The sequence below is a fragment of the Thermobia domestica genome, chromosome 4 (genome assembly GCF_964235325.1).
Source record: "Thermobia domestica chromosome 4, izTheDome1.hap1.1, whole genome shotgun sequence".
Taxonomy (NCBI): Eukaryota; Metazoa; Arthropoda; class Insecta; order Zygentoma; family Lepismatidae; genus Thermobia; species Thermobia domestica.
The window spans coordinates 171773968-171846056 of record NC_137457.1 but is presented as its reverse complement, the minus strand read 5'-3'; positions in this window follow the sequence as shown (position 1 = coordinate 171846056).

Sequence of the window (72089 nt, the reverse complement as noted above, 5' to 3'; positions counted from 1 at the left end):
TTGTATACTTACTTTAGAATTATATTCTTCTTATTATTATTTTATTTATTGGTAAATAGTAACCCAAAATAAAATTCATTAATTTTGTATGTAATAAGATGGTCAGTAAGATTTTAAAATTGAAGGTAAACTATTACTCCGGAAGTACTATAGTTTAAGAAGGATTAACATTTTATTAAAATTACAAGCAGTAGATATTACACTGTCAGAATGTTATTAAAAGACATAATAGAAATGCAAATAGATAATGAAGATAAAATAACACGAGAAATGAATCTAATTATATATATTCTCGTTAAAAACTAACTACCTCTATGGCCTATGGAACCCAAAGGTACGATGCCGCGTTCAAAAAAGCTCTCCATTGACTTCTATCCTTAGCCAATTGGATCCAGTTCCTACTTTGTATTCCTATATCTGCGAGACCCATTTTAATATTGACCTCCCTTTTGCGCCTAGGTATTCCTAATGGTCGTTTTCCAATGGGTCTTCCAGTCAAGACTTTGACGGTGTTTCTCCTTTCTTCCACTCTAGCTACACCACCTGCCCACCTAAGCCTCCTAGACTTGACGACTCTGGCAATGTTGGGTAAACCGTATAAATTATGTAGTTCCTCGTTATGAAGTTTTCGCCAATCCTCAGTCCCGTTCCTCTTGGGTCCGAATATTCGTAGCAGGATCTTGTTCTCAAATACTTTCAATCTATGCCTTCTCCTCAGAGTAAACGACCATATTTCGCAACAATACAGAACAACAGGCATGATTATCGTTTTGTATATTTTAAGCTTGAAATTCCTGACAGAATTCGCGACGACAAGAGATTTTGAACCGACTAGTATCACAAATTTCCTTATTTTAATTTCTTCGTAAATATGATTGGTTAATATTTATCCTATATATTTGAAACTATCCACTGTATGAAAAATATTATTTAATATTTTAAGGCATCCATAACTTGCCAGAAAAGTAAACACACAACAGAACAAGACTGCACTTATTTAATATAAAAACACATTTACATGTGACATTTCGATCTTCTAGCCATTTCCGGGTGTTACAATTTTTTCGTTTCCATACAAATTTTAATGCTATCCCTAGTTTCAATCCAGCTATCGTCAACACTAGTGCACTCCGAATCTTCTAAAGCCGAGAATCTATTCGAAACTTTAATCTTGTATTCTTCTTTTACATGGCACTCTTCTAATTTCTTTAAATTATATCTGTTTCCGGAAATGCAATATTACCTTTATTGAACGATAATATGTCTCGTATTATCGCTGTTACCAGGTAGTGACCATTGTCACAATCAGCCCCTGTAAACGACAGGACATCAATTATACTAGGTTGCTTTCATCTATCTACTAAAACATGATTAATTTGTTTATGTGTTTTCTCATCTACTGCTGTCCAATTGTATTTATGAACGTCGCGATGTGGGAATTTTGTGCTCCTCACTTCTAGGTTTTGGATGTTGCAAAATTGAATAGTGTCACAAAGTTGTCATTACTTCCTTTATGTAGACTTTCGTTCCCTTTAACCGGATTGAAAATATCCTCTCGTCCTACCTTCGCATTGAAATCCCCTAATAGTATTTTCATATGGTATCGCGGTAGTTGGTAAGATATCCGTTCCACTTCTCCACGTCTTTTATATCATCATCATTACCTTCAGTTGAGGCATGTACATTTAAAACAATAATATCACACCACCGTCCTTTAAAAAACTCTTTCATTAACAAATTCAACCCCTTCAATTACTGGTAATATTCGTTTGTGATCGAAAAACCCTGTTACTAACCGGTGATTTTTATTTCCTTCTCCGTAAAAGAACGTAAAGTTTCAAGAATTCACATATCCATTTCCCTTCCATCTAAATTCCTCAACTCCTACTAGCTTCATCCTGTATTTCTCTAACTTACTCGCTATGGATTCTAACGCGCCTGCCTTATAAAAACTTCTAGTATTCCATGTTCCAAATCTCATGTCTATTTTCTTTTGCTGAGGTCGTGCTAAGTTATCAGTGTTTGTCGGGAGGCTTTTGTGAATAGTTCTGCACAAGTGCGTTTTTCTTCAGGATGAAGTTTTTAGGCTTAACCAGACCAACAAACTGCAGAATCACTACTAGCCGTCTGCCTGCGACTGCTTATTCAGTATATTCGCAGCTAACTTCAATATCTAGAGACCTCTCTTCAATCCGCAACCTGAGGACGCGCCATGCTGTGGTGACAATAACACGGATATGTATTCTCTTTAGTATCGACAAATATGTTTTTAGATAATAATAATTTCCATTTTTGCGCAAATATGCCAACTTATTACAAACATTCAGAAATGGTTGATATAGGTTCACTTACAGTAATTGCCGAATTTAACCATGAAACTGTATGTACAGCTTTTTCCTTTATTTTTGCTGTGGTCAGACACAATATAAATAAAATAACAGAAGGAGATAAGAGTACTGTTTATAAGTGAAGAAACTAAACTCGTGTCTCTCTTTGCAACTAATGTTTTTTTCTTAAAAATTCCATTAAATTAGTCGGTGTTAAGAATTGCTAAGTTGTCCAGCAATATACGAACATTTAATGACGGGAAGGAGTCCAAGTAATATGTATAGACTTCTATTTAAATTTTCGGTGTGGTTTTCCTTCCTAGCAAAACAGATTATTATAAGAATGTCGGGTTTCTATGAGCTCATTCTGAAAAAAAGAACATATCGTGAAAATAATACAATGGATGTCTGATATATAATTTCTTTCTATTCTTTTTCTCATAAACATAACTAACCTAGACTGCTATTGATAAAATTTGATTGCATTAATTAATTCCAACTGTAGTATATTGAAAGTTGATTATTCATGTTAATTAAAATAATTAAATTCATGAAATTAAAAAGTAATATGCAATACGAAATATGAAATGAATTGGTAATGAAATCAGAAATGAAAGAGGAAATAATCGAATATATTTAGAAATGTTAGCTACCAGATATGTTAAAGACAAACTTACAATACGACCTTGTGAAACTGAATGAAACTAATTGTAATAGTGAGAGACTGTAAATTCATTTACATGAAACTTATAAATTTATATTTACACATAAATGTAGTGAAGACACAGAGCAAGTGTAGAAAGACAAATAAAACGATTATGAATTGTGATATCATAATAACAATTTCTGATTCGTATCAAATACACAAACTCATTTTTATAAATAAAGTTTGATAAAATTATTCCTTTACTCCTTGAAGGAAGAATACTAACTGTTATTATGTAAAATCTAACGGAAGTTATTCCTTCTTATGGTTTCAAAAGTAACGAAGAAATGTTATTAGAAATTGTTCGAAATTCATTCGCAATTCAATATCAATAAGTGTCAGAAAATTAATTTAACGTAAATAGTTATGTAAAATTATATGATTTTTTTTACTATTGAAACAATATAATAAGCATATTTTGTAATATTTCTCAGAGAATTACGAACCAGTCAATACTCTAAGGAAATTCCAATTCTAATTTTGTTTGACTCTCGTTTAAGTATTTAGTTCTCTTAATGAACAGCTGAAATAGAAATAATTGGTATTTTTCTGTAGACCTACATGTGTGTTTATGAGAAATATAAGACTTTATAAAATTCGTTGTATTTTGTAACTAATATGTATTCGTTGTACATATTATAAGTAACTTGGAAGATGCGTATTTTTATATTCAAAATTTTACAATATTTGAAGCACACCCTACACATATAGGTATCAATAACTATATGATGTCATTTCCCTTCTTAATTTATTATCAAAATTCGCCTGATTTCATAACTAAATTTACTAGTTTCAAATGTACAATTTTAAACGGAGAAAATCATCTTTCTTACCTAATTTCTTAATTCATTTTATTTTTCTTAGTATCCTATTAAAAAACGAATGCATTACTGTTTGCGTTTACCATGTTTCTACTGTCTGTTTCAAGTCTTCTGAAAATGTATTTTTTTTTAAGAAATAATGTGTATTTCGAACCTTTTCAGGTTTCAAATTAAAACCTAAAAAAATTACGTTTGAAAAATGACTATTTTTCGTCACTGAGTAACAAATCAACAATGCGTAATAACCTTTTCGTAAGTACGATGATATAAGGCCTATGATTCCCGAAGCAAGCTGTGAAAAATTTTTAGTTATTTGTCTCTCTAGAGCAAATGATTTTAAATATAACAGTTAGACATTTCATTCAGCTGTAATATTTAGCTCTTATACTCTGTTGCAACATTCATTTCTGCCAATCAATGATTAAGATATAGCAATATTGTTTGTTTATTTTGAGCATGTATACGATTTTACATATAAGTCGTATTGGTCAGGGAAGCCAAGGTTTTCGTTCTTTCTACATTACATGCAGGTTGTTTATCAAAATTATCATTGACAGTATTGCCTAAAAAACCTTTTGCTCCCACATCTTTTCTTTCGCTGCTCTAATAATCCTCTCACTTGCTGGGTTTATCTATACATATTAAAGTTTTATACATATATGTATGTCTTTCGGTAAACATTGTCACATATAAATGTATAATACTTTTAAATGTTGATTAATGTTCATGATTTTCGAAGAATTGTTCGGGCTTTAAAATAAATTATAGATTATAAGGATAAAGTAGAACGTGTTGTTATTTACAGGTATATTTTAATTATGGTGTCCAAAGATCTGTAAGTTACTAAATATTAGAAATGATATAAATGAAATAAAACAAATTAAAAAAATATTTAAAGAAATAATCAATCTGAAAATCTTATAAGTAGTCACAACTTACCCTAATTTAATAATATACAAATTTCTACAGATTTATCGTAAAATATTCTTATTCGATACTTATGTTCGTGAAGTAACTAACAAAATTACTTTTGAAAAGTTATCATCAAATGACCTATTTCAGTCTATTGTTTCGTAAATGTCAAAATATATGTGCAATACATTTTCTTAACAATTAGTTACATTTTATCATCACTCACTGGCAACTATTCCTGTAATTCACTTCCTGTAATTCAATTAGATTGTTTGAGTCATATATGTATACATGTCTTTGGAAATATCGATGTGATGATAATATTTATTAATATAGCTTTTTATAGTTAAGAAGTTGAGAAACTAGAAAGTATTATGATTTAATTTATTTTCTTTACTTGTTACAGACGGATTCTGTTAACGTAAGTATATTATGTTATTTCGCATAATTGTTCGCAAATCAATACTTGTTTCAAGCTGATATATATTATAATCATAACATTATTATTATTATTATTATTATTATTATTATTATTATTATTATTATTATTATTATTATTATTATTATTATTCTCTGTTTTATATATTCTGCTGTTGTCGTTTGTGACTAGATCAACACATTTCTTTTGGACTGAATACACAGTTCTTGTAGTTTGTTATATTACACTATCAGTTGACAGAATGCTTGGGTTGATAAATAATTTCATTACGTAAATTATTAGTGGTCTAATTATAGCTTCTAAAGTGAGCGATTCAATATAAACAATTTAAGGGGTGAGCGCAACAGTGGTCTAAACCACATTTTTGAAAATGGAGAAATATCAAGATAACTTAAACACATGTGGTTTTTCGTGCAATATATAAGTGTATATGTGCAATGCATGACAAATCCAACCTCTTGTGATTGCTTTTGGTATACTGTGCAGAAACCACGTGTGTTTAACTTTAACTTGATTTCTCTCCATTTTTAAAGAAATGCGGGTTAGACCTCTGTTGCGCTCACGTCCTCAGTTATACCTAGGTATATATCTATCTATGTATCTATATCTATCTATCTAAAAAGGAGTAGTTTTTCCTTTTGTGCACTGGTTGATTAAGTTCAACGAAATAATTTATACTCATACCTTACACCTTAGTAATGCTAAGAAACATTAAGCCTTTTCCCAAGTGGTAATTTTAGAAATCATTATAAATATGTCATTACAAATTTTCGAAATTTCAAAATAGTGTTTGAGTTTATCGTATACCTAAATGTGTATATGCATTTCCTTTTTGAAGAAAGGAAACTTTTGTTGTTTAAGCGTTTGTTGTGCATCAAGTACAAGCTCTCAAACTTTTTTGTTGTACCATATATCTCTACGAAGAGTTTCATTTGAACTTCTAAGTTCACACTCCATTCTATTTTTAGTATTTATTTGTTATTATCCATGTCCCAAGTAGTAACCTTTTGCGAAATAATACTTTCTAATTATAATACATAAGCTGAGTTTTAAGTAAAATAATGCCTGCTCAGTTGAATGCCATGATATCTGTGTAATGTGTTTCGTTTCTTCCGAAAAGAGCATACTATGAACCTGGAGATTTCCCGCTTTTTCTCATTATCTATTTTTCATAATAATTTTAAATTCTGCAAACACAGGGAAAAAACTTACACCGCAATCCGAGCGTAAGTCCAAGAAAGTGATTATAAGTCGTGTTATTCCATGGATATGAGTTTGTAGAAAAGTCAATTTCCCCAATAGTTACATAGATTGAATGTAAAATTTTACAAAATAAACTAATTCGTTTATTGCGTCTACTAAATATATAACTAGTGTGTAGTAAAGGTTAATCAGTGTGACAAAAATCATAAAACATGAATATAGAACGTTGCGTAAAATACGATTAAAGTTTGTAGATAGCATATATTTATCAATGTAGTACTGTAAATATGGAGCAATTTTAAAATGTTGTCCTCATGATATAAAGTTTGGCAAACTGATTCACGCAGAGTAACGCTCAAATTATGTTTATGATATTCTTTTCTTCGTGACGAATCTGCATTTCATTGCAAATCACACAGATGCAGTGTGTAACAAAGTCACAAATATATCACAGCTCTGTCATAGTACGTGCATATCTAGTTAATTACTTAAAAACAATACTTCTTAAAACTGATATTTTGAGCATATTTCAATGTAGTAATATGGCTATTGTTCATTGTAGTACTTCAATATTTAGAGGTAAAATTACAAATGTCAATCGGATGATTTCAAACATTGCTAAAATCGAAATAATTTAAATTTAATTCAATTCTTTAACTCATAAGCTCGTGCGTTTCTATAACGTACTCACTGTTACTCTACAATGTGGTAGTTTTGTTTCTTTAGGATTTCAACTGCTATTCAAAGTATTCATCCCTTTTTTTAACAAGTAAACTGATGCAGTGGAATGACTTTCCTAGACATTTGATTTATATTTTTTTAAAATTTCAAAGGCATACGAAAAGGAATAATGGCATTATTCAAAAATGTAATCGATTCGAAAGTTACAAGCAGTTCAATGTATTTGGTAAACTAGGTTCTATTAATATCATTAGAAATTAATAATTAAGTAATGTGATATGTATTATAACAGTGATGGGCATGTAAATAATGTTAAAATGGTAATGCATCAGAAAAAAATCATCATAATATGTAAAGAGATAAATTTCAATTAGTTGACAGTATTGAGTATAGTATTATTTATCATAGTTTATATATGATATACTATGACTGCATTAATATTTTAAAAGTGATTTTGCATGAGATTGCTAATCTAAATAAGCATAAATAAGCATACGGGATATGATATACTCCACGCGCCTGCTTAAGGGTTACTTCAGCTTCATCGTGTACGTACATTTTCAGCCAAGCATTTGCAAATCGTTATATTCTCCTCGACACTGTTAGTTAATTTATAAGCAACACTACTTTCATTTTGCTACCTCACTGTGTTTCTTTTAGATTGCACGAGCTATCTAGTTGATTGATCTCTAGTGCCAATGTCCTATTGAAAAGAAAAGTTGAGGCACTTTCCAAGTCAATTGTCAACAACGATCCGTCAAGTGTGGACAAGAAGCAGAACAATGATCCAGACACTATTTGGGATATAAATCTACTGCAGTCCTACCAGTATCTTAAGGCGATGAAGGTAGTACCCACTAGAAGGTGTCGATGAATCAATCAAGGACACCAATCAGAGATCAACATCGGAATACTTTACAATTGCATTCTTCGCTACTCGCAGATATAATAGGATTTGCTGTTCCCTTAGCCTCTGTTAAATCCGAACATCTTACCCTGGTCACGGTAGCTCAGTGGTACAGATTTAAGTTGTGGCATTGGGTGTTGGTTGTATCCCAGCTCGAGCCAAATGAGCTTCATGGTGGACAAACACCGTATGCGTGGGTTTTCTAGGAGTTCTACCGTTTTTATTACTCTCTTCATCGCACAATTTCATTCTCTTCTCATCATCAGCGTAGACGGCAAAAGCGTTGGTACGTAAAACTTAAATATTTTATTTCTTTTCTTCATTTTCCAATCTTTCTATGTTCTTTCTGCATTTATCTATTATATTCGCAATTTTATCAATTTGAAATAGGCGAGTTTGGTTTATGCATTCAAGAGTTTTTTTCATTCTATTAGTTGTATGAGAGTTATCACTTCTCATGCCCATTTACAATAGCTTTGTTTGATAATTTGTAATGATTTATTGCTAAACTATATTCTCATACCTATACCAATGGAACTAACTGTGCGCAATTGCACAGTAGTAAAGAATCTATATAAACAATTTGATTTTTCAGACTAATAAAAATGTTCATATCGGGAAATATCTGAATAAACCGAATAAGTGTTATATTTTAATTACAAAATTCAGAATTTGTCACTTGGGAATGGAAATTTCTTAAAACTTCATACCAAATACTTTATTATCAAATATTTTATTACTTTAATTAAGAGTCTATAGGTGGCATACCAAAACGTTACTTTCAAGAAAAGTACAATTTAGCAATTTTCCGTACTGCCAAAGATAAACATTAACGTTATTCAAACATTTCTCATTTGACGTTAACGGAGATTGCATTGTTTAAGTTCTAGCGTTTTACTTTTATACATAATATCTTCAATCTATCTTTATTAATTTAATAGTTATAGAAAATCTAGCTTGAATTCATTCACTTATTTTAATTATGACTGTAAATTATTATAGTTTCCTTTATATAATGGTTTCATAAATAAATAATTGTGCGCGTATATTTTAAGTTTCCTTTGTAGTAGTACGGCCTTGGCCATGACGAGCAGATCTCCTCTATTTTCTTAGATAAGAGTTGGCACTAAACATAAAAATAAATGCAGAGCAGGGTACAAATAACACGTGACTTATTGTTGTCGAATATTGTAACGCAACATATAATAAGAATTGAATTGAATTGAATATAGTAGATGAAGATAAGCGATTATTCTGTATTAGCATCACATAAAAACACAAGTTTTAACGGTACTAAATATGTCTTATTACAAAAAGTGTAAAATATCTTTAAAATTTTAGTGAGAAATTTCACTTTTCAGTTTCTGATCTAATCTCTCAATGATCAGTTTTAGATTTTCACTAGGGGTTAACTTTTTGTGAATGGTCATTAAAAAAACAGGCAAGGGAATATTTTAAAGTTATGCAAATAAAATTAAAATTCAGATTAAGATATCACTTAAAAGGCATTTTAAAAAGCGGGTAAAGTTCTGTGGATGGAAGTGTTCATTGGGCTTCCAGTTGCAGATACGTAGTAAAATACATAACAGAAATTATCCTACAGGTCTTGCTGCGTACGTTTACTCCACAAATTCTCATTCAAATTTATTTCTTCTAAGTACATGTTAGATAAAAGTAAATTTCGATTATGATTTTGGTTTGACACAATGAAATATTATAATTATATTGAATTCATATTCAGTGTTCGTATTATTGCTCAATCTATTTATGTTATTATTCTTCCTTTGGTTATCTCTGTTGCTATTTCTCCTGAACCAAAATGAATTCCTCCTGGAAACGATACTTATTAATATTTCCGCCCAAAACTACAAATAAATTAAAGCAGGGCGCTCACCACTCATAAGATTACTAAAATAAATTTTATTATCACTTGTTTCTTCACTGTAATTTCAAATAGTTGCTACGATTCTAAGCTTTGTAGATGTTTTCTTCTTATCGTGATGGTATTTTGCACATACAGGATCGTAAACTTGGGATTACTAAATTAGAGTGTGCCCGTCTACAGAGAATTAAGAACCTTGCATTTATTTCTGTGTGACACTGATAATTTACGCCAGGAGTCTGGCTCAGAGACTGTTGTAATTTATTTCTACATTATTTTAACATTGTAGATAAAATATGTTTGTATATATGTTCAGGTGGGAGTGTGGTTATTACCTTCCAATGTTCGGGATTCGAATCGAGGTTTTGCTATCTTTGAAGTGAATATAAGTCGTATGAACTTAAACGTGACACTTCGATGTCGCTGCATTAGTATAGAAATGCAACAATCACTCTATCGTCCTTCCCCAGTTAAGTAATATGCAATTGTACTTGGCCTATCCATATCTTGTATTAACAAGATAGGTTTCCGTTGTTATAGAAATGGCCGTGTGATTCAAAACTTAAATTTATTAAAGAAAATTAAGAGGTATTTCATGAAGAATAACAGGATACAAGTACAAAAGTTAAAAATGATAGATTTACAAAAGTGCAACTATAAGGAAAATCAAGTACAGTATAATTCACATTACCAACTTTTAACATTTCAAGACGAAACTCGACTGTAAAAGTTATTTATGGTTAGTAGTAACAATTGTTAGTTTCAATCCGTTTTCGACACTATAAAGAAATCAAGGAAATTGAGGATTGGAAAGTAAAGGGATTAAGTAAAATAGGAATATATTGTCTTAAAACATGGTTTTGGAAGGAATTAAACAAATGGTCAATTTAGTTCAAATAATCTCAATGTTCCCTTCCGCGTGAAACTAAAAGTACCACATCTGGAGTAAACTAACTCTGTACTTAGTAATAGCTGCAGCAGCAGTATAGGAATTTCGTAGTGGTTCTCCAGCTGACAGAAGTAAGGTGACTCCACAATTACTATCGTTTTATACTCTCCCACTTCCGGAATGGGTCCTGCAAAGATTAGCGTTATCCTTGAGGCTCAGAAGCAGATCTATGAACAGAGAAAATGAGAGAAAAGTTTTGAAGGTTGGAGTAGCCACTCTGTTTCAATAGTTTTTCGTATCCTTCCATCGGCCTAAACGGCGGTTGGGGGATAATTTTGTAAGTCTCCTATGCACATCAATATGCCCCAATCTTATATAAATTTGTCTTATGGCATATCCGGATCTGTTTCTGTTTCTTTGCAGTTTCGCAGTTACTACGCAATGAATGTATTTGTTTCATCTAATTTTTATTTTCGTTTCTTTTTCGTTGTAAAAAGTATAATTATGTTAATAAGCGAAAGGAATTCAGATATTAGCGATCTCAAAACAATCATTATAATATTATTCTCAATTTGATTAAAACGGAAGAAAGATTATTAAAAACGTTTCAAATCATTTTCGTAACAGATTGAAAGAAACACCAAAGAATCACGAAATTGAGTACTGCACTTACGCAGCGCGAGTGGGTACTTCAATGAATATATTTAGCAAATTTTGTATTGTAGTTGAAAAAAAGTATATTATGTTTATATTCTTTGGAGAGTTGAGGGTTGCCATGTGATTGACGGGAGTATTTTTGAATATATGTTTGACACCAATTATTCGTCATTAAACTTATTTTAACAAGTAAGTTACTAAATTATTTTAAAAAGCCGAGATAATTATGCGTTTTATAACACTGAATTTTATAATATTAGTATAAATACAAGACACGTAGCTCTAAATAATATTGAAGCACTGAAATAAAGGAAAATCTTTAAGAAAAAGACAATATTCTCTAGAATAATATTACCATAATATTCATTTTTCTCTAATGGATCTCATCTGTCGATGTAGTATATAATTGTTCTTGCTAATTTATTAAGTTTCCTTCTTATTGTTTTATGAAAAGAAATGACCAAGATGTTAGTAAATATAATGTGTATGTAACTGTTTTCGCATCATTACTTTATGAGAACCCCAGATATTAGTTCATATGTTCTTGTATAACAGCCATGTGATTTCTTTTATTTTCCTATTATTTAAATAAATTTCTACAATATGTCTTTACAACGTATTCAGTCACTTTATTGTAGTAGTTATAAGCAAACGAACAAATGTCATGAAATAATACTCATAAACAGTACACTTGTAGCTACAATTTCGTATCTTGTTTTCTGGTGTTTATGCAAACATTATGTATATCCACGAAAAGTCGCAACGTATTTATTTATTTATTTGTAATGATAATTCAAAGAGTGTTATAGAAGAGTGGTGCGAATTATTCTTTTGTGTCTCTCTACCTAGTAAAATTTGAGAGTGAGGAACATTTCTTTCTTTTTAAAAAAGAAATAAACATACGAATCAGTAAACTGGATTCAACAAATGATTCACATCAATGTTTTTGGTTAAAACAGACTCTGTTTTTTCCTCCTAATAGTCTATAGTATATTTTGGTCTCCTTCTCTGTCTTTCTTTGTGTTTTGCTAAACCAGCTTCATGAACAAAGATCCTAGTAGGCGCGTTCACGCAGATAAGACTAAATATTTTTCTCGAAGGGAGAACTGATATTTAAGTCTGTTACTGAGTATACTTTGTATAATTGGTAATATAACCTTTCAACGTAATATTTCGGTATCACGTATTACGCAAAAATATAAATTGCATTTCAATAAAATTATGACAAAAGTCTTAAAATATAGTTTAAGATAGTTGTACACCAATTTTCAAGTTCAAATGGATTAGTCAACTATATCCAATACTATTCTCCTAAGTCCCAAACAAGCCTACGGTAACCTATCCTTAGATCAAAATAAAGTTAATAATCATTAAACAAGAATCAAGTAGGAAATTCAGTCTCAGGAAGAACTCGACTAATCATTCAAAATTTGGTTTTACCATCAAGAAATTTTCTACTTACGATTTTTTAAAGATCAGGGTGAGTTTAATTAGATAATGCAAGTTTAATTTATTGCGTAATTCTCGTTACGCATCAGGGACTATTTTTAGACAACTATTTATCGTCGCTTATACTGAGATTCAATGTGTGCAACAGAGATGGGCACCCTCACTCATTTTTGCCCTCAAGAGGGCCGCCCTCACCCTCACTCACCCTCATTTCGGTAGATGAGGGTGAGGGTATCTGAGGGTGAGGGTGACGGTGTCGATTGAGGGTGAGGGTGTCTGAGGGTGAGGGTGAGGGAGTCGATTGAGGGTGAGGGTGCCTGAGGGTGAGGGAGTCGATTGAGGGTGAGGGTGCCTGAGGGTGAGGGAGTCGATTGAGGGTGAGGGTGTCTGAGGGTGAGGGGGACGGTGTCGATTGAGGGTGAGAGTGAGTGAGGGTGAGGGTGAACGTGTCGCTTGAGGGTGAGGGTGTCTGAGGGTGAGGGTAAGGAAGTCGATTGAGAGTGAGGGTGGAAGAGGGTGAGGGTGAAGAAGTCGACTGAGGGTGAGGGTGGCTAAGGGCGAGTATGATGGAATCAACTGAGTGTGAGGGTGGCTGAGGGTGAGGGTAGGGAGCCAACTGAGGGTGAGGGTGGCTGAGTCTGAGGGTGTGGAAGTCGATGTGGGTAATGGTGGGGGAATTAATTGAGGGTGAGGGTGAGTGAGGGTTAGCAAAAATGCCCATCACCAGAATGAATTCCTGAAGAATGTTTGCTTGAAAGTTATTTGTTTGAGAAATGGTTGAAATAGCACTTTCCTGCGAACTTCAAATAGAGTAGCAACTTGCTTGGCACAGAGTCACGTAATTAGGTCACAAAACATCAGCTGGTCCAGTGTACGAATTAATGGGGATGGTGAAAGGGATATTCCGTGTGACAAAAATGTAATTCTCTTCCTGAAGATCATTTTCATTTTTTCCCCTCTCTAGTATTTTTTTCGAGTGGTCATATAGCTAGAAAAGATAACATATTTTATGTAACCAAACAAAAACATAGCATTTATGTCTGACTTAAAACAGGTTATAAACATTTTTGCAGTCGTTAGAATCAGACACTTTTTTCTTGGAATAGTTACTTACTCATGCGAAAAACACATTCTTTTTTTCAGAAGCAAACTATAGAGGCTCGAGAGGGGTGGAAAGGTCACGAAAATTCTGTAATTCTTGGAAAAGCGTTCCTTGTAAGACGTGTCAATGTCACAAGTTCTCAAATCATTCGTTATAACGGATGATCTATAATTTAATAGAATGACGTATTAGTTTCTACATGCCTGCTTAGCAGTATATATATATATCGTTTTCACCACTGAACTTAAAGTATTTTAAATTTAATTGATAAGTTTGAGATTTGGTTGCCTGCTTAAATGCCATTACACATTATGTTTTGCCACTCCCATATGGAAACATTATTAGTGGTTAGTGCAACTTTAACTAATACAAATTAAAACTACTGTTACTTATTTTCTAACCTTTCTCATCGCTAGTCTTCTGGTTGGCGTGTGCGCCAGTGATGCACAGGGTCACGGGTTCAATTCTCGGTGAGCGAGCAGAAGGACTTAATTTTACCTTTATTCATTTGCATTAGTCGCCCGTCTCCCTTAGAATAAAGGGCATAGCCGTGGAACGTTAAACTAACCATTCTAATTTCGTATTTAAGGAGCTTGGCTTACCAACAGTTCTTGAGGGTAAGGGAGGGTGCATGAGCGTGGCTGATGGTGAGGGAGTCGATTGAGTCTGGAGTCTTGCGAGAGAGTCCATGTACTATTTGTAAATTTTATAATTATCCACTTGAGGAGTGTGTGACATTTGAGTCTGGTTTTGGAAATAGAAATGTTTTTTCCATAGATTTTCATGAGTGGTGTTTGAGGTTGGCATTTGTATTTGTTGCTTTAGTAACAAATTCCATGGCATCTGTTTTTTTTTAAAAAAAACAGAGTAAGGAAACCTCTTGAATTTACAAGGTAGGAAATTTATATAAAGTCTTTTTTCGAAAGCTACTCTGAAACAACGGTGTGTCGTTTCCCACAACTCGATTTTGGTGTTGTTTGTCACAATATTTTTATTCAAAATATATTAGTTCCTATTCCAGTAAAGATTAGCACATATCTGACGAAGCAGCTAAATGTTGCCGGGAACTTATATTCGTATTGATCCCTTGCAAAACAGTGGCGAGTGTTCTCGCCTTCGGACGAGATAAGTCTCATACAATCTCACTGCTGAAAAAATATTTAGCTCAAAATGAACACGAAACATTCTAAATTTCACGATAGCTTCTTTTTTAACGGAGTTTTTATATTAACTCATTTTATATAGTGTACTTTTGTATACAAAGTAATGTATAGATGAATCGAAAAGTAGAACCACATTATGCTTATCATTCTCAAATGTATTACACATAACTTCTAGACTCAATGTGGTGTTATGACGTAAATTTTATACTCACAAACATCTTTCTTGAGCTTTCATTAACTTTAATATTTGTTCTTTTAGCAAAATACAGGCAATAAATTGTAAATAAACTGTTGTAAAAACTCCTATAATTGGGGATGATCGTCCCTGTTGGAGTTAGATTGTTAAATAAATAAAACAAAATAAAAATATAATCAACTCCCCCTTTCAAATTTTATATTCTTATATTCGGATTTAATAAAGAATTGTTTATATTTAACGTATACTAGCAGGACTATATGTTCTCAAGCACATAATTAAAAGCAGAGGCTGCTCTTGAGGGAAGTCACACTGTTAAAATAATTAGTTTTCTTTTCTCAAAGTAAGGGAAAGAAGATAATATGATCCAGTCAAAAATTCATATTGTGACGTAAATTTCATAGTCACAAACCTCTTACTTGAGCTTTCATTCACTTTAATTGGTGTTGTTTTAGCAAAATACAGGTTATAATCAACTCCCCCTTTTAAATTTATTATTAAATTTGGATTTAATAAAGAAATGTTTATATTGAATGTGTTCTAGCATGACAATATGTTCCCAAGCACAAAATTAAAAGTAGAGGCTGCTCTTGAGGGAAGTCACACTGTTAAAAAAATTAGTTTTATTGCTTCAAAGTAAGGAAAAGAAGGTAATCTGATCCAGTTAGAAAGTGCGGGTCACAATTGGGAACACTATTGCGGAGTCCCAGATTCCCGGTGCAATATAGTGCGAGCCACTTATTGTTCCCAGAAAAAAAGAAAAATTTCAACTAAACTACCATAACAATTAATAAAATAGAGCTCCTCCGTGACTAAGCGGATAGCGTACGCGCCTTTGGCGTGGGAGACCCGAGTTCGATTCCCGACGGGAGCTCATGTGGTTTGGATTCCTTGTTAATCAGTAGGTCCACGTCTCATATAGCCTTGCTGCTGAAAGGGACGCTAATCCAAAATCAATTCAACAATTAATAAAGGGGAGAACAGCAGTTATGATATTTATTGGCATCAAAAAAAAAAAAAAAAAAAGAGAGAGAGAGAGAGAAATATTCAAAGGTGCACAAACACTTGATGCAAAATTTTAATCTTGATATTTTGAAAACTAAGGGTGTTTTTTTTATTTATCTCACCCCTCCGCCCCCACTTGGCACCGGCAAGTTTACCATCCGGTTCCGAAACGCATCTGGGGTGCTCTTTGGTCCTTGCTTGACTTGACCAATAAAAAAACGGGTTCAATACGTGTTATATGAGCTTAATAAGCGTTTAAACACAGCACTATTCCATGGTACCGATGCGTACCATAAATTCCCAAAGGGTTAAACACTGCTAAGGAAATACCTGTATTTTTGAAGTGAAGTGACGGCTGTATCGAAATGATTAAAGATTGGTGTGACATGCTCATACGCTACAAGTCTTTCCTGACTTTTGTTTTCTACCTCTTCCTGTTAACAAATTTTCTTCAATTTTCTTTTTTATCTGAAAGAAAATGAAATAACGAAGAAATATGTTTACTTTTACCCCGTCCCTTTTTTTTCTTCAGTAGGTTGAGGAAAAACTACTACTAGTACTAGCTGCTGAGTATTTATCGAAATCAATCGCTCCTTTCTTTGATGTCAACTGCGGCTACAAATGAATAGTACTAATCCGAGGTTCGCTGTTGTATTCAGTGGTATTCGGAACGACGGTGAATGCTTCAAACTAGACCAGCGTTTCCCAACCGGTGTGTCGCGCACACTGGTCTGCCGTGAATGGGCCACTGGTGTGCCGCGAGGAATCGAAACAATTATTAATTTTATAGCAATCAAATTGCAAATGGTAGGGAAAAATGTATATTTGTATTTCACATTACTATTAAACTCTACTGTGAATCTACAATTTTAAGTTTCATACCGGGTTACTGTTCTGTACATTTCTAATGTTGAAAAAAAATGATTATCATTGTTATGGTCATTATTGCTTCTTTATTGTTGTAGACTATTTCCTAACTTAAAAATTTAAAATATCATTCAATCCTTTCGACAAAGTACCTACATTTGTGTTTTAAAAGTAAATGAGATTTTTTTGTTCGTTCGTTATTTAGTGATCTTCCTTCTTAGTAAAAGGTTGGATACAGCTTTTAAAAAGAAAGCGAATTTTTAAAATCTTGAGTCTAATATTTCATTGCAATTGTTCTCTATTTTTAAATTAGAATGAAAAATAAGCATAATGATTTACCACGGGAAAAAAAAACAATGATCGAGCTTTCTTCTCTGTGAGTAGGAGACCAATAATCACAGAAAAAATACCAGTTTTATATTTACAAGTAATAATATCTATAAGTGTGCCGCGAGAATCCAAGTAACACCCGTAGTGTGCCGCAAGTAGAAAAAGGTTGGGAAACGCTGAACTAGACCAACGATAGGTCAGATGTTTTGTTATTTTTGTGGAGGCCAACGATTTCTTGGCGCAAATACATTCATTTAATTTCCTCTTAACTCTTAAAGTAAAGACCACATTTTCTTCGGAACCTCCTTCCCCGTTAAGAAAGGAACTTTTTCTATTCCATATTGCCTTGCTCAAATTGTATCCAATCGACAGACTTTGAATTGAATTTGGAATTTGGAAGGTAGGAACAACGCATGTGACATATTGAAGAAAAATCACTGCATGTTCAGAGTGCTGCTTTCCATTATAGAAGAGATTCTGAGAAAATTTGATTCCCACACCCCGAAAACGCAAATATTTTAAAAGAATTTAGACATCATTCGCGGTAACAGCCTGACGAGCAGCTGTTTAGTGAGATATTTTTGTTTTGAAAATTTCGTGAAAAGCAATTGCTGTTTGTTCCAATGAAGTGAGTATACAATTGATCGAATGTAGCGTATACCGGCGTACTTCCTAAATTTTAGGTAGCTATGCGATAGTTTCCAAAAATTAGAGGTGGGTATACGCCGTATACCCGCGTATACCCCCCATTACATCCTTGAAACTAATACGCTCATTTATTCTCAAAGTTGAGTTTTTAATAAATCCTACGGTCTACTACAACGAATCTTTCTTGACACCTAACATTCCCCACACCGAGTTTTCCGTACACCGAAGTTTCCTGCTCGATATATATAAGGAAGGCTTGGTGCAATATAGTGCGAAACCACATTTTGTTCCCAGAAAAAAGGAAAAATTTCAACTGCACTACCATACTAATTAATGAAGGCAAGAACAGCACTTATGGTATTTATTGGCATCTTGTCTCCTTTTTTAAAAAACTTGTCAACAGCAACGGGTCATATGATATCCAAAAATCCTAAAAATGGTAAAATCTGGTTTTCTTTTTTTACTTTACTTGAATGAGAATGATATTTACCCTTACTTATTGTTTAGTAAGTACATGTAGAGTGATAACTGTGAGTGTAAGGGAGTCGATTGATGGTGAAGGTGGCTGAGGGTGACCAGAGTGACTGAGGGTGAGGGTGGTTGAGGGTGAGTGTGAGGGAGTTGATAGAGGGTAAGGGTGAGTGAGGGTTACTAAAAATGCCCATCTCTGGTATGGACCATGATCCTGCGATAAATAGTCTCGACGAAATAGTTGCTTGACTGAAAGTCTAAAATTTACCTTAAAAAGCGTAAGTCTCAAACGGTTTAATAGAAAATATGTATTATGCAGTACTTCGACAAAGCTGCTGCAATTGAGTATTTTAATATATTTAATGGCAATAATGTATTTTGAACTGTGTACAATACAAAATAATGTATACCCATATTGTGGAGTGTGTACTCTCTATCATTTTATTGTAAATTAATAATATTAAAGAAAAACACTAGTGCCTTTGTTTGGCATGCTGTTTTCTATGACATGCTGAGATTTGCCACCACGATAGATTTTTCAGAGGGTTTAGAGGTTCAGACCCTCTGTAGCAACGGCGCTGATTATTATTAGGTTATTACAAACATAATTTTTATCATTGTTATAACATAGTTTGTTGTAACATAATTGTATTATTTACTGTGAGTTTATGTCCGGTTAGCTTTTGTCCGTTTCTGCATCAATATAGGTGAGCTTATGTCCACGATCCGCCACTAGACGTAAGAACCACGTCAGGATGGAAAACTTGCTAACTTAATTTCAAATATGTATATGTTAATGGTAAAAGATTCACTTTGGAAAAACTGGAAAAGAACGGGTCCTTATCAACTCTCCCTTCCAGATGTTGGTATGCAAGGAACAAGTCTAAATAATTCGCCTCGGGCGAATTCCAAGAAGCAGGAGTCTCTTTAGGAAAAAACGAACTTTTCTGAATGCGCAGCTGGTGACAGAAACACAGCCTCATAGCTGCCCTCCCGAAGTCTCCTAGTCTTCCTCGTAGTGTTGATAGAACAACAGCGAAAGGCAACATTGATCCGTCCCCCAGCACTCAACCATGCGTCAATCTGCAAGAAATCTTTGGTAATAAATTTCCAAGAAAAAGTGATGTACCGTACTTGCCAAAAGGAAGCATCCCAGCGGAAACAAATAAATACGGTGGTCTAGGTATTGAGGACAATACAAAGATTGGAAGCGGAAAAACTGGCAGGTTGTCTTCAACTGATCCAAGTGATATATTCAAAACAACTGGGCATTCACAAAAGTGCATTTGCACATGATACCAGGGAGTAATCTACACCCCCAATACCCCCCTAACACCCCTCCAAATTTCTTTACACACACCCCTGGATGGAAAAGGAATACTTCTCCAAATCCAATTGTATCAATCAGTATCATATAGGTTATTTATTACATGAAGTTAAAAAAAGGTTTAGCGTTTAGGAAAGAAGGCAACATTTTTATTTATTTATTTCACTTCAAAATACGAAGCGACCTCGTTCTCATGTAAGGCTTCGAGAACCACATGCCCTCATTGTTTCGAGCGGTGTTACGATCAAAAGAAGTGACAAAACAGACCCACTCATACCTACCCTCCTCGACTCCGAGTCGTTTCCTAGAAAAGAGATTGGTGGACAGATGCAGATGACTGAAATTCGCAACGTCTTGAGCGGTCATTCACCTACCTCCTCCTCAATAAGGAAAAATGTGACAATATAGTAATAAGTCTATTTCAGAATAAGTTGGTAAGTGCTACTCTGCAACAGGCTCGCAATCAGAGGGGGGCGAGGGAGGGCCTGGCCTTCCCTAAATTTTTCATGTCCCCTCCAGACCTCAATACAAAATGCACAATTTAAATATTTGTAAGATAATTTTTAATGACTTGGTCCCTTCTAACATATTCATGGCAGCACAAAGCTCTGTGGCTGGTTTCGAGCCTCTTCTGCAAGTGGTGTATCAACGGACGGACGTTAGAAGGGTATAGACAAAACGTTTTTAGAAACGAAGAGATCGATCGAAGAAAGAATTATATATATTTTAAACTGAGTCCAATGTTATGCAGGAACGCATTTGACGCTAGCTTAATTTTTTGTAAAGTATATTTTTATTCACGTATATGTCATTATCATGTTGTCTTGTTGTCATGTTGTTAACTACTTTTTAAATAATATTTGTATTTAGTTTGTGATAACTTATTTATTTAAAAAGTAGTTGACAAAGAACTAAGACAACATGATAAGTAATCAACTACAATTGAGTTCATTTTTTTAGTCGCTGCCTTATCCTAGATTTTTGCGTAATTCAAATTCCGGACATGTAGTAATTTCTATGGATGGCAACACTGATAATTCTTCCAATTCGTGTTCTCGGGTGTAGAATAGCATTATCTATTATTGTGGTAAGTTACATTTCATTATCTCTTTTCACTTATGAAAAACGGGCAAAAGAAAAATTGTTAGCTTTTCAAAAATATTTAGTGGTCTGCCTCCTTAATTTTGATACGAAACGCACAATCATTGTGATCGCACCAAATTTGTTCAACATAATTCAAACCATTTTCGAGAGAAATATCTGTGAATAAACGTTTACAGTGGATGCATAAGTTACATTCGTTGAGCTTAATAAAGCTTAGTTGATTAAGTTGAACGAGGTTTATGAATGGAGAACCAATATTAATTTACAATCTGAATCAGATGACTTCCCACTGGTGATCACACCACTTCTTCTGAACAAGGAAAAATAATTTAGTTTGAATATAAGTTTGTATTACTTAGAAGCATTGCTAGTTCTTATAAATTTATTATTAAATATTTAAGTTTGATATTTTACTTTTCTCTTAAGAAAAAATACATTGAATGTTATAAGAAAAAAGAGATTAGATAAACTTAATAGGATAATGAACAAGAAGTACCGGTACTTATAATTTTCTACATAATCATCTTCGTCTTTCGGGTGTAAATCATGGAAACTAGATCCTAAAATAAGTTTCTACTCCAGATTGAACCATAAGTCTCGATGAGGAAAACGATAGTTTGAAGTGACTCCCCTTACCGGGTCAAAGCACCTAATTTGGAAAGGAAATCTTTGACTTTTACGTCCACCGGATATGCCGGTTAGGCTAAAAAAGACGGTGATGATGAGAAATGAATGAAATGATGGAATGAAGAAAGTGGGAGGAAACGGGAAAACCCCGAGAAAACCCACGAGCACTGTGTTTGTCCACCACAAAGTCCACACGTCGCGAGCTGGGTTCGAGTCGGGGAACCCAAGCACCGGAAGTGAATGATCTACCACTGAGCCACCGCCCCCACACAATTTGGAAAGTTTTCCTATCTACTGCTGTGGCATTTAATGATAAATATGGGAGCAGGAAAATTCGGTGTAGGAAAATTCGGTGTAAGAAAACTCGGTGTAGGAAAATTTGGTGTACAGAAAATTCGGTGTACGGAAAACTCGGTGTGGGGAATGTTAGGTGTAAAGAAAGATTCGTTGGAGGATGTCTCCTAGAATTTTTTACTCCCCCCCCACCAAAAAAATGTAGATTACTGGACGGGTAAATTAGAAAATTGTAGATTTTTCAAAAATGTTCTGACGATTTTATGCGTATTTTATAAGTAAATATTTAAATCTAAATTCTTCAAAAATGACAGTTTATTTGTTACTCAAAGGTGTAAAAGTAAATGTCTCAACTAAAGTATCTACGCCTGATTGGAGGAGAAGTCAATAAGGAGACAATAGGGTTGCAGTACTTGTTTACCTTAACTTAAGGCAAACAAACTAACGTGTCTGCTTGGAGAAGTCAACTATTTGTACAACTATTATCTGATAAAACCATCCTGCTTTATATTGCCCTTTCCACTAAGACTTTTTTGATCAATATATTTTTGCATCTTACATATGTATATACAGAGTGATTCTTTCAAAACTCACGGATTTCATTTGGCTCTAGAATTTCTAACTCGAGCCCGATTTTCAGGCGGTTTATTGCAAATCATCAAGGAAGGGTGGGATATTTATGGGACCATGTTTACTGGTTTAAATTCATCCGGGGTAATATCGAGCAGGCCGCAAGAAAAACAGCAAATATTCGCCATTGTACGTTACAGTTCAAATGAGATATTGGGTATTTGAAGCGAAATTGAAGAATACAAATTAAGTTAGTGAGAATACAAATTAAGTGTTAGTGGTAACACACATAAATCACATGTTGAATAGAGATTTCTTGGGTGACTTAGAGTCGGTAACTGACATCTTTCACAACATCCGCCAGCGGGGTCCGATGCTTTCCTGTCTTATTCAGAAGCGATCCTTTTTCCTGCAATGTTCACTAAGGACCATATTATGTTCCTGTCTGGGGCAGAACGTAAGGCAAAGTTGCGTGTAAATGCTCTTTGCGTAGCAACAACAGATCCCGTTCTCCAAAAACTTTTTAACGATAAAATCACGTTGCTCCAAAGAATACATTATTGTAACTGTGTCCTGATCATATTGATACAGTAGCACAGCATAATTCTCAATACAACGGCCCAGTTTCCTGTTTCTTATTGACCGTCGCGAGGTGGCTATCTAACGAAGAAACTCAAATCTCCATACCGAACCTCACCTCACCTAATTCCAATTCGGTACAGTGGCGAATATTTGCTGTTTTTCTAGAGGTGTGTCCGATATTACCCCAAACGAATTTAAACCAGTAAGCATAGTTCCGTAAATCTCCCAACGTTCCTTGATCATTTGCCACAAACCGCATGAAAATAGGACTTCATTTAGAAATTCTAGAACCAAACGAAACCCATGAGTTTTAAAAGAATCACCTTGTATATGTTCTATGATGTACTATAGGAAAGGTGTTTTTAGTTGTTCCTATAACTATTCTCTGAACTTATAGTTGTAATTGTGTTCTGAGAAAAAAAAAGTGTCAGCTTCATTGTGTGATGAAAAGTAGTTCATAGTAATACCCCGCAAAAGACATGCAACAGGTATTGCACTCAAGGCAAAAAAGCTTTTCTTGAAATAGGTAATAACATTTTATTCGTTACATTTTATGGTTTTCGTTTTCACAATATGAAGTGTCATAAATTATCGTAAGTGGTAGTATTCAGTGTGTATTACACCGAATCTACCTTACACCTAAATTTCCCGACATCGAGTTTTCCGTACACCGAATTTTCTGTACACCGAATTTTCCTACACCGAGTTTTCTTACACCGATTTTTCCTACACCGAATTTTCCTAGACCCGATAAATATAACGTGTTTCTGATTTCCGAAAAAGAGGATGCTCGAAAATAATATTTTTCAGTACAAAAAAGGAGATATGGCTTCATACCAGTAACTTTATCGAGTTTTGTGTAGTAGGCATGATGGAAGTCAGAATCTAATCAGTATTTAGGAAATTTGAAGAAAATAACCATGTTTAATACCAGCTGCCTTCTTTGAGATTTTCCCTCATGTGACGAGGAATAATTTTTAAAAACACCTAACTTTCATACTGCTGTTAATTAGGAATCTCAAAGCCTAATCTGCCGTAAACAAGTTAACATCGAGGAAAAAAAAATAATTCAAACTTTTGGATAAAAGTGAGTGTGCAAATGTGAAATATCTAATTTATCTGTGAATGTACGAGACAGCAGGATTGAGTATGATACAAATATCCTATTTTAGTAGGATCAGTCTTTCTTCAAGAGAATTTGGAGGGGGCAACATCAAAATGTTAAGGGCTACACTGGGACACTATTTCCTAAAACAACGTACACAAAAGTAACATATGTTCGCAATTTATAATTTATCTTAGTTCCGGGGACTTTGTCCCAACCCCACCCGCGAAGTGTATCTGGAACACTGGAAGAAACACGGACGTGAGTAGCACTAGGAGTTCAGGAAACATAAAGGAAGAACTAACAAACTTATTCTGTTCTGATACACCTCCATGTAGATAAAGAGGCTGGAATTGGAAAGAAAAATATGAGTTCCATAGTTTTGAATGCGCTACCGGTTTCTAAATTAAAAACCAATAAGTAAAAATTCGTAGTCCACCCCCACGCCCACTACTATTTACTGAAATCATTGGCTAATCCACGCTTAATATTACCATGAATATGTTCAGATAAAATTTGAATAGAGATTCCTTTACATCTTTCGATTTCGTTTCGTAAATGTTGTAGAAGTCTCGTCTTGTCTTGTCTCGATTCTCAAGGGCTCACTTCCCGTCTCGATCTGTAAATTTATGTACAAAATGTATTCCCTCATTTAGAAGTTCTCAGATTCCTTCTACGTCACGGGAAATCTAAGAAGGGTATAATCTAACAACATTTAAACCATATTACTTATTGGAGTATATTGTGCAATGATTTGAGTATCTTGAAACGTTCATAAATGCTCTTCATTGTGGTTGTATAATTAATTTTATAATTTATAGGTTTTATATACGGATCATTTAGCACTGAAATGATGTTTGAAATCTAAGATTTGGGTGAATTAGTGTTGCTCACAAGACTCGAAAATATTCTCGTCTCGTAATGCAAATTATAGGAGTGATAATGGTGACAAGGTTCAGAAAGCGTTGTTATCGACAGTAACTTTTAACATATTGTTTCTTATAATTGTTAACATATAAGGAGATATATAAGATTTATATAAGGAATTGAGTTAATTATTTGCACGAAATTAGTTTAGAGAATTTTGTTAGAATTTCCAGCAAAAATACCCTTTGTAATAGGTCTATGTGGTATATATTTCATATGTGGAAAAATCTTTGACCCACTTTTTAAAGTTTGAAGACACGTCACTTTTGTGTAGAAGTTATTATTTTTACGCATCACAGAAGACACCTGCACTAAATTCAAAGAAATTTCTGCGTCATTACAGGACGAAGGGTTATTCGTCCCTCCCCACTGGCGACAACATTTTGCGGCAGCTTCAGATAATAATCGGAGAAATGTTTCACTGCCACCCTCCCAGAAGCCCGTCCTGGATTCCAGTCATATATTACCTGTAGCAGTTATAGCTGCAGAGAAAAGCTTTTCTTCTGGTACCATAAAGTGAATGTTCATTCAAACGGCTTTTCCAAGAAATGCTTACGCTTCATGAGTGGGTGATATTGTTTAAAACAGATCATCCAGCACCGTAAGACTTGGTTACTTTGCACCAGATGTAAGGAATTTTAAAGAAAATCGCATGTAACTTATAAACGTAAAGATTTAAAACATTGTATTTTAAACATGTAATAGTTAGATATATAAGAAAACATTCATGCAAGTGCACTAGTAAACATTCAGTATGACCGTGATTATTGGAATATAAATTTGGTGCAAAGTAACTCTATAGGTGAGGATACTTTGCGACACATACAAAAAGAAAAAAAGAAAAAGAAAAAAAGGAACATAAAAAATAGTTCCTTATGCAGAGTCGTTTTGACGTGCGATTAGTCACATGCTAAAGAGTTCGACTAACATATGTTTGCTGCAGTAGTCAGGTCTTTAGTATGACACTAATCATATGTCAAAACGACTCTGCATAAGGCGGATAATGTTTCTTTGCAATGTTTTCCCTTCAATATTTATACATTTCACTTCCTACACAAAACTGCACGCAATCTACAAATATTGATATTAGAATTTGGTGCTGGTATCAGTACTTTCTATGAATTATCGATATTTATAAAGAAAAGTATGTATTTTCTAGTACCGGCACAGGAACCACATTCTGATAGTTTACCATATATCCCACAAGAATGTCAACTGAGGAACGAAAAAAAATCCCCGTGAACTTATTTTCCTTGGTTGCTCTTTATGTCCAAGAATATAATCTCAACCGTAATCATTGGAAGATTTACGGGGTTTGGAGCTTTCAGGCTGAAGCCCATCCAAATAGTAGGATTTCTTTCTTTCTTTATTTCTTTTTTTTATTTACCAAAATTTAGAAGAAAGGAGATGCCAGTAGTAATAATTTCCTATCTAAGGGGTTATTTCGGGCCGGTGCAAAGTAACCCCCGAAGAGAGACTAAAACCGCCCACTCCCAGTTTTATTTTTTCTATGTAAACTTCGAGTATTTCTTGCGAAGATTGTCCGCCAAAATACATCTCCAGGAGGAAAATACAGAATATTACACATTTACAAGTATAAAAATTACATATGTTACTTAGTCTTGTTGCATTCTATATTCTGAATAAAAGAAAATTAAATCTTTGAATTTTATACTGTGTATTGTGTAGGTTAGGGTACAGAAGACGGCGATGATGATAATGAACAAAGTGGTAGAATGAAAAAGTAATAGGAGGAAATGGGGCAATCCGAGAAAACTCACGCATACAGTGTTTGTCAACCACAAAACCCATTTGGCACGAGCTGGGATCGAACCAGAGACCCCATTCACAAGAGATGAATCTCTACTACTGAGTCACGGCGATCTAAATAAAGTTTTGATGTGGGTGTCGGACATTTTCGTCACCGGAAATTTCGCCACCGGAAATTTTGACATAGTAATTTCGTCACCTGCAATTTTGTCCCCAAAATATTAGAATGTAGGAAATTTTGTCATGGTCATTTTTTCACCTTTGTTGAATTAAGTAGAGACAAAGTAAACGACCAAAACAGCTAATCTTATCTTAATCAAACTTGAAAAACAATCAGTTGTTGTTCGACTCTGGAAAATCGAAGTTTCGGATACAAACAATAATAACAAGAACAAACAATAATAAAAGAACAAACAATAATAAAACAACATAATGCCAGCTTCAGCAAATGTTAAAAGCACAGGCAAAATGGGCCGCTAATGGATTTATATATCACTATTTACAAATGTTAAATTTTTCAAAATTTCAGAACAGAAAATAGAAAAAAATATAACTTGTTATAATGCAATAAGTGTTTTACATGTTGATTTTCTACTATTGATAACATGATAGGAAACAACAAGCAAATTTTTTTCAAAGATTTAGTTCCAGTGTTATACATTATGCAAAAAGACTGGAGCCGTTACTGCAAAATCTGAAAAACTCTGCTAGTTTTCTTTTTTGGTGGTTGACCCACAGCATCTTGATGCAGCACAGTTGAAACCATTTCCTCAACTTGTTGAATTAAGTACTATGAAAATAGTCCAGAAGTTCCAGCACTTCCTCCGAAGCCTCTTGTATTCCTGATGCACATCTGCTGCGGGAAGAAATGCCAATCCGTTCTTTTTCTCGCATAGACGAAAATTTTCATTGCTCTTGTACCGTACTGGAATCCAATCTCTTGGACCTTTCTCCACGTTGAGCGAGTCAGGTGAAAAAGGCAATGCTGTACACGAATTGAGTTTCCGAAAGTTGCTTTTACAGTCTGCATTTCCGCTATCTCGAAATCCATATCCATAGTTACAGGGTCCGAGTATTCACTAAATTCACTGCACTGATGCACCACCGCACGAAATATTTCTTCATATGAATTTTGTGTCTTGCTCTACATTAGGGCATACTCCTAGTAAAGGAAGTCTCACCTCAAATAACATAGGCCTGCGTGATTTGTTTTCAAGGAGCCATTGAAAAGTTTCCGTCCACCATCCATGTTTCACTTCTTAATAGTTCCATAAGGCTATATTTAAAGGAAACTGTTAGAAATATGTATATGTTTTTCTTCCTTTATATAAATTTGTTTTCTTCACATATATATCCAATAACAATTTGCCAATGTTTAATCAGAGTTGAAATAACTCCTAAAGAAGATCACTCTTTACACATGACTCAGTTAACATGGAGGAAAGTCCAAGAGTTTGGGCTCTGAGAACGGTACAAGAACGATGAGAATTTTCGTCTAGTTTGCGGGAAAATGAACGGATTGGCATACCTTCCCATATTTGTTTGCAATTTTCTGTTCTGAAATTTTGATATTGGCGAAACTTAATATTTGTAAATAGTGATATATATATAAGCCCATTACTTCCCCCACGTTGCCTTTGCTTTTAACATTTGCTGAAGCTGGCACTATTTTCTTGTACTGGTGCTTGCTCCTGCGTCGAGTACTCGAAACTTAAATTTTGCAGAGTTCAACACCAACAGAATTGTTTTCCAAGTTTGATTAAAATAACGTAAGCTGTTTAGGTCACTTACTTTGCCTCTACTTAGTTCAAGAAAGATGAAAAATAACCGTGACAAAATTTCCTATATGATATGTATTTCTGTGATAGCATTACTGGAAACTTTTATTTCTTATCTCAAATACGATATCTAAAATATGTAACTGTTTATTTAATAATAATAATAATAATAATAATAATAATAATTATTATTATTATTATTATTATTATTAAATAAATAGTTACGTATTTTAGATATCATATTTGAGATAAGAGAGAATATTTTGGTGACAAAATTACCGCCGCCCGTCGGACATAAGCTGACCGGTAGTCTTATATTACAGGGGCGGACAATAGCTCACCGATAGTAAACATAAGCTCCCTTCACGGACTTTTAATAAAATTCACCGAATATTGAAATTTAGGCGTCAGCTACTTCCTAAGCGGAAAATGGAGCTACTATCTTATATCATTTATCAGGTGTAAAAAAGAAAAAAAAACATTTGGAAGTTGTGTTGTATTAAACGTGGACAGATCTTGAGGAACTTGTAACAAAATACCCTGGATATTAAAATCTAGACATTGACTACAATTACAAATAGGCCTAATAATTAAGTAGAAAGCAGAGCTACTAATGTTGTATAGCAGTTATCAGATATCCGAATAAAACAGGAATGTTGCAAGTTTAATGTGTTAAGAATCGGCGACAGTAGGCGAAATTTTTGCCCTGGAAATTTTGGAACCAAATTTTTCTTATAGGCAGGCCCGTAGCGAGGGAAGGGGGACTCCCCCCTTCGAGACCAGAAATGGAAAAAAATAGGGAAGTATGAAAGAAAATGAAATGAGGAAAAGAAGGATCAGCGTAAAAAATAAACTACAGGAAGCTTTTGGTTACTCTTTCTTATGAGAAAATTTGTATTACTTGCAATACATGGTTGCGGGGTGAGCAATATATCCTGGATGAGTCATGGAATTCGAAATTTCTAGAAAAGTTGCGGAATTCTCAGAATTTCTGCTACTAGTTAGGGAGATTTCAAGCTTCCGAAAGCATAGTGCTGTTGTGTAACAGCGTGGACCTTTTTTATCATAATTTTTCGTCATCGCACCCTTGCAATATCGAATATGTAATTTCAAAAACAATTTTCTACTGCTCCTTTAACCTGTCATTTGAAACAGACAGTAGTTGACGGAATAATAAAAACAAAAATATATGTGGAAAAAAAGTTCTGTTAACATTTGATTTTACAGAAAAAGGAACGCAGATATTGCAAAGTATTTTACAAGACATTATTGAGTATGTACTTTTTATAATAGTGAATATGTACTTTTTATAATAGTTGAGGTCATAATGAAAGGAAAATTGTTATATTTGAATAAACAGACTAAGGATGTAAATATTGTATAATCTTTTTCAATACTTTTTTTTTACTCGAGATTTCTTCATAGTTTATTAAAATACTTACCAATATATCCTCACAAATCAATATATGTTAATAGTAAAGTAGTTTAGATTGATCGAGCTCCTGGGCCTTCAGAATTTCATGTCCCTCCCCCCCGTTATGAAATCCTGGCTAAACAAACCAATATATGTTCCAGTAAAATTGTTTAGAATGATCGAGCCCTTGGTGTGATGACCACAGCATTTCATGTCACGGACCTCCCCCCACCCTTCATCAAATCCTGGCTACGTGCCTGTTATAGGTAGGACAATTCATCACTGCATTAAAATATTTTCATGATTAGGCATGCATACTTACATAATAGAATTTGGTTACCTAACGGGATTCGTGATTCTGGTTTGTGACTTTTTTTTACGAATTTATCATACTTAGATGTAATTAGGGCTTGTTTCTTAGTGCTGTCGTCGTGTTTGCAGCCTAACACTCAAAGAAATCTCTTTCTAATTTACTAACAAAAAGGTTTTTCTTTTGGTTAATAAGTTGTTGTTTTGTTCTTAATAAATAAAATAAGAAAGATTCATTTGATGAGCATTGGTCTGCAAGTATAATAACAGCCTTAAGACTTGAACTCTGCAACATTCTTAATATTTTATTCTGATGTCTAAGAACTCCTATATGACGTTAGTAATAGAGCCTACTTTCTCTTGAGAAGGTAGGCCTACTAGTAGTCAAAGCCCAGATTTAAATATCTGGAGCATTTTATTACAAGTTCCTCAAAGCCAACCCACGTTATCACATTAAACCCTTCAACATCCTTATTATTTTAATCTGATATCTGACAACTGATATATAGCATTAATAGCTTTATTTTCTACTGAATTAGGTCTACTACTAGTCAAAATCTAGATTTTAATACCTCTTCATACCCATCATACGTTTTTCTAAAGGGGGAGAGCGGTAGCTCAGTGGTAGAGCTTTCACCTCTGGTGCTTGGATCCCGGGTTACATCTCAGTCCTCGCCAAGTAAACCTTGTGGTGGACAACTACCTTGTGCGTGGGTATCCTCGGGGTTCTCCCACTTTCTTCATTCCACCATTTCATTCGTTATTCATCCGTCTTCTTTAGCCTAACCGGCATAATCGTGGGACGTAAAACTTAAAAGATTTCATTTCATTTTTTTATAAAGGAAAGTGAAATATTTCTGAGTTGATTTCAGCCATAGTAAGAAAAAAAACATAACAAGGAGAGACACTTTCACCAAAATTTCGTTTACCAATATTTCTGTGCTGCAAAATTTCCTGCACCGAGAGTTTCAGCATAAGGGAGGGGGTTGGATTACTTTCTTCAGTAAAAGGAAGTAGTACTCTTTTGTTTGTCCAAATCCGTTTTCAATTTATATTTAATATTCAAAATCTACTTCATGTTAACATTCAAAATCTGGTTTTCATTTTTGTCATATTTTCTGTTTGTCATTTTTCAGGTGCTTTTTTAAAATTTTATTCAGGTTTATTTTCCTTTGCAATTAAATTAGTTAACCTATAAATGTATTTAATTATCATTATTGTATTCTTTATTGTATTAATTATCTTATAATATTATAATATAATTATATTATTAGTGGTGAGCTTAGGTCCGGAGAGCTTTTGTCCGTTTTTGCATTAACAAAGGTGAGCTTATGCCCGGTGAGCTTATGTCTGCGACCCTTTGATATTCTTTCTTGTGTTGGTGAACTCGAGCGCGAGCGATTCCAGTGCAAAATGGCCATTTATTATATATATACAAGTATATGAAATATAAATAATATTATACCGTAGATATAACGTATATCTACGTAATATAAATTTCAATCTTTTGAATGAGAGTCATATTAACCCTTACTTATTGTTTATTTAGTACATGAAAGAAACTGAGTGTGAGGGAGTTGATAGAGGGTGGCTGAGGGTGAGGAAGTCGATTGAGGGTGGCTGAGGGTGAGGAAGTCGATTGAGGGTGAGGGTGGATGAGGGTGAGGGAACCGATTGAGGGTGAGGAAGTCGATTGAGGGTGAGGGTGGCTGAGGGTGAGGGAGTCGATTGAGGGTGAGGGTGGCTGAGGGTGAGGAAATCGATTGAGGGTGAGGGTGGCTGAAGGCCTGTCTGAGAGAGACGATTGAGTGTGACGGTGGCTGAGGGTGAGGCTAAGGGAGTCGATTGAGGGTGAGGGTAAGGGAGTCGATTGAGGGTGAGGGTGTCTGAGGGTGAGGGTGAGAGAGTCGATTGAGGTTGAGGGTGAGTGAGGGTGAGGGTGAAGGAGTCGACTGAGGGTGAGGGTGGCTGAGGGTGGCTGAGGGTGAGGTTGACGGTGTCGATTGAGGGTGAGGGTGAGTGCGGGTGAGGGTGGCTGAGGGTAACGGTGTCGATTGAGGGTGAGGGTGAAGGTGTCGACTGAGGGTGAGGGTGGTTGAGGGTGACTGTGAGGGAGCCAATTGAGGGTGAGGGTGGCTGAGGGTGAGGGTGAGGGAGTCAATTGAGGGTGAGGGTGATTGAGGGTTAGCAAAAATGCCCATCTCTGGTGTGCAACCTCTTCTCTGTTGCAGAGCCGTACAGCTGCCAAACTTCCTCTTCTGAGAATTATTCCTTATTTTCTGTTTATGTTTCGCAAAACGTAATATCATTGTCTTTGTCTGTTCAAGTTTTGAATTATGATCCTGATGCCCTGCCAATGTATTCAACATTGTATTCTTTCAAGACCCAACCTGGCTACTGTAGGATATCCTTGGATCAAAAATAAAGTTAATAATCATTGAACAAGGATCAAGTAGCAAATTCAGACTAGTATTCATTAAAAGTGTTATATGTTTGTCAATAATTTAATAAAAGAAAGAGAAGAACAATTTTTAGTTTGTTTCATGTATGTTCTCAAACTTATTTTAGGTTTTGCAAAATGTTACTTATTAGGAACAGACTGCTTACGTCATGTAAATACAAAGCCACATTAAATGTAATTATAGTTATCTTTCAATTCGGAGGATATTGTAACAGTATGGGGAAGAGTCCTAGGTTTTCTTACCTTGGGACCTATGATTTTTATTAATGATTAGGAAGTAAGAAAGCATTAAAAGACTCATTTAATGATGGTCTGAGTCATATGATAACGATTTGCGTGAACCTCACATGAACGATTTGCATGAGCCTCATATGAACGATTTGCGTCAATAGAATATAAAATCGTCATATTATTTCTGATATATGAAAAGTTGGAACGGTGTGAATTTATATTATTATATTCAAATTATTATATTCAAGCATATAGGATACAATGCTAGCATTAATTATTATTGGCAACTTCTGAATCACACTTTGCATAACTTTATGAGTCACTGCACAATCTCGTAAATTCGAAGTGTTACATTTATAAACACTTGTGTGTAGGAAATGATATTCTTTTGACTCTTTCATCCTTCTCTGTCTATTGTTTGTTACATTAACTATGAAAAGCTTACTAAAATGAGGCTTTAACATCGGGAATAGTCAAACCTGAAATCCATGAGTATGACACCATATGATATAATAACATCCAAAAATAATCCTCCAAATGTTACTACTTTCCCCGATGTTTAAAATTTTTTTATCTGCTAAACATTTAAAGTCAAAGTTTTTGTACTTTCCGGAGGAAGAATCTCCAATCAACAAGATTTAACGAGTACACGCCAGTAGCGACGGCGATTGTAACTTCTATGGGATTCAATAATGATCCTATTATATGCTTAAGTGTTAAGCCTCACATAGTTAAATTTCACTTCGTCACCGTGTAGGAAACTTGGTATGATTTGTCATTTTGTATCAAAATGTATCAAAGGATTTGTGACCCGCGTGATATGTGGTCCGTGCTAATTCTAGCAATTGGCAGGGGAAACTCGCCAAATCATGCAAGGTTTTGTTATACCTTCAACAAGTGTTCTAGTTGCGATCTATTTTAAGATCAGGATGATCATTCGATAATGCAAGTTCACCTTATTGTGTAATTCTCGTTAGGCAGCAGGGACTATTTCTAGACAAGTGTTTATCGTCACTGAGATTCATTGTGTGCAACCTCAGTTTATTTTTCCCAAAACTTAATATCACAATGTTTGATGATCAAATTTTGAATTCTGATCCAGATGCACCGCCAATGTATTCAACACTGTATTTTTCTGAGACCCAAACCGGGCTACTATAACCTGTTCTTCGATCAACAATAATGTTAGTGATGATTGAACAAGAATCAAGTAGCAAATTCAGAGTAGTGTTGATTAAAAGTTTATACAAATGTGTTATAGGTTTGTTAACCATTTAATTTAAAAAAAATAGAAGAAACAATTTACTTGTTTCTGTATTTCCTATGTGTTCTCAGACTTATTTTAGACGTCACTAAATAATACATACTAGGAATAAACTGCTTTCGTCATGTAAATAAAGGACACATTAAGATTTATTTATAGATATTTTCCCTCCAGAGAACATTATAGCAGTATAAGGAAGAGTCCTAGGTTTTGTTACCTTGAGACCTATGATTTTTTTTATTAATGATTAAGAACTAACAAAGCATTAAAAGACTCATTTAACGATGGTTTGAGCCAAGAACATGCAAAATATGCATTTAACCCTGTGAGACTCATATGATAACGGTTTGCGTCAATACAATACAAAATCTGAATCTTAATTCTGAAACATGAAAACTTAGAACGATGTGACAACTTATATTTTGATTTGTATTTCATTTCATAAACATTTTGCAAACCCTAAATAACATTTGAATCATGCTGATAAAAGAAGAGCAAGTAAACAGTTTATTTTTACATTATATCCGCATCCTCATCGTGATTCACTGTACCAGAAAGAAATGTATGTAGAAGCTACGCGTATTATTAAACTGAGGTAGTATTAAAAATTATATTTGTTCCATTATAATTATAAAGCCAGTATTCAGATCATGTTAGACATGATCAACTTCGTACTTGGCTTAATTCAGCTTATTCCATTAACTTTACTTCGACGGAGTTATACTACTTTAGAAATGATGTACGTCCTGTAGTTAGTTTCTTTGGCAGAGTGATTTACTAGTAGTAATTAATATTCAGCCGGTTTTCCGCGATGAATACAATATAGGGATACAATAGAGTGATTGACTCTATTGAACACGCCTAAGAAGTGCAGGTTGTAGGATGGCCATCGTTAATAAACTGTAATTATCAGGTAAATTAATGATAGAAATATTTCATAAAATGGATAGGCATCTCTTTAGAGGTAATTTCCTTATTGACTACAAAAAATTGTAGCTAATTAAATAACTTATTCATTTTATCTCCACATTTTGAGGGAGTAAAATTCTAGGTTAGATAAACATACGAAAGTCACTATGTCACTCTAGCATTATATCTGATTCCTATTATAAGAGGAATGATGCAGTTTCATGTTTGTTGCTATATTCCTTGCCATTCATTCATTATTTTTGCTCGATTTTTTAGTTTCTGGAAAAAGAATTCTTAATTTCATCCAGGGTGAAATACCTGTTAGGTATCGATGGATTAAGCCTTCGAAGAAACTGTTTTTAGTAGCGGAAAATTTAAATTTTCTATTTTTGTCTTTTCGTACTTCTTGAAATATAGTGCAATATGCGGAATAGCATTGTTACTTTCTTGTGCAAAGCCAATTCAAGGATGAAGGTAATGACTGAAATTGGACTGGCGAATGTATGTGGCAAAACAGCTGCGATCGAAACAAATTCAATATCCATGCTGGTTAAACGGAACTAACTGTAGAAAATTGCACTAAAATGTCATTAATCATTCAGTAAGCCGCTAGATAAATACATGTTCAATAACACATCCGTGGTAACTAAAGTGATATGCACTGAGTGGTTCTGCGATTGCAGCTATGTTACCATTGAACGGTGAACTTCTCTCTATCATGAATCGAATCGGAATCCCATTACATTCTTACAATCTTATCAAAAATTTGACACAAAAGCGACTTGTTATCTAAAAAACTGACAATTACATTACTTATCTCTTTTAAATTTTTATTTATCTTAGTTTCCATATTTTCATTAAAATTTTGAAAATGAATTGTAAAAATTAATTTCCGTATCTCTACGTAAAACAAAATTACTCTTTAATTTCTATTTTTAGTTAAATCTAGAAGCCTGGAATTTAAAAATTAATATTTGAAAATTTAAAATTGGCCAGCTTTTACAAGTCGTTAAATAGTTAATAATCGAATCGGCCTAAAGCGAAGGTCAGTTTTTGGTGTGGGCATATCAAACATACTAACCTTGGCAGTTCAGATGCATCTAGAATTTACGTAACGATAGAGATAACATCGGACCTGCACAAAGAGTCATAAGGACGTGAATGCTGTACGAGTTCAAACTGGGGTCAAACGCCCATGTAGAGGTAGGAAGATATGTCAGGCCTTTAATGAAGGTGTACTGACTACACGGACAGTGCAGCGGTGGTTTAACATGTTTAAGCACGGTGACGAAACCTCGAAGACCCAAAACATTCCGGAAGACTAACACATGTAGAAATGAAAATTTTCAGGCAGCAATTGATGCGTAAAGTCGCCAAACCTGTGAGAAACTGGGACTACAATTCAGTGTGAGTGTAGAAATGACTCGGCAGCACGTCCACCAACTTGGGAAGCATTAGATGGGTCCCACGTGGTTTGACTACTAGCCAAAAGGCAACGTGACCACACAACATTGTCTCTTTCTTGTCTCGTCTGAGGAAGGAATTATTTCTGAACTGGTTGTTGGCATGTGAAAGGAAGTGAGTCCTGTATGATGTTGTAAGGCGCCGTGATCATTTGAGCATCGTATAAGCCGGTTTCAAAACAGCCGAAACCAGCAGTGTCACAGAAGGAAGTCCTTCTGTGTGTTGGGTTTACTGCTCTCAGCATTGTGCGTCGGGAACTGCTACCAGCTGGTCACAGCATCAATGCAACTGTGTATTTTCAGCAGTTTAGCCGTTTTCAAAATAAATTCAGAACTCGAAAATCAGGCAAAGTTGTTCTTCTGTTACAGGACAACGTTAAGGCTCACATGGCTAGGATGACCTTGGATAGCATTATACCCCTTGGATGGGAATCAATGTTGCATCCGCCATACTTAACAGACATTGCACTGTCCGATTACTAACTGTTCCATTCCTTGAACAGTTATCTAAGAAAACGCCAATTAAAATCCCTAATAGAGGAGCAAAATACTTGATACATTCTTTGCTTCACGGCCAACCACGCTCTATCACGATGGAATCCATTGCCTTCCAGAACGTTGGCAGAAGGTTCCCGAAGGTAATGGGGAAAATTTTTGATCTTCCAAGAGCATCTTGGGTGACATATCAATGTTCGAATATGTTGGGCGAAAAGGGGACGGAACCTTGGTTACCTTTATATTTGCCATATTATCTTCGACATTTTCAAATATAAATATATATTTTATTTCTTTATATAACGAAATGTAACATCATAGTGACCCATTCTGTAGGTTTTGTTAAGAACTAAATGTGAATATATTATATTTAAACATAAAATGTTATATTTAGTTCCAGAATTAGAGATGATGGAGGCCAATGTGCTGACCACAGAAAACAACTGAAATCCATCTCCTTGACCATAGCTAATTATGACTCCAATTACAGACAATTCAATTTATTTTTCTTCTGTAAACTTATTCGTAGTTTCTGAATAGTAAAATCTAGAACAGCTTTACGCTTCTATATTTCTAGTTCATCTTATTAGCTTGGCAATAAATAGATAAATGTTTGCGAATCATACCTTATACTGTAACGAGATTTTTCCATTTCACTGGAGTCCATTCATATTAATAAGAAAATGGAAACGACGTAGGACGATGATTCGAACGTGATTCATTACAATACAAATTGTGAAAGGTCCTGTGAGCCACGAAATAAGACAACTCAACTTTTCTACTCTGTCAACATATGGTTTAAGCCCTAAGCTTCACGCTTGGAAAAACCGTGTGTTTTCTTCTTTTGGTTAAGCTTTAGGACATTTCTATAGTTTATTGTGTGATCTGCAAAGAGAAAGAATATACATTAATAGATTTGGTTCGGGATGAGGTTTTTTAAAACTTTAAAACATCTAATTAAACCGCGAGATGAAAGAGAGGTAAGTGTACAGATTTGGTTCTCATAGTATGGGACAAATAATAGTATCTCAGAAAAACATGCATTCATTATTACGAGTTTGAAGCCCTTTGAAAGTTATACTTGCTACTTATTTTTTTAATTGGTTTGAGAAATTTGTGTTCAGTATCAGACCCGGGCTGGGATACAAAACGAGGGCGGTGGACAAATCTACTTAAAGAGCGACCATACAAATTGAATATATATATATATATAATGGCTGTCATTTTATATCAAAATCAAAATCACCACCAAAATTGTTTTAGTACCATAAATAGCTAAACTGTGAAAGCATTGAAACATTCTTTACTAGAGAAAAACTTCTTAGTTCCTGTAATAACCTTATTGGCTAACGAAGTGAAGCTAAATACGTCAAAAAATTAATATAGTTCAATGGCCTATGAGCATAGAGGGTTCAATGCCGAATTCGCGAAAACTCTCTATTCATTTCTGTCCTTTGGAAACGGGATCCAGTTTCTACTTTATATTCCATCTCTGTGAGATTCATCTTAATATTTCCTCTCATCTGCACCTCGATCTTCTGAATGGGCGTTTCTTCTATTTGAATTTCCAGGTTAAACTCTGAAATCGTTCCTGCTTTCTTTCATCCTGGGTACATGACCTGCCCGTGTGAGCCTCCTAGACATGATGACACCCAAACAATGTTTGGTATACCGTATAAATTATGCACTACCCGTTATGACATTTCCGCAATTCCCTGAATCACTTTTCTCCTGGAGTTGCAATATTCCTGTCACTTTCAGAATTTTGTTTTTAAACACTTTCAGTCTGCGGTTTTCCCTCGGACTCCGTGACCATGTTTCGCAACAGATATCCAATTACAGGCATGGCTATCGTTTTATATATTTTAAGCATGAAATTCCCCAACAATAGTAGCGACAACAAAAGGTTTTTCACTGAATAATAACAGGAATTCCCTTCTTTCAGTCGACACCAAATTTATTTGTGATTATGGTGTGGTCTGTTGATAAACATCCTAGATATTTGAAGGTATACAATTTGTGGAAAGTATTTTAACGCATTCATAAAATGCAGTATTACGATCTCGACAAACTTACACTTAGTTAGTTTTCTCTCTATTTACTTCTAAGTTCGTATCCCTGCAAGAGTTAATTAAGATTTCTGCATTTCTTTCTATTGTTCTTTCATTCCTTATCATATTTCCATAATCAGCATACGCCTTAACTTGGAAAATACCATTCAGCTCTTAACTAGGACCTGATTGCTGTCTTTGATTTTCCTTATAGTGTACTCGAGAACAAAGTTAGGTAATAATTGCTACAACGCAACTTCATGTTTCAGGTCATTCTCAATATGAAAGATCGTGGACAAGAATTTCTCTACTCGAACCTTACTTTGGGATTCATTTAAACGTAGGCCTATAACTTTCTTGGTGTTTCAAATTCTGTAAGCATGTTGTACAATGTTTCCCTCCTAACTGAATCATAGGGGAGCTCATACGCGGCTAAGCGGATAGTACCCGATTTTCGCATGGAAGAAGGGGGTTCAATTCCCGGCTTGAGTTCATGTAGTTCAGATTCTACGTTAATTAGGTAGGCCCACGTCTCATACAGCCTTGCTACTGAAAGGGATACTAAATTTTAAATCCACTAACAGTCATAGGCCATTCTGAATTCAATATATAATTGATGTGACGTGATATTGTATTCTCATTTCTTTTCGAGTATTAGTCGAATAATAAATATTTGCTTGATAGCTTTCCGATTTCATTTACATCCACCTGATAATCTCCAATAATTTAATCTGCATATGCAGTCAAACTTGCTAATAGGATGTTTGATTCAGTAGTAGAAAATGGATCGATCTGGGACAACCTAGAACATAAGAGAACAACTCACAAACCCCTGAGAAATTGAGTACCGTACACCGTGAGCCCACGGTCTTTTACGACCTCCATTTTAGGGGTGAATTTATTCCCTTTTATGAGCACTTTTTAGGGGGTGTACTCGTTCTCTTTTATGACCACTTTTATGAACTCGTTTCCTTTTATGAGCATATTTTCCAACCCCTATTTTAACATAGCAGAACGTAACGAACATAACAGAACTAGTAAAAGAGTATGACTTATTTTTCAACCCTTAATTGAACATATCGCATCTGACAGAGACTACCAAACATAGTGAAGATGAAAGGGTGAACTCGTTCCCTTTTATGAGTATATTTTTCAACCCCTATTTTAACATAGCAGATAATACATAAGACTACGTACTTTTTCCATCCCTTATTTTACCTCAGCAGAGAATACATGGTGACTACGAACACATAGTAAAGCAGATAATCTTTTAGGGGTGGACTTGTATCATCACTTTCCACCCCTGTTTTTACCATGGCAGATAATACATAAGACTACGAAACATAGCAGGGGTGTACTCGTTCCAACCCTATTTTAACATAGACAATGAGCACATTATAGCAAAGATTACTGAACCGTCCACCCACGTTCTACAGATAGTCATTTTAAGGGGTGTATTCATTTTTCCACTCTTATTTGAACGTAGCAAATTCATTCCACCCCTAATTGAACATAGTCCATTTTAAGGGTGTATTTATTCTCTTTTATGAGTATCGTTTCCAACCCCTATTCGAACACAGCAACAAACTAGAGAATAATGGGGATGTACTTGTTCCCTTTTTTTACCCCTATTTCCCACAGAAGCTACGGACATACAGATTACCTGGGCCTTTCTATGACAATTTTAACCGATTTGGATGAAACTCGGCATATGAGGGTTTTCGGACATGCTGATTACGAATATCATACTTATTTTTACCTGGGTCTTATAGTTTATGTGGGATACGCCCTTTCTATGACAATTTTAACCGATTTGGATGAAACTCGGCATATGAGGGTTTTCGGACATGCTGATTACGAATATCATACTTATTTTTACCTGGGTCTTATAGTTTATGTGGGATACGCCATTTGTATGACACTTAAAACCTAATCACTCGTAAACGAAGCAACATATTGAGGTGGTGTTTCCACATTTAGCAATAGGTCATCAGGTACTACATGTCCCAAAAATAATGACCATCGAGGTCAAAAGTCACAATACTTAAAAACTAATAACTCGAAAACGAAATCACATATTGAGGTGCTGTTTCCACATTTAGTAATTGGTCATCAACTACTACAAGTTCCAAAAATAGTGGTCATCGAGGTCAAAGGTCACAATACTTAAAACCTAATAACTCGAAAATGGATCCACATATTGAGGTGCTGTTTCCACATTTAGTAATTGGTCATCAACTACTACAAGTTCCAAAAATAGTGGTCATCGAGGTCAAAGGTCAAAATACTTAAAACCAAATAACTCTTAAATGGATCGACATACTGAGGTGCTGTTTCCACATTTAGCAAGAGGTCATCAACTAGTACAAGTTCCAAAATAATGACAATCGAGGTCAAAGGTCACAATACTTAAAACATAATAACTCGAAAACGAAGCAACGTATTGAGATGGTGTTTCCACATTTAGCAATAGGGCATCAGGTACTACATGTCCCAAAATTAGTGGTCATTGAGGTCAAAGGTCAAAATACTTAAAACCTAATAACTCGAAAACGGAACCACATATTGAGATATTGTTTCCATATTTAGTAATTGGTTACCAACTACTACAAGTTCCAAAATAATGATCATCGAGGGTAAAGGTCAACATACTTAAAAATTAATAACTCGACAACTGAGACACATATTGAGGTGGTGTTTCCACATTTAGCAATTGGTCATCAACTACTACAAGTTCGAAAATAATGATCATCGAGGTTAAAGGTCAACATACTTAAGCCTTAATAACTTTAAACAAAGCCTGTGTGACCTATTCAGTTTTGTACGAAGCAAAGAGAAGTGTAGAAGGAATAAATTTTAGTGGCTTATTTACTTTTGTATTAATGAGAAAGAAATCAAAGGAACACAATTTTAACTAGCACAGACTTTCTGTACCTTTTTGGGCTATTCAAATGGATTAACAAGAAAGAAAGCAAAGAAGCCATATTTACTAGCTTTGTATTATTTAAGCAAAACGAAGGGCTACATTTGAGAAAGCGAACGTGGACCATTTTACTCAAATTTGGATGGAGTATTTATCTTTGTATGAACCAAAAGAAATGAAGAAGGTTCAATATTTCTATACAATTTTGTACTACACAAATAAACGAAATTTTATTTTTGTACCAATCACAAGAAAATCAAAGAAGGGTCATTTTATACCTTTTTGTGCTATTCAAATAATAGAGGGAACAAATTTCAGTGGTCTATTTTATTTTTGTACCAATCAGAAGAAAAGCAAAGATATACCATTTTAACTAGCTGAGAATTTAAAATCATCTTGTATTATTTAAACAAACGAAAGGATAAATTTTGTACCAACGAGAAATGATATTTTATACCATTTTGTATTACTCCAATAAACGAAGGAATACCAGAAAAAAAGAAGTGAAGAATGAATAAAATTTAGGTGGATTATTTTCTTTTGTACCAACTGGAAAAGAGAAGAAGAGCTACTTTAACTAGCTCATTATGTACTGTTTAGACAAACGAAAATTGACCATTATGTAACTTTTGAAATACTGAAAAGTTCTATTTTTGTATCAATCAGAAAAACCCGAAGAAGGATTATTTTAACAAGTTCATAATTTCTATAACGAAAGAATAATTTCGATGTTCTACTTTTTATACCAACGAGAAAAAATGAACCAGTTGAATATTTTATATCATACGAAAGAATAAATTTAAGTGACATATTCAATTTTGTATCAATGAGAAATACCATTTTAACTGGCTCAGAATTTGAGTGGTCTATTTAGGTTTGTACCAACCTAAGAAGAAGGGCGAAGAAGGGCTATTTTATAATTTTACCACCGAGAAAAAGAAAGAAATTGCACCATTTTGGAGTATTCAAATAAACAAAGGACTTATAATTTGTGTCAACACAAAATCAATTAAACGAAGTAATGCTTTTGAGTGAGCTATTTTATTTGAAAAACCGAAGCAGGATCATCTAATACCATTTTGTATTATTTCAACAAACAAAGGAATAAATTTATATTAACCAGAAAAAGCAAAAAAAGGACCATTTTAACTAGCTGCGAATTTTATATTATTTTAAACTAGTCTAATTAACGAAGGCATAAATATGAGTGAGCTATTTAGCTTTGTACGAACCAGAAAAAAGTTAAGAAGACCCATTTTAACTAACTGAGAATTTCTGTGCCTTTTTTTACTATTTAAACAAACGATGAGATAAACTTGAGTGACCTGTTTTTTGTACTAACCAGAAAAATCGAAGGTCAAAGTACTAACCAGAAAAATCGAATACCTTTATACTAGCCCAATGAACGAAAGAACAAATTTGGGTGTTCTACTTTTTTATACCAAACAAAGAAGAACCATTTTAACTTGCTGAGTATTTTATACCATTTTGTACTACTCAAATAAACGAAAGAAAAAGCGAAAAGAGTCCTTTTTAACTAGCGCAGAATTTCTGTAACGCAAAAATTAATTTGGATGGAGTAACAAGAAAGAAAGCAAAGATATGCCATATTAACTATTTACATAAACGAAGGGATAAATTTAAGTGATCTATTCCATTTTGTACCAAGGAGAAATGCCATTTTTATCTAGCTTAGAATTTCTAGTGCATGTTGTATTATTTAAACAAAACGAAGGGCTAAATTTGAGAAAGCGGACATGAACCATTTTACTCAAATTTGGATGGAGTATTTACCTTTGTATGAACCAGAAAAAAGTGAAGCAGGACCATTTTAACTAACTCAGATCTTTATACCATTTTGTACTACTTTTTGTACCAATCAGAAAAAAATCAAAGAAGGGTCATTTTAACTAGCCAAGCAGAAAAAAAAGGAAAGAATTAACACTTTGTACTAATCAAGTAAACGAAGGTATAAATTTGTACTAACCAGAAAAGGAGAAGAAGGATCAGCATTCTATACTTTTTGTGCCATTTATTGGGGTGTCCTATTTCCTTTTATACCAACCAGAACCATTTTTAACTGGTTATTTTAATCTCACCAGAAAAATTACATCATTATCAAACGATATCTAATCTTGATGATGAAATGAAAGACATTTTAAATAATAAAAGTTTAAATGCAGAAGAAAAGTGGACAAAATATAGAGAAGTCTTACAAAAATATTTAAATATTTTTCTAAAACCGGCAGCAGTTACAACAACAGCAACTACTACTACTACTACTACTACTACGGAGGAAGAAGAAGAAGAGGATGAGGAGGAGGAGGATGAAATAATATCTACTCTCCCTGAAATTTGTAAACTTAAAGGAAGACCTTTATTACGTAAATTGAAACAAAATCCAAATATTCAATTGGACGATAATGGAAATGTTAATATTAATAATAAATTAATTCCAGGTGCAAATATAGTGGATTTGATATCCGATTTTGTTAGATGTCGTAAGAAAAATATTTCAGTTGCCGGCTGGAAACCTTTTGCTACATTATTAGCAAAAGCCAATATACCCTTAGAGTACATTGGTAATCCTCAACGAATAGATTATATTAGAAAACTAACAGAAGACGAAGAGGACTAAGAGGATGGTCCTCCACCCCGTAAACGCAAATGGTGTACTTATAAGCAATGATAATAATATTCTATTGTAATCTATTGATATTTTTAAGTATATAGAAAGAAAGAGAGATGACTGAGCCCTACCTTAATTATTACACGCATCAAGCAGGAGGTGATTATAACGTGTATAGAGGTACAGCATATCAAGAAGGTTAAGCCATTGGTAGTTTTCTAGGAGGTTTATTTCGTACTGTATTTCCTTTATTAAAACAAGGTGCAAACACTGTTGGTAAAGAACTGATACGTACAGGAATTAATGTAGCAGGAGATGTACTAGATAATAATAGACCTATTGAAGAATCTTTGCATGATCGATGGCAAGAAGCTAAAACAAATTTAAAAAATAAAGCTCAAAATAAATTGAATCAGGTGTTGCAAGGATCTGGAAGAAGAAAAAGAAAGAAAGTTCATTTTAGTGGTGGTGGTTGTGTGAAACGGATAAAAAGATCCAAAGATATTTTTGATTGATTATGGAGCAAAGTGATCTCACACTTCCTAGCAATAGTTCTATGAAAGATTTTCCTCAAAATACTCTTGCTTGTTATATTACTAAATTATATCAACCTATTGTACTGGAGAAGGGAGTGTGGGAAACAGCTGTTGTTGAAGTACATTATAGAAGTTCATTTCAGAATGTTTCCAAATATACAAATAATATTTATTATCGTCACATGAATACAAAAAACTGGAACATAACTCAAATCTTACCAGGCCACTATTATAATGTTGATGATATTCTATCTCAAATTAATCATAAAAGTGATATATGAAATTTACAATTAAAAGTCAAAGCATCAGTGAAACGAATTGAGGTTAATAGAGTAATAAAAGATCAAGAGAAGCATATACGAGTATGCCTATCTCCTGAACTAGCCAGAATACTAGGTTTTGATCATATTCAACAAGAAGATATTGCAGTTGTTCATCATGCTCGTTATCCACGTGATTTACAAAAAGCGCTACCTACACTTACGTATATTTACAGTGATACTGTAGAACCACAAATGGTGGGTGACACCGTAGCTCCATTGTTACGTATTATAAATACAAATATTAAAGAGCATGGTATTAATAATGTACATATTTCTGATAATCATCATTATGTCACCGTGCAACGTAAACAATTTGATCAAATTATTATTGATTTAAGAGATAGTACAGGTAATCCACTTCCTTTCCAATATGGCAGTGTATGTGTAAAATTACATTTTCGTAGACGTAATATGATATTGTAAATTTTACCATGTGTAAATATTAATAGTAAGAAAAGAGAAAATGCCGTGTGAGTGTATGAAATCAGAATTAGATTTATTTGCTGGTTTACCCACTCAAAGCAGTATTATAGGTAATAAAATAGTTCCATATAAGCCTGTGGCTTCAATAGCTGATAATGCACCAATATACTTTGTAGTCCCCGGTCATGGGAATGACTATATTGACTTACCGCACACAATATAATATGTTAAAGGTAAAATTACTAAATCAGATTGTTCTAATTTAACTTCTGCCGTTAAGAAAATCGGCCCTGTAAATGATTTTCTCAATGCAGTGTTCAGTGAAGTGCAATTAAATTTAAATAATCAAATTATTTCCTACTCTTCACATACATATCCATATCGATCGTATATTGAAAAACTACTAAATTATAATGCTGAAGCTAAAACAACGCATCTTCAAACATCAATGTGGTTTAAAGATACTGCGAGGCATATGGACAGTGTGGCCGATGCTAATGTAGGATTTAAACAACGTTTTCTTCTCACTGCTTTAAGTCAGTCATTTGAATTATTGGGTTATATTCATGCTGATATTTTCAATCAGGAAAAATTTTGACTGGATGGTGTACAATTGCGTATTAAACTAATTCCAGCTAAACCTAAATTTAGTCTAATGGTTGACGCAGATGCTGATGGAAAAGTTGTAATTACAGATGCAACATTGCTTGTGAAAAAGGTTGATGTATCACCAGCAGTTAAAATAGCACAAAATAAAGTATTACAAAATCCTAAATTTAGAATAAAATATCCTATAACAAAAGTGCAGGTGAAGACAGAAACTCTGCCACAAGGAATTATGGATAGTACACTTCCAGATCTGTTTTCAGGCATAGTGCCTAAACGTATTATTATTGGTTTTGTTACTAATAGTGCTTTCAGTGGTACTTATCAAACAAATCCATTCAATTTTCAACATTTTAGTATGACGTTTTTTACACTGTATGTTGCAAGGTACGTCTTGCGACCTTGCTGATATTATATTCAAATATAACTGATGTAATTTAAAATATTGCTCTATTTAATAATTGTGTTTATTTATAAGTTAAAAATCCAGGCCTGGAGTATATTAATTATTGGTATATATTTATTCATTTATTTTATTATTATTAGTGTAAGGAAATATTTAATCAATTTATGTTGTATATTTATGTATATATATTAGAGCATCATCCCCTATTATTTAAGAATTAACCATATTTCTATTTACAGTTTAGCTAGTTCTATCGTTGATTTTTTTCCATGCTAACTTTTTCTCTTAGAAGCCTGTCGAGGAGGCTAGCTGCTAAATCCATTGTATTTCAGTCTCCCTTACTGGAAATTTTCCATTCTAGAAGTTGGCGCTAAAAAACTTTCTAAAGATTTTTTGTTGCTATTTTTTTTTTAGCAGGCCAAACCGTATAAAAAGGCTGCCTCCCCTATCTTCGCTGCTGTGCGTTTTGAGGATTCCTGAATGCAGGATCTTGGCCAGCCAGTCCGCTGCACTGTAAGAGAATAGTGCAGTTTGGAGAGAGTCCCCTCTAGTTAGAGACTGTATGTAGAGAGAATAGTGATTCTACTACATTACAGATGCCCGCTTAAGCAATTGAGCTTTGGCCGTTAGATAGGGTATTAAAATGATAGGGATTTAGGAAATAAGTTGTTATTTTTAGATGCTTAATCCTACGCCTATAACAGAGGCTATTGGATTACTATTGCTTGTTTAGAATGGGAGTATATAAGCTTCCTAAGGGTCTATGGCGGAGGTGAGTGACGCACGTATAGACTCGAGGTTTTGGTTCCGTCCTAGTGGTGGAGGAACATTAATTTTGAAATCCAAATGCGTTTGGGTTCGATCCCTGCTTATGTAATTATAGCATATTTAGGTGCTGTAAGAGATTAGAGATTTCTCACTGCAACTTTCATTTAAGAGAGTGTTAGAGTGAGTATTTAACCAAATTCCTTTATTTCCTTGAGCGTAAGGAAATTTAGAGCCGTGAGTAAAGGCTGACAATCCTATCCCTAAAAACCAACCTATCCTATATGATTATTTGCTTAAGCTAGATAGAATCCTTTTGTGGACTTATCTTGGAGTCCCAGAGTCAGGTTTAGGCCAGACAGTGACCTTTGAGTCAAGGTCCCGTCTTTAAAGAAAGGAGTACGGTCCAGAAGTAACTGAATTCTGTAAACCGTATTTCCACAGGTCCCTGCTATAATAGAGAGTAATTTGATTAATAAGGAAATTAGGATTTCTAGAGTTTAGATTAAAATACTTCCTTTCTCCATTAGTTATTGGGGAAGGGTAAGAAGGAAGATAGAGTGCATATAGGGCGGAGTGGCGTCCTGAGATAAAGTTAGTACCCTACCTTTAAATTAGAGAATTCTATTTGTAAATAAACGAATAATCACCTAGTTAATTTCTCGAAAAATTCATTTAATATTCTTTGATATGAACCATATACCCTAGACATTACGAGCAAGTACTTTGTAAGGACGTAGATAGAAAGTTATGAATATTTAGAGAGTTGTTATCGTAAATTATACGGAACTGATATTCATACATGGAAGATTATTAGATTAAGAGATAAGCCTAAGAGAATAGGAGGACAAAATTATATTATTTATTTTTTTTCTTCCAAAAAGTGGGGGCTCGTCCGGGATAGAAATTAAATGAAACCGAGAAACAGACGTAGGAGGAAAATGGAGAACGTAATTGAATTAGACTTGTTAAAATCCGCTTTAGGGATAGATTCGGATGTTGAACTAGGAATAGACGAAATAGTAGAGGAAATACGTAAGCTTAGAGAGGGGAATCAAGAAAATAATGAGCACAGAAATTGTAAATGTAGTAATTTGGATGAAATAAAACTACCGTTACCGAAGTTCTCAGGACAAGTATCGGAGAATCCATTCGATTTCCTCGATGAATTGACAGATTTTGCCAAGAGCAAAAACATGACAAAGAATGAATTGCTAGAGAAAGTTATTCCAAATGCCTTAGTTTCTGACGCCCGTAAATGGTTTAATTTCAAGTCGAAATTTACAGATTTTACTGCATTCAGGCATAGTCTACTGCAGGAATATTTTAGCTTTAATTATGAAAGAGAAATAGAAGCTCAATTGGCGACACGAATTCAGAGACCGGACGAATCGTTCTCAAGATTTATTAGAGAAATGGCATTGCTTTTCTCTCGTATGAAAAATCCAGTTGAGGAGATAGAACAGATAGCCAAGATTGTAAGTAAAGCACACCCTAAGTATAAACAATTTCTTCATGATAGGAAATTTGCTAACTTAAGGGAGTTGGAAGAATACGCCTTGAAAATTCAAGCGTATTTATTAGAAGATTATAACTATGCTAAGCAGCATAGCGCAGGGAAGGAAGAAAGTATCCAATTGGCTGCAGTGAATAGTAGAGAGATAGGCACTGAGTCAGTTCCCCCGATTAGGCCGCAAGCATTAAATCCAGCATATTTTAGTAGGCAAACAAAAGAAAAGAGAGAAAGTAAAAAAGAGGGACCAAGTAAGGCTGAAATTAAATGTCATGCGTGTAGAGGTTTTGGGCACAAAAGCTATGTTTGCCCCAGCAAGAAAAAGGTTGAGAACCACGGAAAAAGGGAAAATATTGCAGCTACGGTCACTAGATTTCCTAGAAAACTTGCTAGAGGGAAAAATGCACCTCCTTATCTTTTTGGGAAATTTTACGGACAGATTAAAGACTGTTACTTGGACAGTGGATCATTTATTTCATTAATTGATATTAAGACCGCGAAAAAATGGATTGAGAAAGGAGCGAAGTCGGAAAAAGTAAATGAAAAGATTTTGTTAGCTACAGGTGAAGCTAGCTGTAGTCTTGCGGTTATGCCAACTTTTTTCATAAAAAGGAGGAAATTTACGCATAAATTCTATGCTCTTTCTCACGCTTCTATTGAATTAGTGCTTGGTGCTGATTTTCTATCAGAAGCAAAGATAGATCTTTACCTTGCGAAAAATTCATGGTGCTTTAGCGATGAGTCGTTTCTTACGAGATTCGTAATTCCAGAGGATCGAGAGAGAACTTCAAAAAGTTTGTCAACATCAATGAGGGATAACGGTACTCTTTGTAAAGAGGGAAACGATGGTGCGTCAGGAAAAAGAAAGAATTCTTTTTTATTGCATCGAAAGCAAAAAAGGAATCTCAAGGGTGGAGAACAGAGCCACTAATAAAAGCGACAATATTAAATAGAGAGGTATTCTTGTTTTGCGACTCTGGCAGCCTACTGAGCTTTGTTGACGAAAACGAAGCAAATTTGTGGAGAGAGAGAGGGGCGAAGTTTAAGAAAGATCCATTGTATTTAAGTCTAGCGAGTGGGTCAGCGACTTCCTTAGAGAGTGTGCTCGTAGAAGTTGAATTTTACGGCCATAAAATTAAGCAGCGGTTCCACGTGGTATCTTCCCTTCTGAAACCCATAATTGCAGGAAGAGATTACCTGGCGAGGGCAAAGATTGTTTTGTGTACATCGCTCCGAGGATGGTGTATTGAGAACGGAGGGATGGCTGTATGCGAGTATGACAAACCTCATAAAAGTAGAGGGGAGGGAAATGTCCCTTGTGCGGCCATTGAGAATGCCCCCAGCCAGCTTATAGAAAAGATGTTATACAATGTTAGTTTAGACCCACAGAGAAAAAATAAAATGAGAAATATTTTGGAAAAATATAAGAACGTTTTTTCAGACAAACCAGGAGTTACACATTTAATGAAACATCATATAAATATTAAAAACCCCAAACCCTTTTCCTGTCGGCTTAGACCTATGTCTATAGAGAAAGGGCAGATTATGGAGAAAGTGTTAGATCAAATGGAAAAAGATAGAATTATAAAAAAGGCGAGTACTCCGTACGTAAGCTGCCCGATTTTGCATAAGAAAAAGGATGGTAGTTTCAAAGTTATATTAGACAGTCGAAAAGTTAACGAACTAACAGAGAAGGAAAAAGTAGGTTTGCCAAGTATAATGGAAGCCCTAACTCACTTAGGAAAGATGAATTTCTATGCATGTTTTGATTTATCATATGCTTTCGCTCAGATTGAATTAGATGAAGAAAGTCAACCGTATACAGGTTTTATAACTCATTTGGGCACGTATCAGTTCATTAGAGGAGTTTATGGATTATGTAATTACCCATTTGCTTTAGCCAGGTTAATGCAAATGGTTTTAAAGGAACTATATTATACTAAGGTCATCTCATTCTATGATGATATAGTGGTGGGCGGTCAAACACCTGATGAGTTAATTGAAACTCTGGAAGAAACGTTGAAGAGAATTAGCGATGCTGGGCTTACCCTTAACCCTGATAAAGCAGTTCTTTTTACGCAGAAAATAGAATTTCTGGGATATACTATTACTCCCGGTAGAATAACATGCACTCCGGAGAAATTAAAGATGGCGCAGCAAATCGCTAGGCCGAAGAATGTAAAACAGCTTCAAGCGATCTTGGGATTTTTCCAGTTTTTTCACTTTCGGATACCAAATATGGCTATGATAGTTTCACCGCTTACAGATTTGTTGAAGCGAGATGCAAAATTTAAATGGGAAGAGAAGCACGAGAAAGCGTTATTGAAACTAAAGGAGGAATTAGCCAAAGATCCTGAATTACTTCTACCAAAGTTAGATGATCCGTTCTACTTATATGTGGACGGAAGCTCGGTGGCTACTGGGTACACCCTCTGCCAAAAGGATGATAAGGGCCGTTTAGCAGTAGTAGCGTATGGATCTAGAAAGTTATCTCCCACTCAGAGTAAATATAGTTCTACGTATCTAGAGCTTTTATCCATTGTTATTGCACTTGAGAAGTTCGAATTATATTTAATTCATGCTCCTGTCATTTATGTATATACAGATCATAGACCGATTTTATCACTGATAAAATCTATGAAAGTCCCAGCGCTTGTACAGAGGTGGTTAACAAGAATAATGAGATTTCCAGTTGTGCTGAGATTTCAGCAAGGGAAGACAAATCCCGTAGATTTTCTGTCTTGTCTCGAAAACTCGCACACTGAAGGTCCAGAGTTTGAGGGGAGCAACGAGGCTAATGAATTATTACCATTAGAAGCTGAAAACGATTCTGGTTTTCTAAAGATAGAGACAAGCGAAGGAAAAGTAGTAGACGTTCAGGAGCTACCAACGTCTGAGGTTTTACTCATTGATTATAATAGTTTTAGGGAAGTAAAACTATTAAAGAAACAAATGAAGGAAAAGAAGAGAAGAAAGAACTTAATCGTGAGCAAAGTTAGAAAATTTTCTCTAGAAGAAAAGAGAGAAATGCTATCAGAATTACCTTACTGCATGTTAGTAGAAGAAGAGGAAGAAAATAATTATGCAGACTTCTCGCAAATCAGAGATTTAGATAAACTTAGAGAAAATCAAAATGGAGATTCTTTTATTTCGAAATTCATTGCTTTTTTAAAGGGAGATAAGGTGTCAGTTTCTAGTAAGCTGAGACAAAAATTTAAGAGACTGAAGAGAAATTGTTTTATAGACGAGAATGGAATTCTGAAAAGAAGATTGAGAGTAAATGATGAAGTTAGGGATGTGGTTTGGATCCCAAACTCATTGAGAGCAACTCTCTGTGTGATGGCTCATATAATTAAAGAATCAGGTCATCCTTCGTGGATAGAAACGCTAAGAAAGTTGCGGGAAGCTTACTTCTGGCCAAATATGCGTGACGATGTACGAAATTTTTGCAAAGCTTGTGTTCCCTGTAGTTTATACAAGGAAAATACTAATACTAAGTATGGGTTTATGGAATCTTCATTAGCTGTCAGGCCTAACCAGATCTTGTATGTCGATAATTTTGGATCCTTAGTGCCGAGTAAAAATGGAGGATATAGATATGGATTAGTCCTTGTTGATGGATTTTCAAGATTGGTAAAGATTTATCCTGTCAGAAGACTTACTGCAAAGACAATGGTAGACTGTCTTTTAACTTTTTTCTCGGAGTTTGGACCTTATTCCCAGATAGCTAGTGACAATCACTCAATATTTTCAGGAAAATTGTGGAGAGAAACAATGAGTCTGCTTAAGACAAGATGTCATTTTATTAGCGCTTATAGGCCAAAGGGAAATAAAAGCGAAAAAATGATAAAAGATGTAAAGACAATACTTGGCATGTATGCTAACAAGCATGAAAATTGGGCGAGAGATATTAAACTTATTGAATTTGCAATAAATTCCAGAGTTTGTTCGGCTACGGGATACAGCCCAGCATTTCTATTCTTTGGAAGGTCTTTTAAACACCCGTTATATGAAACCCAAGAAGAGAAAGAAGAAGTTCAAGAGGAGCCAGATTATTGTAAATATGTTCGGGAAATCCAACTGAGAATGGAGACTGCTTACAAACGCGCGAATGAGGTACAGAGACGAAAACATGCTGACAGAAAACAAATTTACAATAGAGGTCGACGACCGAATCCATTCAAACCCGGTCAGATGGTATGGTGGCGGATAATACGGCTTTCTTCCCCCACTAATAAAGTGAGTGCAGGCCTCTTACCGAGATACAGCGGTCCTTGCAAGATCGAAAAACAGTTAGCTACAAATACTTATCTAATTCGGAATCAAGACAGTGGTAGAACAGTCAAGACAAACGCTGATATGATCAAACCTGTTTTTATGGCCCCAGAATTTTGTAAGAAGGTCCGTGAACTACAGCCAGAGTTTGCCAAAACGCTATTTCCAAACGAAAGAGAAAGTAAAGTTGGGGGGAAAATAAAACATCCCACAGACGTAGTAATATAAGCTTAAAGATTTTTTGTGCTGTTATTTTTTTTTCTTTCTTAGAGAAATTTAGCTAGTTTAGGGAACAAGCCTGGCCAAGATCACAGTTTCTCGTCTCGTCGTTTTCTGTAAACATCGTTGTCTGTAGTCTCAAAGCTTTGAAAAAAAGTCGAACGGATTTAAGAAACCTACACGTAGTGTGTACGTTGCTGCTCGTCCTAAAGCAGATGCAAGTTTTGAACTTGAATTATTGTGTCACGTAGATGCTTCACGAAACAATAAGCGTCGTATGCGTTTTTCACAGTTAAATAACAGCAGTATTAAGAAAGTTCGAGTAAATGACCCAGGTTATACTCTGAAGGACATTAGAGCACTTCAATATCGAGAATCGTTGCAAACGTTTAATAAGCAGTTGTTCACGAAAGAGGACTCCAACCTTGGTGGACCGAGTTCGAAAGATTCTTCCAGTAATCCAGATGCTATTGTCGAGGATGGTTGTTTCTTGGATCTAATCACTGATGGTGAGGGATTAGATAACCTTCCCTTAACACCAGGTAAGGACTTAGATTTATCAGGTACTGTGAACGGAGTTGAGACGGCAAAAAAGGAAGTTGGACTTCTAGTGAACAGAAATCTGCAAGTCGGTAGTGCAGATAAACAGAAAAAATCAGTGGAAGTGAGTGAACAAGTGAAGTGAACAAATACTGAATTAAATTGGAAATTATCAATTTTTTTGCTTGTTTTTTCTTAAAAAAAAAAAAAAAGACGGTCACGAGACTAGGAACTGAAGGGAAATTCTCCCTAAAAATTTTAAGTCGTTACGAAATTAAATGAAAAAAATGTTTGTTTTTGTTTTTGTGATTGTGATAGTGTTGTGATAAAAAATTTTTGAAATATAAGACTGATCCGGACTATAAACTGAATACACAAAGTAACAAGTGAGAATAATATTCTTTTTTTTCTTTCTTTTTTTGTGATGGGGTTATATGCAAGGTACGTCTTGCGACCTTGCTGATATTATATTCAAATATAACTGATGTAATTTAAAATATTGCTCTATTTAATAATTGTGTTTATTTATAAGTTAAAAATCCAGGCCTGGAGTATATTAATTATTGGTATATATTTATTCATTTATTTTATTATTATTAGTGTAAGGAAATATTTAATCAATTTATGTTGTATATTTATGTATATATATATTAGAGCATCATCCCCTATTATTTAAGAATTAACCATATTTCTATTTACAGTTTAGCTAGTTCTATCGTTGCTTTTTTTCCATGCTAACTTTTTCTCTTAGAAGCCTGTCGAGGAGGCTAGCTGCTAAATCCATTGTATTTCAGTCTCCCTTACTGGAAATTTTCCATTCTAGAAGTTGGCGCTAAAAAACTTTCTAAAGATTTTTTGTTGCTATTTTTTTTTTTTTTAGCAGGCCAAACCGTATAAAAAGGCTGCCTCCCCTATCTTCGCTGCTGTGCGTTTTGAGGATTCCTGAATGCAGGATCTTGGCCAGCCAGTCCGCTGCACTGTAAGAGAATAGTGCAGTTTGGAGAGAGTCCCCTCTAGTTAGAGACTGTATGTAGAGAGAATAGTGATTCTACTACATTACAGATGCCCGCTTAAGCAATTGAGCTTTGGCCGTTAGATAGGGTATTAAAATGATAGGGATTTAGGAAATAAGTTGTTATTTTTAGATGCTTAATCCTACGCCTATAACAGAGGCTATTGGATTACTATTGCTTGTTTAGAATGGGAGTATATAAGCTTCCTAAGGGTCTATGGCGGAGGTGAGTGACGCACGTATAGACTCGAGGTTTTGGTTCCGTCCTAGTGGTGGAGGAACATTAATTTTGAAATCCAAATGCGTTTGGGTTCGATCCCTGCTTATGTAATTATAGCATATTTAGGTGCTGTAAGAGATTAGAGATTTCTCACTGCAACTTTCATTTAAGAGAGTGTTAGAGTGAGTATTTAACCAAATTCCTTTATTTCCTTGAGCGTAAGGAAATTTAGAGCCGTGAGTAAAGGCTGACAATCCTATCCCTAAAAACCAACCTATCCTATATGATTATTTGCTTAAGCTAGATAGAATCCTTTTGTGGACTTATCTTGGAGTCCCAGAGTCAGGTTTAGGCCAGACAGTGACCTTTGAGTCAAGGTCCCGTCTTTAAAGAAAGGAGTACGGTCCAGAAGTAACTGAATTCTGTAAACCGTATTTCCACAGGTCCCTGCTATAATAGAGAGTAATTTGATTAATAAGGAAATTAGGATTTCTAGAGTTTAGATTAAAATACTTCCTTTCTCCATTAGTTATTGGGGAAGGGTAAGAAGGAAGATAGAGTGCATATAGGGCGGAGTGGCGTCCTGAGATAAAGTTAGTACCCTACCTTTAAATTAGAGAATTCTATTTGTAAATAAACGAATAATCACCTAGTTAATTTCTCGAAAAATTCATTTAATATTCTTTGATATGAACCATATACCCTAGACATTACGAGCAAGTACTTTGTAAGGACGTAGATAGAAAGTTATGAATATTTAGAGAGTTGTTATCGTAAATTATACGGAACTGATATTCATACATGGAAGATTATTAGATTAAGAGATAAGCCTAAGAGAATAGGAGGACAAAATTTTATTTTTTTTTTCTTCCAATGTTGATGGAACTCCAATGCCCTTCAAACCTTTACAACCGGATTTCAATAATAATCTATATGTACAAGCATATTCTACGTTATTTACAGGTTCAGGTATTTATTATTCTAATCAAGGTAATAATATTTCACTCGCCGAATATCCTAATGATTATATTCTACTGGTGTTTGATTTAACTCCTGACTCAAGCGCAAGTGCTGCATTTCATACTAGTCCACAACGGCAAGGAAGTGTACGTTTAGAGGTTCATTTTAAAGAAGCACTGCCATCTCCTGTAACAACAATTATTTATGGTGAATTCTCTTCAGAATTAGAAATTGATTTCCAGAAAAAAATACATATTAATTAAAGAAAAAAATGTTAAATAGGATTGAGCTTTATAAAGCATTACAACAAAATTTGCCTAAAGATCATTTTATTGGTGTGTATGCTGCTGATGAGTTACCTTTGTTTATTCATACATTTCCAGCCGCTATAATTATAAATACTGATTCTGGTGATAAGCCTGGTGAACATTGGGTTGCTGTTTATATATCTAATATGTGTGTGGGAGAGTATTTCGATAGCTATGGTATACCTCCCTATATACATCATATAAGTTTTTTAAAACGAAACTGTCTGTATTATACATGGAATAATAGACGTATTCAAGGTGATTTATCTCAATTTTGTGGACATCACAGTTTTCTATATCTAGCATGTCGTGCATCTGGTTATTCGATGCACGATTTTTTAAACAAATTCTCACTCACTACTATTGATGCTAATGATATTATGCTTTATTCATTTATGAGAGTATGATGATGTTATTTTTTTAAACTCCGCCATTGCCGGTCCCAAGCCCTGGATGAGAAAGGAGGAGGGTTGGGGGTGTTGCTACCCCCGTAAAAGAAAATAATCTCTGCTGTGTGTTCACCCCTGTTATGTTTCGTAGTCTCTGTCTGATGCGCTATGTTCAAATAGGGGTTGAAAAATATGCTCATAAAAGAGAACGAGTTCACCCCTTAAAAAGTGGTTATAAAAGGGAATGAATACACCCTTGTTATGTTATGTACTCTTATGTGTTATCTAATCTTCACTGTTTCGTAGTCTCCGTCTGATGTGCTATGTTCAAATAGGGGTGGAATACACCCCCGTAGTCTTATGTAATTTCTACTATGTTTAAACAGGGGTTGGAAAACGAGTACACCCCTAAAATGGAGGTGGTTGTGTGTTCACCTCTGCTATGTTTCGTAGTCTCTGTCTGATGCGCTATGTTAAATAGGGGTTGGAAAATATACCATACTCTTTTACTAGTTCTGTTATGTTATGTACTCTGATGCTAAGGGGTTGAAAACAAATACGCATCTGCTATGTGTTCGTAGAGATTGAAGAACTAGTACACCCTTAAAATGGAGGTCGTAAAAGACCATGGGTTCGCGTAAGCCATGCTATGTTCAAATAGGGGTTGAAACTGCTGTGTGTTCGTAATCGAGTCCACCCCTATTCTCTGCTATGTTCGTTATGTTCACCCCTGCTATGTTTCGTAGTCACTGTCTGATGCACTATGTAGTCTGATGCTAAGGGGTTGGAAAATGTGCTCATAAAAGAGAACGAGTCTTATGGGTTATCTGCTCTGCTGTGTGATGTTCGTAGGGGTTGGAAAATATGCTCATAAAAGGGAACGAGTTCACACCCTAAAAAGTGATCATAAAAAAGAATAAATTCACCCCTAAAATGGAGGTCATAAAAGACCGTGGGCTCACGGTGTACTTTACTCAATTTCTCAGGGGCTCCTGAGTTGTTCTCACATGTCCTCTTATGTCCCAGATCGATCCATTTTCTACTACTTGATTCGATAATTATTGCAATCAGTTTCGTTGCTTTTCTTGTGAGTTGAAACAATGATTCATTCTCTCCGCTCTTGTAACAATTTTTCATCGTTCCAGACAAGGAGAATGTGTATTTATCTTGTCCCACAATTTTTTCCTCCAGCTAAAATTAAGACGGCCTTAATTTCATCTACAACCGGAGATTTGTCTTTTATTTATTTTTTAAAGCGGTTTCTATTTGTATCTGGTTAGCTTCTGGAATATACGGTTATGCTTTATATATTTCTCTTTCTCTACGAACATTAGTTTTTTTTTTTTTTTTTTTTTTTTTGCAGCGTGTTAACAAAATCGTTAAACAAATGTTTCCATCTTTCCAATGTGCTATCTGTATAAGTGATATTCTTCCGTTGGCTTAGAGAATTCCTTAAATTCGTTGATCCCCTTATACGTACATGTTACGAATGCTTTCTTTTTTTCCTATTATCATAAAGTTAATTATTTTCAGCTGTCCAAAAATCGCGTTTCTTTGTTATGAACGTTTCCAAAAGATTTTCGCCAAATGACAATGAGATATTGTGTAGTTATTTCGTCTGAATGTTGTAGTAACGCTGTTTTTCCTGTTTTCATTTTTTGTTACTTTAGTGCATTTCTTGTCGAAACATGGTAGTCCTGGATCTACATTACATGACCGTAAAAAAATTGTGAGTGCACGGAATTTTATTGTTGTTTCGTCTTCTTCGACCTAGCGTTGTCTACTTTTTCTTTGTGAGACATCTCAATTATTGTCACTTATCTAAACATACGCCATTTTCCAATATGGCCGCCAAATAACCTATCAGCATACAAACATAAGGAACTAAGTCACCTAGGAATGTCATCTTTGTGTCGAATCATAAGTTTTCGATATCAACAGATTCAAATATTACCATCAAGTGGTTATGTATTATAGAATAATATATATTACAGACAAAAAGGCATTTTATATTGACAGGATGGACAATTTTTATTCATCCAATTATGGGAATATCTCGAAAACTATAAACTGAATCGAGGGTAGTTTTCAATTATACTTTTACGCTAAAAAGATTGGCATATTTTGACCTACTCTTAAATCCGCCGGTTTAACAGTGTTGCCAATTGAACACAAAGTTGTATTTTTTTAAAATGTCACTACGTCAGGTTATTACAAATTTTAAATCTAGATTTTAAAACAAGACAAGTAATACTACACTTATTGTTCAGTGTTATAAACGGACGACACAATAGCATCATAAACATTATAAACAACCAAACTTTGAAGGCCTCTAAAACAACAATAACGCAAATGAAGCCTGCGAGGAAAGGCACACTGAATTTACCTTAGTGTCAAATATTGTCGTCTTGGTGAGATATATTTCGAATAAATTTAAGCAAAATTATACGAATTTAAAAATCTGACTTTCAAAAGGATTTATTTCTGAAAATTGCATAGATAACTATCACATCTAATTATGTAAGTTGTTTAAGAAAGCATGAAAATCATAATTGCGTTTACAGCGCTTTGATATCTCAAAGCATTGGAGAGATTTGGCAATTAATCTTAAAGTTGGCAAGACTGCTTAAAATTATGTAAGTATCAGAACTTGTTGCAAATGGAACGACCAAACATGTTAACACTATGTCATTATAAGCAATTTTTAGTTTCTAATTTTCTTCCTGATATTGGAAATGCATCAGATCATGATATTGACACTAAGGTGCATTCGATAAGCCTTGTCCCATTTGCGTTATTATTGTTTTAGAAGCATTTAAACTTTGACTATTTTAAATGTTTGTAGTATTGTAGCGTCGTTAGTTCACTACACTGAACAATAAGTGTAGTATTGTTTGTTTTCGTTTTAAATGTAGATTTGAAATTTGTAATAACCTGACGTAGTAACAATTTAAAAAAATACAAATTTGTTTTGGATTAACATTATTGATAGTATTAAAGAGTACACCAAAAGTGTCCATCTTGGAGCAAACACATTTTATTGTAAAGTTCTTTTGGTCCAATATACATTTTCCGAAATATTCCCGTGGATGAATCAAAATGGTATACATGGTGTATTGTATTTATTACAAGCATTGGAGCCTTGTATATGTTAACTTAAAAGGATGCGAAAACAGTTGTATCGTATATGTTGTATACTAGTTATAAATGAAGTATATCAAATATTTTGGTATTAGTATCAGTATGAATTATTGTTTGCTAATGGTTCAAGATATCATTAATACAAGCAAATTAAACCATTGGAAAAGTTGCAAGTGTGATTAAACAACTGGGTATTTTTACAATATTTCCTTTTTATAAACAACATTATACATAACATTTGAACAACCACAATATTTACAGTCTCTAATATTATTTTGTCATTTTGTTGAGGTAACTGCAAGAGTTCTGATTTCTCGCTACATACGTTCAAAACTCTTAAAAAGTAGTCTCTTAATTGTTGGTTTGAAACGAACAGTTAAGTGTGGAAGAGTTTACAGTTTCCTTGTTCTTCACTTTTCAAGGCCAGTCGAAACTGATTTACTACTCTTAACATTCCTTGAAACGTCGAACATAATGTTTTCCATTTAGTGCACCTTTAACTGAATTCACTCCGAAGATCTCTGTTTCAACCAGAGCATCATCGGAACCGGTACCAAGCCCGTATCTCCCACCACACCGTAGATCCATTTTTGTACAATGAAACATTCCAAGAATTGGTAATATGTCATAAAATTCCTCTTTGTTATTTAGCACTATGTCCATAATTGTACAAAACACTCCTTCGTTGCAGAAAATCGAAAGATTGAGTGTCTCAATTGTTGATTTACATATTCAAAGTGTTTAAGGGCAGCGCAAACAGTAGCGTAATCAGTAACAAAGACAGAAGTAACTGGCAAAAAACCCAACTTGTTTAATTGGTACAAACTCGGATGAAATTAAAGAGCTTATACTGCTCAACTTTGGTGATACAGACTTAGAGTTGCCTAAAAACACACCACACCGAGTAAGAGAATTAAACTGGGTTTTCAGAGCACACGTGGATGCCTCATTAGATACATGAATGCCAACAACTTTAGCAAATGTGAAGTTGTTCGGCAGCCCAGGTTTGGTTTCATTCTTTCTTTGGTTTACTATTTTTAGACACTGTAGCTCACACTGAAGTTTACAATTTCTCTTCATCAGTACATTTTCTGAAATATTTTTCCTTCTTTGCATCTCTTCTGATGTCTTATGGTGATAAAAGAAAAAAGGGAAGTATGGTGGTTTCTAAACGTACCTGAGAGCGATGACTTGTACTTCTATTAATATCTGTGCACTATTACATTTACTTTCGTTCACTTCTTCTTGATTTTTGAGCGTTAAATTTCAAATTTTGTTTGTGTGCTTTTGAACACTAAAACAGTTTCCTTCGCATATTCGTTTTTTTGTGGGCATTGTCCCTACACAAATATACGTAGCAATCTTCATGTCCCTTATGCACTATTATTAATTGCACTTTTGATATTTTGTGTCCCAATGTTTTGAGGGACCCAGCCGTTTTTTCCAGAAAATGTGGATCACGTATTCTTTAATTTTGGGTCTAGAATATCTCTGCACAATTTTGATCCCTTCGTACTAGTTCTTGCTTTCAGGCGTCAGGTATCAAAATTTTGGGCTGGGACGTTTGCCCCGTAAAACAGTATTCGCGCAAAATATAAAAAAGCAAGTATTCGTGTATTTTATGTGTAATATCTTGTTGGAAAATTTTATCATAGTCGGAATGTTACACTTTGGAAGTGTTACATAAAGGTATAAGACAGATAAACTCAACTTACTTTTATTCAGCATGCTCTCCTGAACGACCAAGACATAAAGTAATTTCATTTATTACTGCAATAGCCTTTGTGAATACCTCCAACTGATTTGGTGGAAAATGTGTTGGAGGCAACTGACCGTAGTGGCACATGCAAGAATCATCGGAGTGTTAATTCTGTGACTTTTCTGACTAATCGGACACTAAATCTCATTTGCGAAATAAACTTTTTACAAGATTCATCGCAATATGGTGTGGTCCCACGTCCCATAATGCGATGCGTTGTCAAATGAGGAATCCATATTTCAAAAATGCGTACTTTTTTACTAGAAGAGCGCCAATTTTTACATTAATGGACCAAAACAGTTTCTTCTCGTACATCGTTACTTAAAGATATATGCCAATTTGTTATATGCAATTTAGACGGGAGCTGTTGCCTTATGCTTGTTACCGTCACATGCAAGAAGCATTAACAAAATAACATCGTATATTAAATGACAGTTATGTTTCTACCGTGCTCATGTGTTTTCTCGGGATTCTCCCGTTTCCTCCCACTTTCTTCATTCCACCATTTCATACATTTCTCATCATCACTGTCTAATTTAGCTTAAAAAGCATAACCGTTGGTCATAAAACTAAAGATTTCATTATTTTTTTAAACTTAAGTTTCTACTACACTAACACCTAAGTTAACATTAATTGATCCAGAAAAATATATTCTTCTTGTAGTCTCTGCTAAGGATATTTAAGCTGATGTTTTAATATGATTTTTAGAAGGAGGGCTGTAGCTCTATATCAGTCATTGGCACATGCAAAGAGCATCGGAACATAAATTTTGGGAAATTTGTGATTACGCTGACGCACAATGCGTCCCCAAACTACAATTTTGGATTTGATTCAAAAGGAAAGAATTCTTGTATTTTGTATTTAAAAAATCTCTAATGTTGATAATTTAGTTAATACAATGGTACAATGGAATCATGGTCCTCAATTACGTATTCCTTTATTTTGCCAACCAAATTTACAATTAATAAGCTAATATTTTGAACGAATATAAAATGTTTTTTATTTAGGCGAGTCAAAATAGACGAGGGATTAGGATTTTAGATTGTTAATCCCGCGGTCCATGTTCGACTCTCCTCGCCCTTTATATTTTTAACATGTTTAACTTCTAAGACTGAGCTCCAGTTGGATGCTGCTATAAGAAAGGTAATCTACAGTGGAGAAATTCAGTGATTATGTAATCGGAAAAATAAAGGAAGAAAAATGAATGGAGAAAACGAGTTACAGAGTTTATTCTGTTAATGCTTCTATATTTTTGTTATGATACGTTAATTTCATGCAGTTATAAATTATTGTTTAATGACAATGTATTATGCCCTTTAATCCTTTTATCTCAATGTTTAATTTTTTATACGTCTTGTAGATACCAAGAACCCTCAGGTACATTTGCAAACTAAGAAGAAATGTGCTTGGTAAGGTATAACGGTATGTAAGGCACTTATTTAAACGAAGTTCTCCAATTCGTTTGAGTGTTATCGAAGTTTGCATTTTTAATATTTACAAATCAATTACAAGATATCAATATTTAGCATTTCCACAAGTCACCTAACGAATAATGAAATCGCTAAATTTCTTCTTTCGAAGTAATATTACGTATCAATTAGTTCCGCAAATGCTACTAGCTCAGGTCTTTTACCCCCCAAACGTTTGATTGGGGTTAGATTCTTCCCCCGAGAGAATCATTCATAGTTGAATTGATTAGAGGCAGGACTCCTTTTAATAGTTTCAAAACTCAGCGCAAGGGTTTCTGTGTACTTGAGAAAATAATAAATGACAATATAATATTAGAGACTGTAAATATTGTGGTTGTTCAAATGTTATGTATAATGTTGTTTTTAAAAAGGAAATACTGTAAGAATACCCAGTTGTTTAATCACATCTGCAACTTTTCTAATGGTTTAATTTGCTTGTATTAATGATATCTTGAACCATTAGCAAACAATAATTCATACTGATACTAATACCACAATATTTGATATACTATATTTATAACTAGTATACAACATATACTATACAACTTTGTTTTCGCATCCTTTTAAGTTAACATATACAAGGCTCCAATGCTTGTAATAAATACAATACACCATATATACCATTTTGATTCATCCACGGGAATATTTCGGAAAATGTATATTGGACCAAAAGAACTTTACAATAAAATGTGTTTGCTCCAAGATGGACACTTTTGGTGTACTCTTTAATACTATCAATAATGTTAATCCAAAACAAATTTGTATTTTTTTAAATTGTTACTACGTCAGGTTATTACAAATTTCAAATCTACATTTAAAACGAAAACAAACAATACTACACTTATTGTTCAGTGTAGTGAACTAACGACGCTACAATACTACAAACATTTAAAATAGTCAAAGTTTAAATGCTTCTAAAACAATAATAACGCAAATGGGACAAGGCTTATCGAATGCACCTTAGTGTCAATATCATGATCTGATGCATTTCCAATATCAGGAAGAAAATTAGAAACTAAAAATTGCTTATAATGACATAGTGTTAACATGTTTGGTCGTTCCATTTGCAACAAGTTCTGATACTTACATAATTTTAAGCAGTCTTGCCAACTTTAAGATTAATTGCCAAATCTCTCCAATGCTTTGAGATATCAAAGCGCTGTAAACGCAATTATGATTTTCATGCTTTCTTAAACAACTTACATAATTAGATGTGATAGTTATCTACGCAATTTTCAGAAATAAATCCTTTTGAAAGTCAGATTTTTAAATTCGTATAATTTTGCTTAAATTTATTCGAAATATATCTCACCAAGACGACAATATTTGACACTAAGGTAAATTCAGTGTGCCTTTCCTCGCAGGCTTCATTTGCGTTATTGTTGTTTTAGAGGCCTTCAAAGTTTGGTTGTTTATAATGTTTATGATGCTATTGTGTCGTCCGTTTATAACACTGAACAATAAGTGTAGTATTACTTGTCTTGTTTTAAAATCTAGATTTAAAATTTGTAATAACCTGACGTAGTGACATTTTAAAAAAATACAACTTTGTGTTCAATTGGCAACACTGTTAAACCGGCGGATTTAAGAGTAGGTCAAAATATGCCAATCTTTTTAGCGTAAAAGTATAATTGAAAACTACCCTCGATTCAGTTTATAGTTTTCGAGATGTTCCCATAATTGGATGAATAAAAATTGTCCATCCTGTCAATATAAAATGCCTTTTTGTCTGTAATATATATTATTCTATAATACATAACCACTTGATGGTAATATTTGAATCTGTTGATATCGAAAACTTACGATTCGACACAAAGATGACATTCCTAGGTGACTTAGTTCCTTATGTTTGTATGCTGATAGGTTATTTGGCGGCCATATTGGAAAATGGCGTATGTTTAGATAAGTGACAATAATTGAGATGTCTAAAAAAGAAAAAGTAGACAACGCTAGGTCGAAGAAGACGAAACAACAATAAAACTCCGTGCACTCACAATTTTTTTACGGTCATGTAATGTGGATCCAGTACTACCATGTTTCGACAAGAAATGTATTAAAGTAACAAAAAATGAAAAGAGGAAAAACAGCGTTGTCTACAACATCCAGACGAAATAACTACACAATATCTCATTGTCATTTGGCGAAAATCTTTTGGAAACGTTCATAACAAAGAAACGCGATTTTTGGACAGCTGAAAATAATTAACTTTAAGATAATAGGAAAACAAGAAAGCATTCGTAACATGTATAAGGGGATCAACGAATTTAAGGAAGGCTCTAAGCCTTACACTTATATATTAAAGAAAGCCGACGGAAGAATATCACTTATATAGATAGCACATTGGAAAGATGGAAACATTTGTTTAACGATTTGGTTAACACGCTGCAAAAAAACTAATGTTCGTGGAGAAAGAGAAATATATAAAGCATAACCGTATATTCCAGAAGCTAACCAGATAGAAATAGAAACCGCTTTAAAAAATAAATAAAACACAAATCTCTGGTTGTATATGAAATTCAGGCCGTCTTAATTTTAGCTGGAGGAAAAAATTGTGGGACAAGATAAATACACATTCTCCTTGTCTGGAACGAGGAGAAATTGTTACAAGAGCGAAGAGAATGAATCATTGTTTCAACTCACAAGAAAAAAACGAAACTGATTGCAATAATTATCGAATGAATTCTCTTCTGTCAAAATCCTATGAATCCTCTCAAACATTATATTAGCAAGTTTGACTGCATATGCAGAATAAATTATTGGAGATTATCAGGTGGATGTAAATGTAATCGAAAAGCTATCAAACAAATATTTATTATTCGACTAATACTCGAAAAAAAATTAGAATACAATATCACGTCACATCAATCTTATATTGAATTGAGAAAGGCCTATGACTGTTAGTGGATTTAAAATTTAGTGTCCCTTTCGGTAGCGAGGCTGTATGAGACGTGGGCCTACCTAATTAACGTAGAATCTGAACTACATGAACTCCCGCCGGGAATTGAACCCCCTTCTTCCATGCGAAAATCGGGTACTATCCGCTCAGCCACGAATGAGCTCGCCTATGATTCAGTTAGGAGGGAAACATTGTACAACATGCTTACAGAATTTGAAACACCAAGAAAGTTATAGGCCTACGTTTAAATGAATCCCAAAGTAAGGTTCGAGTAGAGAAATTCTTGTCCACAATCTTTCATATTGAGAATGACCTGAAACATGAAGTTGCGTTGTAGCCATTTTTACCTAACTTTGTTCTCGAGTACACTATAAGGAAAATCAAAGACAGCAATCAGGTCCTAGTAAAGAGCTGAATGGTATTTTCCAAGTTAAGGCGTATGCTGATTATGGAAATATGATAGGGAATGAAAGAACAATAGAAAGAAATGCAGAAATCTTAATTAACTCTTGCAGGGATACGAACTTAGAAGTAAATAGAGAGACAACTAACTAAGTGGAAGTTTGTCGGGATCGCAATACTGCATTTTATGAACGCGTTAAAATACTTTCCACAAATTGTATACCTTCAAATATCTAGAATGTTTATCAACAGACCACACCATAATCACGAATAAATTACTACTTGATTCTTGTTCAATGAATATTAACTTTATTTTTGATCCAAGGATATGCTACAGTAACCAGGTTGGGTCTTGAAAGAATACAATTTTGAATACATTGGCGGGGCATCAGGATCATAATTCAAACTTTTTCAGACAAAGACAATGATATTACGTTCTGCGAAACATAAACTGAGAAAATAAGGAATAATTCTCAGAAGGGGAAGTTTGGCAGCTGTACGGCTCTGCAAAAGAGAAGAGGTTGCACACAATGAATCTAAGTATAAGTGACGATAAACAGTTGTCTAAAAATAGTCCCTGATGCGTAACGAGAATTACGCAATAAGGTAAACTTGCATTATCTAATTATACTCACCCTGATCTTAAAAAGATCGTAAGTAGAAAATTTCTTCATGGTAAAACCAAACTTTGCATGATTTGTCGAGTTCTTCGTGCGAATGAATTTCCTACTTGATTCTTGTTCGATGATTATTAACTTTATTTTGATCTAAGGATAGGTTACTGTAGGCTTGTTTGGGACTTAGAAAAATAGTATTGGATATAGTTGACTAATCCATTTGAACTTGAAAACTTGTGTACAACTATCTTTGTGTACAACTATCTTAAACTATATTTTAAGACTTTTGGCATAATTTTATTGAAATACAATTTATAGTTTTGTGTAATACGTGATACCGAAATATTATGTTGAAAGGTTATATTACCAATTATACAAAGTATACTCAGTAACAGACTTAAATATCAGTTCTCACTTTGAGAAAAATATTTAGTCGTATCTTCGTGAACACGCCTACTAGGATCTTTGTTCTTGCAGCTGGTTTAGCAAAACACAAAGAAAGACAGAGAAGGAGACCAAAATATACTATAGACTATTAGGAGGAAAAAACAGAGTCTGTTTTAACCAAAAACATTGATGTGAATCATTTGTTGAATCCAGTTTACTGATTCGTATGTTTATTTCTTTTTTAAAAAGAAAGAATTGTTCCTCACTCTCAAATTTTACTAGGTAGAGAGACACAAAATAATAATTCGCACCACTCTTCTATAACACTCTTTGAATTATTATTACAAATAAATGAATACGTTGCGACTTTTCGTGGATATACATAATGTTTGCATTAACACCAGAAAACAAGATACGAAATTGTAGGTACGAGTGTACTGTTTATGAGTATTATTTCATGACATTTGTTCGTTTGCTTATAGCCACTACAATAAAATGACTGAATACGTTGTAAAGACATATTGTAGAAATTTATTTAAATAATAGGTAAAATAAAAGAAATCACATGGCTGTTATACAAGAACATATGAACTAATATCTGGGGTTCTCATAAAGTAATGATGCGAAAACAGTTACATACAAATTATATTTACTAACATCTTGGTCATTTCTTTTCATAAAACAATAAGAAGGAAACTTAATAAATTAACAAGAACAATTATATACTACATCGACAGATGAGATCCATTAGAGAAAAATGAATATTATGGTAATATTATTCTAGAGAATATTGTCTTATTCTTAAAGATTTTCCTTTATTTCAGTGCTTCAATATTATTTAGAGCTACGTGTCTTGTATTTATACTAATATTATAAAATTCAGTGTTATAAAACGCATAATTATCTCGGCTTTTTTAAATAATTTAGTAACTTACTTGTTAAAATAAGTTTAATGACGAATAATTGGTGTCAAACATATATTCAAAAATACTCCCGTCAATCACATGCCAACCCTCAACTCCCCAAAGAATATAAACATAATATAATTTTTCAATTACAATACAAAATTTGCTAAATATATTCATTGAAGTACCCACTCGCGCTGCGTAAGTGCAGTACTCAATTTCGTGATTCTTTGGTGTTTCTTTCAATCTGTTACGAAAATGATTTGAAACATTTTTAATAATCTTTCTTCCGTTTTAATCAAATTGAAAATAATATTATAATGATCGTTTTGAGATCGCTAATATCTGAATTTCTTTCGCTTATTAAGATAATTATAATTCATACAACGAAAAAGGAACAAAAATAAAAATTAGTTCAAACAAATACATTAATTGCGTAGTAACTGCGAAAGTGCAAAGGAATTAACAGATACGCATTGAGCCATAAGACACATTTCTGTAAGATTGGGGCTTATTGATGTGCATAGGAGACTTATAAGTTATCCCCCAACCGCCGTTTAGGCCGATGGAAGGAGACGAAAAACTACTGAAACAGAGTGTCTACTCCAACCTTCAAAACTTTTCTCTCATTTTCTCTGTTCATAGAGCTGCTTCTGAGGCTCAAGGAAAACGCTAATCTTTGCAGGACCCATTCCGGAAGTGGGAGAGTATAAAACGATTGTAATTGAAGAGTCACCTCACTTCTGTCAGCTGGAGAACCTCTACGAAATTCCTATACTGCTGCCGCAGCTATTACTAAGTACAGAGTTAGTTTACTCCAGATGTGGTACTTTTAGTTTCACGCGGAAGGGAACATTGAGATTATTTGAACTAAGTTGACAATTTGTTTCATTTCTTCCACGAAAACATGTTTTAAGACAATGTATTCCTATTTTACTTAATTCCTTTACTTTCCAATCCATAATTTCCTTGATTTCTTTATAGTGTCGAAAACGGATTGAAACTAACATTTGTTACTACTAAACTTAAATAACTTTTACAGTCGAGTTTCGTCTTGAAATGGTAAAAGTTGGTAATGTGAATTATACTGTACTTGATTTTCCTTATAGTTGCACTTTTGTAAATCTATCATTTTTAACTTTTGTACTTCTATCCTGTTATTCTTCATGAAATACCTCTTAATTTTCTTTAATAAATTCAAGTTCTGAATCACATTTGCTTCGGCCATTTCTAGAACAACTGAAACCTATCTTGTTAATACAAGATATGGATAGACCAAGTACGATTGAAGTATATTTAACTGGGGAAGGAAGATAGTGTGATTGTTGCACTTCATACTAATGCAGCGACGTCGAAGTGTCACGTTTAAGTTCATACGACTTATATTCACTTGAAAGATAGTAAAACCTCGATTCGAATCCCGAACATTGGGAGGTAATAACCACACTCCCACCTGAACATATATACGAACATATTCTATCTACAATCTTAAAATAATGTAGAAATAAATTACTACAGTCTCTGAGCCAGACTCCTGGCGTAAATTATCAGTGTCACACAGAAATAAATTCAAGGTTCAAATTCTCTGTAGACGGGCAGACTCTAATTTGGTAATCCCAAGTTTACGATCCTGTATGTGCAAAATACCATCACCATAAGAAGAAAACTGTATCAAAAAGGCAGTTTAATTTCTCTCTACGCACATCTACAAAGCTGAGAATCGTAGCAACTCTTTGAAATTACAGTGAAGAAACAACTGACAATAAAATGTATTTTAGTAATTTTATGAGTGGTGAGCGCCCTGCTTTAATTGATTTGTAGTTTTGGGCGGAAATATATCGTTTCGAAAATATCGTTTCCAGGAGCAATTCATTTTGGTTCAGGAGAAATAGCCACAGAGATAACCAAAGAAAGAATAATAACATAAATAGATTGAGCAATAATACGAACACTGAATATGAATTCAATATAATTATAATATTTCATTGTGTCAAACCAAAATCATTATCGAAATTTATTTTTATGTAACGTGTACTTAGAAGAAATTAATTTGCATGAAAATTTCAGGAGAAAACGTACGTAGCAAGGCTAGTAGCTCAAATTATCCTGTTATGTATTTTACTACGTATCTGCAACTGGAAGCCCAATGAACACTTCTATCCACAGAACTTTACCCGCTTTTTAAAATGCCTTTTAAGTGATATCTTAATCTGAATTTTAATTTTATTTGCATAACTTTAAAATATTCCCTTGCCTGTTTTTTTAATGACCATTCACAAAAAGTTAACCCCTAGTGAAAATCTAAAACTGATCATTGAGAGATTAGATCAGAAACTGAAAAGTGAAATTTCTCACTAAAATTTTAAAGATATTTTACACTTTTTGTAATAAGACATATTTAGTACCGTTAAAACTTGTGTTTTTATGTGATGCTAATACAGAATAATCGCTTATCTTCATCTACTATATTCAATTCAATTCAATTCTTATTATATGTTGCGTTACAATATTCGACAACAATAAATCACGTGTTATTTGTACCCTGCTCTGCATTTATTTTTATGTTTAGTGCCAACTCTTATCTAAGAAAATAGAGGAGATCTGCTCGTCATGGCCAAGGCCGTACTACTACAAAGGAAACTTAAAATATACGCACACAATTATTTATTTATGAAACCATTATATAAAGGAAACTGTATAAGACAGTAGAAGTAACGTATTCATCATCAACAACACCATAATTCTCTTAGATACTCAGAGTACTCATTTCCGCATAAACAATTGATAAGAAGGATTTTTTTGAAATATGTGCTAGGAACACAATGAAACTTTTCCAACGATAGTGTAATTCGCGAATACCTGAAGTAAAGAAGATAAAACTTACCATCAAAATAAGCGAATTTTTTCTTACCGTTTCTCAAAATTCCACACAAATACAAGGGAGGAGAAATTGGTATAACATTAAAATGTTCAACTTCATTTTTTTTACTTCTAGAAAATGTAAAATGTAGTAATGGAAATAATAGATTTAGATTTAAACTGAACGAAAACATTTTCAGGCTTTCGAAAATTATGATTCTAAGAGGAGAATGTGGGATAGTTTCTACCGTTTCAAATGTCCGACTATTTA